Source organism: Tachypleus tridentatus, chromosome 9 (assembly GCF_004210375.1).
Source record: "Tachypleus tridentatus isolate NWPU-2018 chromosome 9, ASM421037v1, whole genome shotgun sequence".
Lineage (NCBI taxonomy): Eukaryota > Metazoa > Arthropoda > Merostomata > Xiphosura > Limulidae > Tachypleus > Tachypleus tridentatus.
Window position 1 is genome coordinate 61213775 of NC_134833.1, and position 72089 is coordinate 61285863.

The window sequence follows — 72089 nt, forward strand, 5'->3', positions numbered from 1 at the left end:
AGGAAGTTAATCATCACCACCCACTGCCAACTCTTTGACTACTCTTTTACCAACGAATAGTATAATTGACGGTCACATGAGAACGCCCAAGCGGCTGAAAGAGCGAGCATGTTTGACGTCACCGGTATGCGAACCCGCGACCTTCAGATTAGGAGTCGCACGCCTTAACACGCTTGACAATGCCTGGACCCAAACATTTATAGGTATACCTGTTATATCGGATTTCTTATATTTAATTTCTGTTAATGAGGTAATCTGCGAGACTAAAATTATTATTAGAACATGAATTAACTAAAGTTTCACTATATATATATAGCCTAAGGAAATTGGATCAACCACAAATGATACCACCATTTATGGTTAAAGTGAATTATAAATCCTTCAAAGAGAGTTTGAGAAAGTCCGAATTATAAATATTTAAGTAACAGTTCAGATGATAGTTGGTGTGAAGCAGAGTTGTCCCTAATACCCAGTAGATGACATGAGAAATCAGAATAGAAAACCATGATCGATTTGTATTGTAACGCCTAAAATTCCCACACATATAGGACCAGTCCATTCTCTGTTGAGCACCTAGCGATACCTGTCAACATCGATATTAACAACTGGGAAACTCCCGCTAACGACCGAACCACCTGAAGATCTTTTACCTATCAGGGAGCAGAAGTCTTTGAGTCATCAACAAGACAACATTTTGAAGAGAAGCGAGAGAAGAGGAATCAACGCCAGGTACTACTAAAAACATTTTCCCTCTGAACTGACCTGCCCTCACTGCCAGAAAAAATTGTGCAGCAAGGATTAACTTTATTAGCCCACTACGAACCCATGTATGAACTTGGAGAACCATCATTTTCGACCTCGAGGGATGGTCATGACAACGACCTATGGTACAAAGATATAACAACATTTGTAGCAAACTGAATTTTAAAGTCATTTGGTAATAAGTGTCAAGAAAGAGACATAAAGACATGTTTCATAAACTACCTCTATACACATATCTGTTTAATACTTACAACACTACTACTGAGATTTACTTCAACATTTACAGATGAATAACTGGTATCTACAAAGTTTCAGCCATTAGATTGGATATTTTGTCATCAACAGTTAAATTCTTTGAAGAATAATTTTGTATTTCAGAATGACATAAAGAAGAAAGTTATCACAACATTTTAAGATGTTAAAATCATTTATATTTACAGACAATATTTATTTTAATTAGTTGAGATACATGTTTTAGAAGACGTTTCAAATATTACAGTTTACAAAGAATGCGTAACTTTAAATTTAGATAGTATTTTATATGATACACAGGCTAAAGAGCAAAAGTTAAAAACCGACATCATCAATATTTATTTTCATGGTCTTTCTTAGAATATTGACACAATGTATAGATGTTAAAAGTAGGTTTGGATTTTAATTTCAAACAACTTGAATTTGAGTTATTCATATTATATTGATCCAGCATGGCCGGGTGGTTAGGATGCTCGTCTCGCTCTTTCATGATCGCGGGTTTAAATCTCCGTCACATGAAACATGTTATTCCCCATCAGCAAGGGATTATAATATTACAGTCAATTCCACTATTCGTTAGTAAAAGAGTAGCCCAAGAGTTGGGGTCGGCGGTGATGACTAGCTAGTTGCCTTCCCTATAGGGAACTTTCTACTACCGATAAACATTCAATAACATGGAGTTTATGTTTCGCAGTCACTAAACGTGCTCGCTCTTTCAGCCGTAGGGATGGAAGAGGGTGCGATGATGTGTGATGTTTTTTCCCACTATATTCTGGTAAGTATAGCTCACAAGTTAAGGATGAATTTCACTGAGTAGCTAACTTCTCTTTAGTGTATCGGCTTTAATAGAAAATATTTATTTCAATGACTTTGTTTCATTCTTTGATAAATTGAGTAGGGAGAGTAGTCATGATGAAATTGTAGAATGGACGGCTAGTGCCTGTTGTGGAGATACAAGTGTAGTGAACGACGTTTCGAAAGTTTTCCGCCTTTCGTCTTCAAGTCAGTGTCTGTACGAACGAACCAAACCTTGGCAGGACTTTAGTTTAGAGAGAGAGAAGCCTGAGAAATTATCTACCCAACAGGGGTGTTAAAAAACGTTGTAGTTCCTCTTCGTCCCCGCTCATGGAAGATTATTTATTTTTACTTGGGAGTTTTCCTTTATTTTAAGGGAGGTGGGGAGGGGGTATGAAAATGGCAGGAGAGACCAAGGCGGCACGAGGGAATTAGCCCAGGCCGGGGTCCGTACTCCAAATAGTCGAACGGCAGACAAGACGAAACATCAACTCAAACGGCACGGTTCTGGAACGAGCGAGGAAGTTACCTTGCCTGGGATTTATAGATCGAATGCCTGAGATTTAGGTGTGAGGGAAATGGGAGTGTCCCGAGGAAACCCACTTTCACGGCCAGGGCAATGAATAATCTACCCAGATTGTGCCCGGAATTAGCTGGAAAGAAAATCAACGTTTTTAATACATATTGGAATAGAACACGTGGTTTAAAGCAAGAATGTAGAAGAAGCTTGTTGGATGGTGACTTGAAAACTACTTGCTGTGGCTTTGTAAGGGAGGAAGTAACGTGCGGCACTGAAGTGAAATATGTGATTGCAACACACTCGTTATGTAAAATGCAGTCAGCACTATATTTCGAAGTTGTCACTATCTTCATGAAATTAGGGGGCAGATTGATTTGTTTGGAGAATAGACGATGTACGGATTTTCAATGGCTTGTTTAATTTCTTCGGGTTGATTGGTTGGGTCAACGTCCCTGAGGAACACAGCGAAAAGGCTGACAGGGCTTTTTAAGTGGGTGAACAACTGACGTTAACTTCAGTGTTCAATGGTTGACAAAAATATACTTGATCAGCTGGTGCAGATGGGCGTATCAAAATTTCGCCCCGACGAAGGATTCGTGTCCTGGAGATATCCATGGGTGCGCCTGGTTTTATTTGGGGGATGAAAGTGGCGACTTTTAACGACGTTAGGTGCAGCGATAGACCATCTCCTATTACCGATTAAACGGTGGGATAACTGGCGTAGCTGGTGGTTTCATCGTGAACAGCACGATAGCAGAGGAAATTTAGCACGTATTTCCATCTTGGCCTCCAAACAAGGAATCAGATTGTGTCTCGTTAGTTTGCGTCAATTCTTTGGTAAGTTTTTGGGTTAAATTATTATTTCATTCCCTCAGTCAGAAACTCTTGTATCTCTTCAAACCACACGGGGCTGAAGTTAGTTTAGCACATAATTTGAAACTTATTAACTGAAGTGGAGTGAAACTTTTTTATTGCACTAAAGTGGTGGAAATTAAAATTACATTGGTTATCTTTGACAGGCTTGTGTTCTCTTTGATATGTGCGGTCGAAACTGCAAAGAGAGTTCGGCCGGTGAGCCGGAAAGTTTGTGATGAGTCAGACGAGATGCTGCAGCATAAATTCTCTCGATAATGTCTCTTTGTGCAGTTGTAGTTACGACAGAATGAGAAGGAAGATGCAAAGGCAGTACGTTGGCACAGTTAACACATATGATTATATTTTATGATAAGTTATATTCTTAAAGACGTGCCTCTTTTCAGGGATGAGAGCAACAGATCCAATGGAATTGAAATTTTGCTGTGGGAGAAACGGAAGTACCTCGAGTAAACCCACTTTCACCGCCAGGGCGCTGAAAAATGCTTTGACTGTTCCCAGAAGCAATCTGCAGGGAGAAAGATACAAGGATTAATAAATAATAACATAAATTAACTGCGAAACACATCAAACACCAAAGACCAGTGTTGGAAGACTTGACGGGGGCAGAGAGTCGATTAGGTTCAACAGGAGCATCGCTCTAGCACTTCTAGATGAGATTATCATCAACCTCATTTTGGAGAATGGTCTGACGTTTCTGGGAAAATGTGTATATGTCGTGATTGGTAGAGTTGACTGGGGTTTCTTGTGGAAGTTTACGAGAGGCTCTGGTCAATCGTTTGTTGTCTACTTCAGTTTGGATTACTTGGTGATTGTTGACGATAATGATTTGAGTTTCTTCGTTTATTGTTCGGAAAAATTCAGTAGAAGTAGAGGCATCGCACGTATCGATATCCAGAGTTGTGGTCTGAGTGCTCTGTGATATTTTATTAGAGAGGTCAGTTTCAATACTTTTCCTGTTAATTGTTTCATGAGCAGTGGTGGGTCGGTGATTGACTTTGGTGAGTTGTTAGTTGATAGAGTATTTTGTGGCTGAATGGGGTTTGGGTATCCTTGGCTTGATTGACCGACGGCAAGGGCGCTCGGAACTGAAATAGAATATATGATAAAAGCATCCATTGCATAGAGTGGTGTTGGCACTGTGCTTGGTAGTTTTATTGAAACTGGCGGCTTGATTGGTGTATTTCTAGGAAATTGAGTTGAAGCTTCGTCTTGCTTACGGCCTGGGCTAATTCCCTCATGCCACCTTGGTCTCACATGGCATTTTAATACCCCCCCACACCTCACTTCGTCTCCTTAAAGAAGTCAAGTTAAAATAAAGGAAAATTTCCACGTAAAGATAAATAATCTTCCATGAGCGGGGACGAAGAGGAACTACAACATTTCTGAACACCCCTGTTGAGGAGAGATTTTCTCAGACTTCTCTCTCTGTAATCTTAGACCCAGTCAAGATTTAATTCTTTTGTATACACAATAACCCATAATAAATTCTGAGGCATTTGGATTTATAAATTCCAGCCACTCTCTGACCCTGATCACGAGGCGTTCCACAGATTTTCGCGGGGTTAATCTGCGGTTTGCTTCTTTTTGGACTAAGGGCTCCGGACTTGTTCGCTTCCCTTTTCCTGCCTTTGTCTCGCTCAGCGTTCTCACTCGACATTTCTCAGGCTTCTCTCTCTCTAAACTAACTTCCTGCCAAGGTTTCGTTCGTTCGTATACACACTGACTTGAATACGAAAGGCGGAAAACTTTCGAAACGTCGTCCACTACACTTGTGTCTCCACAACAGGCACTTGCCGTCCATTCTACAATTTCATTATGACTACTCTGCCTACACAAGCTATCAAATAATGAAACAAAGTTATTGAAATAAACATTTTATATTGAACACGATACACTAAAGAGAAGTTAGCTACTCGGTGAAATTCATCATTAACTTGCCAGAATATAGTGGGAATAAACATCACACATCATCGCATCCACTTCCATCCCTACGGCTGAAAGAGTGATCACGTTTAGTGACTGCGAAACATAAACTCTATGTTATTGAATGTTTATCGGTAGGAGAAAGTTCCCTATAGTTAAGGCAGCTAGCTATCATCACCACCCACACCAACTCTTGGGCTACTCTTTCAACAATGAATAGTGGGATTGACTGTAACATCATAATGCCTTGCTCAGGGGGGAGGAACATGTTTGATGTGACGGGGATTTAAATCCGCGAACCTGAGATAGCGAGGCGAGCGCCCTAACAACCCGGTCATGCTGGGTCAATATAATATGATCAACCCAAATTGTTTGAAATTAAAATACAAACCTACTTTTAATATCTATACATCGTGTCAATATTCTAAGAAAGAACTTGAAAATAAATATTGATGTTATAGATTTTTAATCTTTGCAGTTTAGCCTTTGTATTATATAAGATACCTTCTTGGTTTAAAGTTACACATTCTTTGTGAACAGTGATGTCAGTTACCCTAACAATTGAGTAAGAGTTGAATGTTTAAAACGTCTTCCAGAAGATGTTTCTCAACTAATTAAAATAAATATTGGCTGTAAATATAAAACAATTTTAATATCTTAAAATGTTGTGATAACTTTCTTCTTTATGTCATTCTAAAACACAAAATTATTCTTCAAAGAATTTAACTGCAGATGATAAAACATCCAATCTAAGCGACTGAAATTTTGTATACACTAGTTATTCACTTGTAAATATAGAAGTAAATATCAGTAGTAGTGTTATAAATATTAAACAGTTACGTGTTACTGGTAGTTGATATAACAGGTCTTTATGTCTCTCTCTTGACACTTATTTCCAAATGACTTTAAAATTTAGTTTGCTACAAATGTTGTTATATCTTTGTACCACAGGTGGTCGTCGTGACCATCCCTCGAGGTTCAAAATGATGGTCCACCAAGTTTATACATGGGTCCAGAGAAAGCTAATGAAGCCAATCCTTTCTGAATAGGTTTTCTGGCAGTGAGAGCAGGTCAGTTCAGAGGTAAGAAGATGTTTCCGCAGTACCTGGGGTTGTTTCCTTTTCTCTCGCTTCTCTTCAAAATGTTGTCTTTTTGATGGGTAAAAGATCTCCAGGTGGTTTGGTCGTGAGCGAGAGTTTCCCAGTTGTTAACATCGATGTTAACAGGTATCGCTAGGTTCTTAAAAGAGAATGGACTAAGTCCCATACGGGTAGGAATTTTAGGCGTTTCAATATGATTTCGATCATGGTTTTCTATTCTGATTTCTCATGTCACCTACTGGGTACTAGGGACACGGGCCCCCATATTTCAGAACCTAACGACATCTCTGCTTGACACTAACTGTCATCTGCAACTGTTACGTAAATATTTATAATTCAGACTTTTTCAAACTCTCTGTGAAAGATTTATGATTCACTTTGACCATGAATGAAATTATCTTATGTGGTGCAACACAATTTCCTTAGGCTATAAAAATATTGAGTGAATCTTTAGTTAATTCATGTTCTAATAATAATTTTAATGTTATAGTCTAACTACTTTCTGCTGAGACACCTGGAAGTTTCTCGTTCAAAACCAAACCTTGAAATTTCACCAATAAATGATTTTGTAAATATATCCATTCCCTATTGAGTTGAAAAAAAACTGTTACTTTTACTCTAAGTCTCGAAGATTAACTCATCAACTGAAATTAAATATAAGAAATGCGATATAACAGGTATACCTATAAATGTATTTTATTTTAACAAAATGAATTTTTTATTTACTTCTGATTCTTTATTTACTTTAACTATATTTTAAAATATTTTTTCAAGAAAAGTTAGTGGTATTACATAACTAGTAAAATCTGAAAATATGTTCAGCTGCATTCATGATGACGAGGAACTCAGCTCAAAGGAAAATGTTTCCTAAAGACGGCTGATAATGTTACTAGAACTTTAACTAAAATAAAGTACAGAACAACAATTCCACCTTCTTAGGTCATCTGAAGGTTATAAATTTATCTATGTACAGTCTCTTTCTATAAAGGACAAAAGAGGAATTAATTTACGAAACTTATAACACGAGACTATGTGAAGCGTACGTAGTTAATGGTATTGGGTATAAAAAAAGAGTGATGTTATTTTTTATGTTTATAAAATATGTAAATTACAATAGTTATCTACATATGCATATACACGTGTTGTATTTTAGCTGTTTTATTACATTTACAAAAAGATAAAACAATTAATTCTCTCTTTTTTTAAAGGCGAAGTGCTTGGAAACGATCAAAAATACGTCGTTATTTAAATAATTTGAAAATGAAATATAAATAATTGTGCAAAGATGATAGTCTGATAATTTTACTGTTCTTTTGTTGGACAGAGGTAACTATGAGGATTTACTCTATTAAATTGGGGATTCTATTTCCTGCTTTTTGCACAAGAGATACCCAATGAGGATTCAACTGATATCCAAATTCATAATTTTACTAAATGTCGCCATCTAGTGTGAAATGTGTTCTCTCTCTTTTTTTATTATTACTATCAGGAGACTGTAACTGTGTAAAATATTCTTCAAATCGTTTATACTTGCTGAAATTGTGTCGCTTGGAACTTGTCAATACAAGTTATCAATTCTCTAACGTTATTTCATATGACAAAAAAGTAAGAACGAATATATAAATAAATTAAAATTTCTATGATGATTAACAGGCAATAGCTGTAACAACGACCATTTGGCACGAATTAGCTCTGTTGCATTTTTTTTTCTCAGTCATTTTGGAACATGCGCATTCCATCTTCAGCAAACAATATTGAACATGGTACATTATTAGTTACAAGTATATAAAGTTTAAACACTGTAAAAGTAATTAAAATACAGCCCAAAAGTATGAAATAAATTAAGAAACAATGCAACGATATGATACAAAGATTTAGAACAGACTTAACTGTAGTCAAGTTGTGTTATTATTTGAAGCTGTAAGTTAGGTTAGTCCTTATCTTAGAAGTTTTAATTTATTATATTTTATCCTCACGTTTTGTTCCAGTATATGAACATGGAATTAAGAAAGATTTTATTCATATGAATAACATTTGTGAGTTTTTCAAAGCAACTTTCAAACTCTTTCGTTATAGCTGTCATTATATATATAATTCTAGAATGTTCAAGAATATTATAAATAGTTCTCTAGGTTATTATGAGATGTTCTAGCATACTTATATAAGTATGAAAAGAATTACGAATGTTGTCCAGATTTAGAACAAATTATAGAGGAATTTTACTTATTTATAACTAATTTAGCAATTAAGATAAAATTTATTACCTTTGAGATATTTTATCCTCTTCACTGATACATTTTAGTGTTTTAAAATGCATATTTGAAAACCACCTGAATTCATTTTTGGAAACCCAAAACTGTAATATTCAACGAGACATACAGAATAATGTCTTCAGATTTTACATAAATCAAATCATTTATTATTTGGTATTTGAAAACTAAAGCGTATAGTTTCATATCGACACAAATTGACTTAAAAATAATTAATGTTTGTTATCATAGAAATTGTCTGTCAGCAATGACTGTTTCTAAAAACTATTTTACCCTAACATTTTGAAGTAAAACATCTTGCATGTGGTCTGAGGGATTAATACTATTTTACTTACATATATTTTGCTGCAATTTCATAATGACATGAGTTCCGTAACTCAAATTTAACAAAACATGTTTGTACATTTAAAGAAGTCATTTGATATAACTACTGAAATCAGAGGCTTTCAAAAGTAAAAGAAAATTTGTAGCATTTGATAAAGACTCGAATATACCGTATAGGACAGATGTGCTACAATTATTACTGTAAGAAACAAATAGAGGTTAATTACTCAACAGCAAAAACTATGCAATTATAAACTAGTTTCACAGCAGTTGACTTGAAGAAGTACTAATGGCCAAATGTTAAAGTGAGGTTTCTGTTATTAAATACTCTGAGGTGTACGATATATCGAATAATTATTGAAACTTTTGATAACTTGTACTTTCAAATATTTTAAAAAGTCGTATTTTCCTGTTTTAATGAAGTGGTTAAGACCTTCGTTGTCTCTTAAAGAAGAAATAAAGTTAATTTATTTATTTTAAATGAGAAAATAGTTTGCAAGGGATAATATAAAAAAGCTTACCTAAATTCAAAAACCTAATAATTTACTAAATCATACCCTGATGTGCCAGTAGTAACTTCTGTGATAAACTATTTTAAAATCTGCGGTTGGATTACCTACGGTGGACAAAACGGTGATTGTAAAACTATTTGATTATAAAAACGTCTAAGTTTCGCCATCTGTTGTGCAATGTGTTCTATTTTTCTTCTTTTTTCCAGGGCCAGCTCGAAATTTGGAATCGACATTTTTCCATCATTTATTTTTTCATCGCAAATTTGGTAATCAGCAACTGCACTGCCTCACGCCATCGCGATTGTCGCGCTCGAAACCACTGCCAAGGACTACGCCCATTTTATAACGTCAGTTTGGTTTAGATGTGTGTTATCGAGTAGGCGCTTTTATGCATGCGCTTGCAAACCTTTTTGTTGTGCAACTTAAGTATTTAAGTATATTTTGTTTAATTGAATGTAAAATGAATGTAATTAGCTGTCTGAAAGCACAACTTTATGAACAAAAGGGAGACTGAAAAAGAATTTTATCATCGATAGAACTAGTTACTTTAGTTAGTTGTAAAGTAGCTTGGATTCTAGCTCAAAAAAAGAAATAATTTCCTGTGCTGAACTAGTAACAGAAATACTTATTTTGGTCATTGAAACTCTGTTGAAGAATTATATTTCAAAAATAAAATATATTCTTCAAAACGTAAATGATTTGCAATTAACTCGAGGAACAATTGGCCGTAGAACGGTAGAGTTAGCGAAAAACATGGAAAATCAGTTGTTTGAACAAAGACTTTGTATTTTTCTTTAGCATTAGATGAGTCAACAGATGTTAATGACACTGCACAATTGATATTTTGGGTTTCATATGGAACTTCAGATCTTCAAGAAAGGGGAAAAAATGCTTGGTCTTTGAAAAATGTATTTAAATGTCAAAAAAATTCAATCTGAATTTTAAAAAACTGGCTTCTGTAACAACAGAGGGTACTTCCGCTATGAGTTGGGCGAAATTAGGATTTGTTTTTCTTTTGAAGCAGCATTTAATTGAAAATAATGTCAAGTCTACACTACTATCCTTCCATTGCATTTTGAATCTGCAGTATCTATGTGCTCAGATGTCTAAAAAGTGACGAATTGAAAAATTTGATGTACATTGTTCTAAAAAATGTGAGTTATATTAGGAGTGTAAGCACTCTCATCGATCGACAGTTTGTTGAGTCTTTGAAGTAAAGCAGTGAATGTACTATTGATGATCTTACTGATTTTGCCAACATTTCTACGCTAGATTTTCTCAAATCTAGATACAGATCTCGGCTAACTGACAAAATTAGAGGCAAAGCTAAGATGCTCATTGAGCATAGATATTAAGCAAAATTTCACGAAACTTGTTGACGAAAACCCACATTAATTTTCACATTGAAGGTTAGTTAAAATGCAATTATTTTGATTAAACTAACATCTTTAGTTTTGTTTTATTAGTGTAACCAACGTTGTTTTCATTAGCCTCAGTCTAGCGCTATAGTAAAACTCCATAATTTTAATATTCTCTTTTTCTCAGATTTGTGGATTAGAAATCAGAACCTGAATAAAAGTTTCTAATTATTTTACAACGTTTTCCACAAAAAATAAATTTCAAATTAACACTTTAAATGATACGTTTGTACAATTTCTAATCAAAACATTTTGATTAAAGAACACATAAAATTTGTTTTTTTTTTATTTTGCACAAAGCTACTCGAGGGCTATCTGCGCTAGGCGTCCCAAATTCAGCAGTGTAAGACGAGAGAGAAGGCAGCTAGTCATCACCATCCACTGCCAACTCTTGACTGCTTTTAACCAACGAACAGTGGGATTGACCGTCACATTATAACGCTCTCATGGCTAAAAGGACACTATGTTTGGTGTGACAGGGATTCGAACCCTCGACGCTCAGATTAAGAATTGAACGCCCTAACTCACCAGGCCGCGCTAGGTCAACATGTATAAACTAACTTCATTTATTTTTTTATGCAGCAACTGTATCAGTTAACATTAACAATGTTCATTTTTAGTGTTCATCGAAAAAAAAAAAAAATGAGAGTTTTCTTTGGTGTCCAAAAATATAGGACTTCCAATGTCTCATAATAATTTATCTAAGCTGTAGTGAACTTGAAAGTTTATACATTTTCTGGAAAGTATCAGTATATTTGTAAGAGTTAGAAGTGTAAATACCCTTTTGTTGAATAATACTGAGTCCTGTTTCATTGTTCAACTTGTAACAGTAAGTAAGAAATATATGCCTAGGTACTGCATTTTAATTCAAATAAGGGGAAAAGCTGTAGTGACTGTGATGTATTTTAAAGGTCGCTGGTATGGGTATTAAAACTTTAATTAAAATAAAGTACAAAACAAGGTTCGACTGACTTTAATGTTTTAATACCCATAACAGCCGTCTTTACTTTGCGTGTGTTTCTCGTCATCGTGAATTTTATGTATTTTGATGTTTTCATTTAAAAATACATTTTGATAAAATTAAAAAAAAGTTTCAGATGTACGAAATGAAAACAGTGAAGAAATTTAAGAACTCAATTCTAGTGAAATATTGATTTTTAGTTATTTGTTTCAAGTGTAATTACTTTATCAGTCTATATATGAAAATGCCGATTTCTGTTTTGTGTATTTTGTCCTTCTTAGAAACAAAATCCAAAGTGGAAAACTTAATAAATAACCAGAAAGGTTCATAATATTAACAAATTTGGAAAATAATAGAATCTGTAAAGCACTAGTGCGTGTTAAACAGGAAATGAATATGAACACAAAATAAAACGAATTAATTAATAAATAGATTCACATAATATATTTAAATCTGAGAGTATTTTCCAAATAAACAGAAACTTTTGATGCATAAATAATTAATTAATCAAGAATTAAAGGTCTAATTCTTGATTTTAGATGTTATTTTAAATAATAATGTTTATACACATTTCAACAAAGATAGGGGTTCAAGATCAGAGATAGTTGTTTAAGTATTGCTAACATGTTGAAATATTTTATCAACTTACGTCCTTGAAAAGAGAGTAAATTCTGTATCCTCACGGACTCCTACAAATTTCTCATTTCGTTGAAGGTACTCCTGTTGACGTCGACGTTCGTATTGTAATTGATGTTGCTGTTCCTCTCATTGGTATAATGGTAGATGTCGTTGGCATTGCTGTTGATGTTGTTGTTAATATTGTAATTGCTGTTGGAATTGCTTTTAACATCATGCATCTACAGATACGTTGAACATAATTTTATTAAAATATATTACAATATTAAAAATGTTAACAAACATGAAAAGTATTTGTTAACAACTTCAAGATTGGTTTATAGTCCCTGTGGTAGAAATATATCGCGTTCATCGATCTGTTATAGTGTATTGGGTAGTGAATAATTTATTTTAAATTTCGCCATATGCGCTATTTCTAAGAGAAGTTCCAACGACGACTAAAACTCCCAAAACCAACATAATTTCTATAATTAGTTTAAATTAATGGATGAAAGCTATTGCGTGTATGATAAAGAAATGTTTTTTTGTTTTTTTTTCTAACGTGAACTCTTGATGAAAACCACAAAATCATCAAAATGTTTGTAGCTCTGGTTGTGCTGGTAATCCTAACGTCGATAAAAATCGACTCTGCAAATGGAGAAGGTTGGGAAAGGTTGAACAGTAAGTTCATTTTCCAGCTTTATTAATTTATAATATATTAATCCATTCGTATTTTTGAAATAAATATTCTATTTTCATATTTGTACCTACTGAATAGAAAAATATAGCATTAGGACATTATTAAAGCAAACTACGTTGCTATTACAGAAAAAAAAAATCGAAACTGTCCCATCTGTTGTATACAATTTTCAATGGTTCTAAAACGTTGAGAGTCAGTTCTGAAAATGGAATAGGCATCGTTCATCGGGATTTAGCACCCACTAGTACAGCGGTATGTCTACGGATTTACAACGCTAACATTTGGGGCTCGATTACCCTCGGTTGGCTTGGCAAATAGCCCGACGTGGCTTTGCTATAAGAAAAACAAACTCATCGGGACTATACATCAACTTTTGGAATTATTTCACTGAGATATACATTTTTATACATAACAATATTTTATGGTTTATTAAATGAGGAAAATAAGACAACTTATTTTATTTATTATGACTTTCTTACGTAGGCTGGTCCATAAAGTGAGAAATAAATATTCTCTTTATGTAAATCAAACATGTTTGTCTTTCATGCATACATATATCGAAACATTCCTGAAACCTGAATGAGATAAAAGGGTACACCGGAAATATTTTTCTTTTGTCGACAGGCAGAGGGAGATAAGATTTTGTTGTGTTTCTTAATTATTTTTCATGATTTAATCATTTATAATTTTGAAAAAAAAAGTATTGGGAACGTGAATCTGCTAACTCAAACCCATTTGTTTCAGCAAAAAGGCTTCTTGATTATATTCAATTATTATTTACATATTTAAATTATTATATTTAGGGTTCGTTTGACCCAATGAAAGTAGATGCTAAGTATGGCAGAATAGTATTTCGAGTTTTTCTTTCTTCGAAATTTCTCAATCGGGAAAATTATTCATTAAGTGTTTAAACTTAAATTTCTTTTGTGCAGAAATAAATAAAAACTTTAGATTTACAATTGATACTTTTACCAACGAATTGACCGTCACATTATAACGCCTCCACCGCTGAAAGAGCGAGCATGTTTGGTGCAATCGGGATTCGAACCTGCGACCTCAGATTACGAGTCGAACATCATAACCCACCTGGCCATGCCGGGCCCTACACGTTGATAATAAAGTAGTCTAATTAAGATTTAAACATAACTCTTAAAAAAAAGTTGACATTTAAATTTCTGACTTCTTGAATCTATGAGGTTAGTTGTTACTAACTCAAACCTCCAGACGTTTACTTGTTTCCTACTATTCATAAATTAGAAAATACAATATGTTCCATCATTTCAACTTGTAACAGCCCCAGCGAGTAGGTTTAACATATCATAGATGATGTTTTCAAATCTTCTGTTTTGTTTCTCAAGAGTTAAATAAAAAAGGGAACGCACAGCAGAAAATTTTAACATTTTTCAATTATCTGGTGTGATTGTCACATATTTAATGTTTACATTGACAATTATAGATGAAGTGCTTTACAAGTTATACACTTTTACCTTATGTCACCTTGTCAGCTTACTGCTATCACTGTGATATTTTGATTTTTGTTTCCCACATTGGTTTTATATGGCCTACAGTTAAAGATGAATTACATATTTATTGTTTAAACAATGTTCTTTAAACATGGAATTCATATCATCAAAGATGATATCATCATTGTTGACATGTTTATACAAGAATTTATAAATATTTGAAAACCTGTACACCTACAATTTTAATATAGTTTTTCTCATATAAAATTACTTCAGAGATATAAATGAATTTAATCATAAATTGTATAGTGGTGAAATGAGTGTAACAAATATGTAGAGTTCTCTGCATATTAATATATTATGCAGTATCATGATGTTTTGTCTTATTTAGATAAATACACTTCCAGTCTTTTTTTTTTTGTTATTATGTTGGGCCATGGATAAATATAGTGAAACATCTTTTTGAAACCTTAGAGAAAAACAAAGTTGATCAACGTTCTGATGTTACTGTGTTGAAGTCAAGACCTTCCTCAATTTCAACTTGTGAAACAAAAAAATTGGTTGTAACCTACAGCTGATTGAAGTTAACAATGAATCTCCTGATAAGTGAAGTATGTTGATCAGTAGATACATATCTACAAAGTACAGAGTGAGTTTAGTGAGTTTCATATTTGAAAAGACATTTATTAATATTTATCATAAATTGAATTAAAATGTAAATAACATTGTTTTACATATACTATGTAAATGAGCTAACCTTAAACCTGTTATATCTGATATGGATATTTCAGGTGTCCAGTACACACCTCAACCCACAATTTCACACCCGAATAATAAAATAAAATTAGAGTTCCAGTAGAATGTTTTTTTTATTTAAGTATACTTTATATTGATGCTTTAGTATTAAATTACAATATTTTGAGTATTTTAATTAAAACGTGATATTCTATGTTTTACTTCTGTGTACCTTCAAAATTCTTGCTTGTAAACAAAGCATTTAATAATTTTTAGAATTATTTTCTTATTTCAGTTCTTAGATTCATATTTACTACAACCTATTATGCTTTATTATAATATAAACCAGACTTTCTTTAAAACAGTTCACTTTCTATCATTAAAACCACTTGCCTTGTACAAGTGGTACAGTTTAATAACTCCTAAGATTTAGCTTTAAACTTAGTAGGACAAAAATATTTGTAAAATTTGACAGATTTTAAATAAAGTAAGTACTCTTATTAAAAGTTTGTGATTTAATTGTCAGTGTCACAATAATAACCAGAAGGTACTTTCGTTCTCTGAAGTTGTAATCCATTGATAAAATTTTAAATGCTGAGAAAAACGTGCATGTTTAATAATTTTTAACATTTCCTTACATATTATTTCATTACTGATAACGTTTATATCCACTTGAAAACCAAAGAAATACTTTTAATACAAGATATAAGGTTAAAATAATTTATGTTTACCCAGCTAGTCTGGAATGAGAAGCTAATTAAATAACACAAATTCTTTCTTATTAAATATTTCATTAAGTTTAATTTTCAAACAACAAACACAAATATAGTAATTCCTAATTTATTGAAAATAGACTTTGAATATTAAATATAATTTCATCTCATCCAAAAATACTCTTTACAAAATATCAATGTCAACTTTGTCAACATATTTGGAAGCTAAGTTCAAAATTCACCTTCTGTCAGCAGCAGAGTGTTTATATGATTTATTAAGATAAATTTAACTATTTCATTCAGTAAAATATTTTTTTTCAATTGATATCAAATTAAAAGTAACTATATATATGAAGTGAAGCTTTCTTGTCAAAGTAAAATGCAGAGAAAAGTCTACGACCAATCAAAGGATTTTAAATATTTTTCAAAACATTTTTGTCATTGGTATACAAAATATTTAATATTACTTTTCCTTTACTTATATATCATAGATAAAGAGTTTACCTTGATGGGAGAAATTTTTGTTACTAATTAACATCTCTTTAATTTACTTATACCAAAAAATTACACAAATTCATGGAAACATTAAATCACAAATAATAAGAATAATATGTTGACATACAGTTAAATTGTTTTGTTAAAAAATAATACAATTAAATATACAAAACAAATACCAAAACTTATACAGAACCACTAATATTTAATTTTATAACTATACAGTCTTATTTATTTAGTGTAATGCCCTTTTAACGGTCTTAAAGATGTTATATTTAGTAGGATCTATTTAATAATTGTAGATAAATCTGCTCCATGGCTCATTATGAAAGCAATAGTAGTAACAAGCTGTCTGTTTGTTGATTATAGCACAAATTTCAGCAAAACTACTTCTTTTAAGAAATACTTCTGCGTGACTACATAAGGAGGAATGAGTTTCATTTTAGTTTTACCTAAAATAAACAGAAATACAGGCAAGTAATGTAGGAACTATTTAAAAAATCTTATCCTAGTTTTCGAAGACTTTGTGACATCACCAGCAATGCTAAAATCCTAATATAGCCTGATGGGGCTTTCGTATCAGAAAACACCAGCAACAGCTAAAGTTAAAGTTTTATTATTGTATGTAATATTAAAGTGACTTTTATTTATTTCATTTATAATTGATTCTACAAGTTTCAAAACAGATTCGTTAAAATAATACCTAAATACCTAAAATTTGTACATAAATTAAGTTCTAAAAGCAATATATTTCATAATTCTGTTAGTTACAGTAAAAGAAATAAGCCATTCATACTTAATATAAAGAAATGTATTAACTTGTGCAGTAAATTTGCTAAGGTATACTGTCATGTTGACAGTTTGTATTTGATATATATTTTAAATTGTTGAACATTGGTGTCAAAGTTTTCTATTTCCGTAAACCATAATCATACAATCACTTCTTTTGATTTTGGACATGATATTACAGTCCAACTACAAGAAAGAAAAGGAAATGCCTTTTCCTGAACTGTAAATAGTGGATGACAGTTGAAATTGGATGCATTGTTCCACGATACCCCAGACATAACCTAAGAGATAGTTGAGACACTTGGGTGCCTTTATGGACTGTTATTTGTTACAACATTAGAAAAAAGTCCTTTCTAAATACTGCACCCTGGAGGAAAAGCTGCAAATATTATTCTGAAATATCCATTATTTATAGAGCTAACACAACTCTGTTGTAAGAGATGTAGAATTCAATGTTACACTGTTCTGGTTAGTATGATCAGTTGAATGAAAGATAGAGGCTTAAGGGAAGTAGCTTCCCTTTCTGTCTAAGTTATTAATCCATCTAGTCCAAAATATATTCCAATTTACATATTAGCTTTACATCAAGTATCTAATGAATGTAATTTGAAAATTCATGTTTAAACGTTGCATCGTGTCTGTAGATGTGTAAGAAATACTTCTGTGTGTAGTAAGCAACAAGTTTATCCTTTGGTTTCAGGTCTGCATTCATTAGTTTCTAAACTACCATTTTTATATTTCAGCTGCAACAAGTAACATGCAGTTCAACACTGATATGTATAAGAGTTGTCAAAAATAACTAAGTGACGTTTAATCCATAAATTCAACCATAAACATGCTGCTTAACATTAATACCTCCACTACATTTAATCGGTGTCAGAAATATATGTATTTAATACTTGAATTCAACTTAGTATATTACCTACACGTTGAATGGTTAAAATCAATAACAGAAATTTAGAATAGCAAAATGCGGTTTGCTGTTCTAACTGTTACTAGTGATATAACGAAAGAATTATTTTCACATTTCTAGTAACCAAGACTGAATATGAGAGTAGTACTGGATTGTCTTATTAAGGAACTTGCATCTTCATATGCCTGAATAACATTAACTTACCAACCTATATCTTGGGATACTAAGGTTGAAAGTAGTTACTTGATACTAATCAGTAGAGCAGTTAGTGCTGTTAACTGTAGACCAGATGAAAGAGTCATTAAAAGACAACATACTTCAGGTAGTATAAAACATATCTTATGCAACACAACCTCTCGAATCACAAGATTATGTGACAGATTAGCCAATATGAGTGGAACCTCTGAAAGTGTTATAGTAACATTTTGCCTCAATAACTAGAACCTTTGAGAGTCCAATAAGGTATTATTACTAGCATACTGCTCGTCTTGAAGATATCTTTTAAAGTTTATGAATATTTGTGGCACTTGAAATAGTAATGCTTATACAGAGTTTATACATTCAGTGTAAGAAAATCATGGCAGATCCATTCTGGTAGGCCCAGCATGGTCAGGTGGGTTAAGTCGTTTGACTCATAATCTGAGGGTCGCAGATTTGCATCCCCGTCGCACCAAAAATGCTCGCCTTTTCAGCCGTGGGCGTTATAAGGTGAAGGTCAATCTCACTATTCGTTGATAAAAGTGTAGCTAAAGAGTTAGCAGTGGGTGGTGATGACGAAAATTATACTCTATTTGTAATTGACGTCCTTTTCTAAAGACTTCACTTTCCATCCACCCCCAAACATTTTCAATGGGGTTCTATTCGGGCAAACAACTGCATGTTCCAGAAGAATCACGTTATTCGCCATAAGAAAATCCTTTGTCCTGCAAGCATTGTGGGTTTCAACGATGTCCTGCTGAAAGATCCAGTCATATTTACACAACCAAGGGCCTTCAGTCAATAAGGATGCTCTCCCCAACATGCCAATATAGCCAAATGCTATTTGACTCCCCTGTTTAACCTGTAGTTCCATTGTTCCATGGAAGAAGAAAGCTCCCCAGATCATGATGTAACCTTCTCCACTGTGTCGTTTACAAGATGTCTTTGGTAGGATATTTTTTTTCGTGCCAATAACGTTAGAAGCCATCTGGACCAACCAGTTTGAATTTCTTCTCATCAGAGAACAAAACTTTTCCACGTTTCTACATCCCATGTTTGGTGCTTCTCAACAAACTTTAACCGAGCTGTTTCGTGGAAAGGAAGAAACCGTGGCCTTTGAAGACGTTTACGGTTTTTAAAGCCTTTCTCTCGTAGATGCCATCTTATTGTTATTTTGTTCTTGCGCTGTATTTTACGTTCGTAAGGGCCTTAATCTGGTTCGACGATTGTCTGGTGTCTTGGCGGACAACCCGTCGAATCCTCCTGCTCAACGCCGGCAAAATTTTCTTTGGCCAACCACTTAGAATTCTCGTTCCGTATCCCTCAGGGTCTTTAAAGAAATTTGCAACAGCAGTCTAACTACTTCCAATCTCACCAGCGATGGCACGTTCATAGAGACCTTGCTTTTGTCACGTTCAAACTCTATCAACTTTTTAAACTTTGTCATGCTTTTACCCATATAACACAGGAGATGTCAGTAGGAGATCTTGACAACGCTAACACTTGAACACAAACGACTAAATTTCATTTGGTTTTAAACTTCTGACCAGATAGTATTTAGGATAATTTCATAGTGTTAACATTTTCACTATTAAATGCTAAAAAAGTTTCTTATTTCTCTTTACCCTTTTCTCGTTTTCGAAACTCTACTCAAATAAATGGTTGAGTCTAACAACGCAAAATGCATATTTTTTCTTTATGTTTTTTTTTTGAATTTCGCACAAAGCTACTCGAGGGCTATCTGTGCTAGCCGTCCCTAATTTAGCAGTGTAAGACTAGAGGGAAGGCAGCTAGTCACCACCACCCACCGCCAACTCTTGGGCTACTCTTTTACCAACGAATAGTGGGATTGACCGTCACATTATACGCCCTCACGGCTGGGAGGGCGAGCATGTTTAGCGCGACGCGGGCACGAACCCGCGACCCTCGGATTACGAGTCGCACGCCTTACGCGCTTGGCCATGCCGAGCCCTTTTCTTTATGTTCGTTGGCCTTAAGATTTTGGACAGCAGTGTATGTAACTACATTTATACGTTTTAACAATTTTGCGTTATTTTCCGTGCTTCCTGCTAGTACAGCGGTAAATCTACGGATTTACAACTTTAAAATCAGCTTTCGATTCCCATCTGTGGGCTCAGCAGATAGCCCGATGTTGCTTTGCTATAAAAAAACACACATTATTTTCCGAGAAGAAACAGTTTTTCCTTAGCTTTAAAAATGAACATATTTACAAAAGTGTTGTACTAATTATTATTTTAAAAGTTCATATGGTTATTAATAAAATTGTATTACCTTGGAAGTAACGCGAAACTTTTTGAAATGCAGTTTGTGAACGTATTCTATACAATTAATTTCATTATACTGCCTTCTTGTGTTAGTTTCCAAAAATGAAAAATCTTTTCTCTCTCTTTCTTTGTAAATATAACTTATGAATTTCTCAAATATTTTTTTTTCCTTTCCGTGTTCATACAGTTTCTGACTCTTCCTCCCCCAGCAACAATAGAAACGAGCTTATTTGTTTGTTTTTGAAATTCGCCAAAACAACACAAGGACTAACTGCACTAGGCGTCCCTAATTTGGCAGTGTAAGACTTAACCACCTGGCCATACCGCACCTTTATACTTTTTATTTTTTAAGGTGACATATAATACATTGATGAAAAAACTTAGGCACTTTGTTGCATAAGTTTGGTGCATCGTTAGAAAGAAATGATTCTATTTCAATAAAACAATTATCAAACACAATGAATACAAGAGACTATTTTTTTTTTAAAAGTGATTTGAAAATATAAATGAGATATCTATACGAAAAAGTAATTTTGTCTGAATACAAAAAAATAACGATTAAATTTTTGCTTGTGTGTGTTTTCTTATAGTAAAGCCACATTCGCTATCTTTTGAGCCCACCGCGGGGAATAAAACCCCTTATCTTAGCGTTGTAAATCCGTATACTTATCGCTGCACTAGTGGGGACTCATTTTATGCAAATAAAATTTGAAACAATTGTCAACAATTGAAATATCGTTCAAAAAATTCTTAATTTTTTATAAAAATCCGAAAAAAAAACAATTGGTGGTCGACTTCATTTGATTACTGCATCCAAGTGTTACGGTTCCGGCATCGTCAGGTGGGTTAAGGCGTTCGATTTGTAATCTGAGACTCGCGGGTTCCAATCCCCGTCACACCAAACATCTTCGCTCTTCATGCTGTGGGGGCGTTATAAAGTTACGATCAATCCTCCGATTCATCGGTAAAAAGTAGCCTACGAGTTTGTGGTGGATGGTGATAACTAGTTGCTTTCCTTCCAGTTTTACACTGCTAAATTAGAAACGGCTAAAGCAGATAGCCTTCGCGCACATTCGCGAAATTCAAAAAACAAACAACACATCTTGCATTTATTACTTTTTGCAACAATCGTATGTATAGATCGAGCATGGGCATTGCCCTGAGTAAGTGCGGGTTATTCGGGCCCTCATGTACCATATATAAATGTGCTTAAATGTTGAAAAAAAAAGAAAAATAAATAAATAAACCAAAATCTGGTGGAGGAGGTTAATGAAACCTGAACCTCCTCGGTAAACAACCATCAATACCCAAATACCCTACAGAGAGAGAATTTATAACTTTTCATAAAGTATGCATATTATGCCTTATTAAAATAACGTCGAATTTTTGTAACAAAGCACCAAAATTTTCCACAATTTTATATATATGAACAGGAATTCAACATCAAGAGTTACTTTATTTTAAACCAAGAGTCAATAAACATGGATGTGAGACACTATTCTTATTTCGGTTAGGACGCTCGAATTCCTGTCACACACCAAACATGCTCGCCGTTTCAGCCGTGGGGATTTATAAGGTAGTGATAAGCCTCACTATTTGTTCATAAAAGAGTTGGCGGTGAGTGGTGATGTAATCTAATACTGCTAAATTAGGGACGGCTAGAGCAGATAGCCCTCGTGTGACTACACACGAATTCGAACCAAAAACATAAACATAGTAAAAGGCTCGAAACATAAAACGATATTGGTAAAGTAAAAAATAAAACCATATATTATGCAACTGTTTATCTATATTTTAGAATTGTAGCTAATTTTACCAGTACTGTTTCCACACATTAAGCACACGAGCACCTGCGTGCCACATTTAACAGAACAAACACAATGGGCATGTTTTGGAAATGCATGTGAACTATTATAACGTTAAACAAGCACTGCCTCATTAAACATTTTACGTTTTTAAGTATTGATTAAAGACTTGATAACTGAACTTAAATAATAGCTAAATACTTCTATACTGGGTAAAAATGAATATGAAAATTTATACGTAATCTGTATAACGGAACAAATAAGTAAACAAATTTATTGTATCAGAAGATTTGAAACTTTGTGGTAGAGGTAAAGTATTATCGATCGTATTACAATATAACACGAGGGAATAACTGTTGTTATTTATACATTCCATCTTTGATGTCATACTTAGAAAATTAAATACAAACCTATATTACATAATTTTTGTTATAGTTCAATAACGTTCCATATCATAAACTTTCATCATATTCCCTTTGACATAACGGTGTGTCCGATGTTTATAACGTGTTCAACACTTTCGGTAAGCCCATTTAACGAGAAACGAGCATACAAACTTTCAATGATAAGTACTATTACATATACAGTAAATATAATCTTTTAAAAGCTCATATTATTAATGTAAGAAAAATATTAATAGACTTAAAGCTGAAGAAGATAATATTATTACAAAGAACCATATCATTTTATAAAACAGCTACACTGTATATCTCGCTTTAGAAAATTGTGTTGAATGAAAAGTGATATTTCCATTCATATTTCCTTCAAATTACAAATATCCTATTCAATTTCAGGTGATTGTCTCAAGACACTACCTAGTTTGTAACTAACTATATTTGTATTCTGAAATTATTTTGTCAGATGAGTGGATTAAGACATTTATATATAAATATACATAATTAAAATAATATTTTCAAATTTTACGTGAATTAGATTTCTTTTTTAATTTTGATCTATCTGCACTTGCCGTCTCTAATTTAGCAGAGTAACACTAGAGGGTTACTCTTTTACCAATGAATAGTGGGTTTGACCATCACATAATAACGTTTAATACCTATTCAAGTCTAGCTAGTCACTTCAGAACTATTTGTTAATAACCTTCCTTCCCTGTTAACAGATCACGAAAATTGACAAATAAAATGAAATCATCTGTTTAGATATTTGTTGCAATGTAAATCTGAAACAAAGTTTATGAAAGAAATACTGAATGAAGTCTTTACTCAAAAACATAAACTATTACATACATTGTTATTTTCAGGTAAGATATGAAACATTCACTGAAGAGATAAAAGTGATCAAATATATAAAAACTTGTTTTAAACTACATTCTACTTATATTTGCATAAGTTTCTCTAATTTACAAAATATTTTATTATATTTCAAACTACAACATCATACATTACCACATCAACATGTAATAATCATGTGAATGCTATTTATTCTACTTATAAAATAAGACATATTTAACCCCAGGATATTAATTGACCTACTGATGTGGAAGATTTCTGTTTCTCTTCATTTACATTTAAAATACCCAAAAATTTATTTGGAAAAGAAATGTATGAAATGGTTATTACAAATAATGGTTTATATACGAGAGCTTTACAAACTTCATTTGGTGGGGAAACTCAATTTTAAATCGATGGTTCACGACGAACTAATAATTCAGTGTTTATATCAGTATAGTTCACTTAACAGGAAAGTTGTCTGTAACTGTTCACATGTGAGTTTTTTACTAAAGTTATGCGATGTCTTTGTAGAAATACTAACGTTTGAAGTATATTCTCTTAAGTTGAACAGTTTGTAATGTTCAAAATCTATAAACGTTTTTGGTGAAATATATATAGTTTTTCGATTAATAAGCATTTATAAATATTATGGAGTCCCAGGTTTATGGTATAATAACTGCAATAAAACGAGAACATATTCTGTCTCTTGGCACGTCAATTTATAATCTTGAGGCGAAGTTCTCGAAAGTTTAGTAGGCAACAATATATATATATTGTTGATTCTACACTCAAGAATTTTATACAAATTAAGAGAACAGGCGAGACCTTTCCAATACACATATAACAATATAGGTTATACGCATCAAAATGAAACAGACATAGATATTGAAATAAATGTATAATAGTAAATTCGTAACAATGGAAAAATAAGCAATTACGTTTGATTTAGTTCACAAGTACCAAAAAAAAAGAACTTAGTCAAAACAGATAGAAGATTCCTTTATAATGTGTAATACATCAATATAATGAACATACAGGTCGTTGAATCAACATATAATATATCAGAACTTCTACTTCTGTTAAAAAAGAAACATCCTTTTATACACAACAACACACTCAAACTTTTCACGCTTCTTAAAACTGTTCTAATTGATTTTGTTATTTATATTTATCAGCCATGTAAGAATGTACAAAACACTAGCAGGAAGACATGTAATATTAAATATTATCTTACAGTCAAGAAAAACTCTTCAAAGTATTAACAAAAATTGCATACAATAATAGTTACTGTAGTGTACATACAAAAAAAAAATATTAAATTGTTTGTTGTGTGGAACAAAATCGTTAGTAATACAAATAATAAGAATATTTCACATAATATTCAGCATACACATCATTCAGATACATAAAAACTTACTAGCAACGTAATGTTTGGAATTTGTCAGAAAAACTGTTATCCCATATCATTTCGTCTGATAAAGTTAACCAACTGCATATAAAAAAATTAAATAAAAATTGTTATCAGTAACAATTTGGGCGGTGAGTAAAAGAGCAATAACATTTAAACACATTAATATTAATTATTGGCATAAAATGTTTCCCCAATTCTAACACCTGTCTTTATCCTCGGACACAAGACTGCAACATACCCCTTACATTCGTGCTATCTTCAATGAGAAAAATACTTTTCCAGATTCATGGTTAAAATAATGAATATATTAATTCTGAAACTCAGCTCTGAAAATTATGTTTATTATAAGCAGAATTACGCAAATTTAGATTTATTTTCATTACTTCACTGTTATAGAAACTTAATTTATTTGTCTTACTTTTTTAAACATTAGATGATTTAAATATCCATGTTTCATTATTTGCATTTAATGTTAAACATATTTCAAAAACAGGAACAGCAAGAAAGAGAAGGAGTAATGAAATTGAAGAGAGAAACGGTGATTCAAAACTTGAACAGTATTAATCGTAAAGTGTGTTTGTAAAACACACAAGGAAATTCATCAGAATCGCAAAAAAAGATAAAACAACTGTTTATTTATATCTATAGTATTATAAAAACTTGTCAGACGTGGAAGTACTTTCAAGGAAATAAATGTATTAAGGGTCTAATATGTATAACGTGCTGCAATACAGTGAATTTTTTCACAAGGAATGAAACTGTAAACGAAAAGATGTGATTCATGTGAACTTATTATATAAAATGAAGTCTCTTGTGTTTAAGATGATCACTGTATTATTGGTTCTTACCAGACACGGTTCAACCAATCCGGAAAGAGGTTTGCAATGATTGGTGAAAACACGAGTTAAGTTATTATGTTTAAAATAAATACAAATTAATTTAAACCATTGGCTGAAAGATGTGGATAAGTGATATAAAAAGGTTTTCCAAGGTGAAATATTTGTGAAAGCAGCAACATCCTCAACATGAAAGTTTTATTTGCAGCTGTTGTTGTGCTCATAAGCTTGACGATGGCTAAAGGCAACGCCATAGATATAGGGTGGAAACTGCTGTGTAGTAAGTTCATTTTCAAAATTTATTACTATTTACTGCATTAATTAATAGTATTACTGGAATAAGTGTTCTCTTTTTTGCTTTGACAGTTAGAGAAACAAAGCAATAGAAAACTAGAATAAAATACTATTAAAGCAAACTTCCTTATTTGCACAAAAACATACTATGCATAAGAAATATACTAAAATTCTTTAGTTAATAACATCACACTCTCCGACGGCTCCAAATAGTCGAGAGTCACATTAAAATTTCTTCTAGAGAATATTTCAACTAGGTTATACATGAATATCTGGAATAATTTCATTAAAGTTTTACACTTCTATTCACGTCTAAATGTTCTGATCTATTGTTGGGGTAAAAGAATGTAACTTCTTCTTTCCATTTAATAAAGTATTTTGTGGTACGCTGGTATGTGAAATGAGAAAAATGCCTTCTTCAGGTAACTCGTACCTTTCTATGTAGAGCTAAATAAAGAGAATCCTGGAAAAATGAACGAGGTAAAAAGAGTGCGATACAAAAATTTTTGGTGAAAAAGCAGATTGGGTAAGTGTTTGGAATATTATTATTAATCAGTTTTTATTAATTCATTATAGTTTTAGAAACAATGTTTTATTACTGTAAACAGCAGATTTCCCCTTCAGTAAAGAGCTTCTTGGTGTACGAATTGCAATTAAAATTACATTTATATAGAAGGTTAGATTAACACAGTAAGAGTAAATGTTAATATTCAAGGATTAAAACAACAGCCCCAAACTAGTACAGCGGTATGTCTTCAGATTACAAAGCTAAAATCAGGCGTTCGATTCCCCTCAGTTGGCTAAGCAGATAGCCCAATGTGGCTATCAGAAAAACAAACACACATTAAAACAACAGTATTCAAATATGATAATAAATTATTGACCGATAATACCGTTTTTCAACATTATGAAAAGTGTTCATAACTTATTCAAAACTTGAATTTTTTACAGACAGTAAAAAAAAAACTTCCAGTTTTAACTGATATTTAATAAATATTAAGGTTGGTGAAATAAGTATTTCCTTCTTTAAAATACACGATGTGTAGATGTATATTGGACATAACTCACAGATTTGAAATAATATAATATTAATTTTGTCTTACTTTCCTTGCTATATATATATTTTCCATTATTTGTCTCTGTTTCAAAATGTTGCATATCCTCAGTTCATGTCAAAATAAAGATTTCAATTTGATTGTAAAGGAACCAGAGGAGAAGCATGTTTGAAAATAGATATAATAAAATTAAGAACAATTATACTGCTTTTGAAACATAAACGTACGTTTACGATTAAATATCACAAAACGAAATTATGGAAAGTAACATAAAGCTGATATAACAGAAATTGTTTTTCATCTCAAGCTTCCAGATGCAATTCGAAAATGTGAAAAAGCAGAATTTCCTACAGATAACTTGAAAGAGTTCTTGAATGAAATGTGTCGTGAAGAAAAAGAAGCGGCTGTGCAGGTGATAATTAAATATAATGAAATTTTGTACTTAATTTCTGCTTTCGTAATCAAAATTTATTTCTGTTAGTACGAAGAACTACTGCGGCAACAAAATTATTTTATTTCCCTACTCTACAGAAACTAGTTATTATATATCATCACGAGATTATAGAACAATTGACAAAGAAATGAGGTCTCAGCAATTTAAATATATTTTATACGACTTACTACAGCGTCTAAAAAAGTTGTTACCGATATCACTGTAGATGTTGGCTTAACTTCAAATCTGAACTCAGGCCCATTTCTTTTCTATTTCAGACAACCTTGTTTTACGAAACAATCTCAATACTCTATCGAATTTAGTTTAATTTTAAATTGTATAAAACTTGTATTTCATAATTATTTAATTTATAAATCCGAAAGTCCATATACAATTCCTTTATTTGAAGACTTCTCTGTGAGACGTTTAAAACACAAACACTCATATCTTATCAGTCAAAGAAAAGTTTTAAAGTCACTAGTGTTTTTCAGCTTTCGAAACGTCTCTTTGACGTTGATTTTTATCTAATTATACTTAATTGTTCTGCACGACTCTATGTTTATGTATATGTAATTCCATAACTATGTATGTGAAACGAACAAACTGATTGAAGTTGCAATAAATTATAGGAGATTTGAGTTATGTGATCTATACTCACCCTAAAACTACAATATACTTTAAGGCTTTAAACAAACACATTTTATATTTGTTGAAGCTTTTTATTCTTCAAGGTTTCAGTCTTGAAAAATCTCAAGTGACATTAAATCCTGTTTATATAATGGTGTAGGAAATGAAAATGTGTGTCGGTGAGAAATATGCAGAACTTCACGTGGATCCAGAATCTATAATCATTGAAGCGATTAGCAAATGTTTGTGAAGACGTAAGTTAACATCAGATGAAAATATACCTGTACATTTGATACATTAAAGAACTACGCCGAAAATTATTATTGTCTACAAGAACATTTAAAAAATATTTATAGTTTGATATAAGGTTACGTGTTTTTTAACAGTTAGACCCTGTAATAACTATTGACGTATCAAATGCCTTACTTTAAGAGAAAATACCACAGCAATCGAAAATTAATTTTATATATTAGTGTTGATTAATTGTTTAGTTTTATTTTCGCAGTATAGAAGGCTAGCTCTTTAATTATTCTTTTATTTTTAAATATGTGGTGTTATGAAAATATGTGATAATATATAAAGACTTGTACAAATACAAAAAAAGACGTTGAATAAAAACCTACATTTCCTTACATAGATTGATAAAGTATCCTTCTTAAAATGAGTTAAAAATATTAAGTCGTATATCTCTCACAAATTCTGCAATGATAATAACACGTAAGAAGCATGATACAATTATACTTCATTCCCACTCCATTACACTTTAAAAGAGAGACAGGTAGAATCTAATGAGGATCACGGGTTCGAATTTTTGTCCCACCAAACACGCTTGTCCGTGTCGGAGCGTTATAATATAATAATTGCTCTAGTTGTAAATGAAAGAGTAGCCTAAGAGATGGCGGTAGGTAGTGATAACTATCTGCCTTCCCTCTTGTCTTACACTGCTAAATAAAGAATGACTAGTACTTTTGCGCGAAATTTAAACAAACAATAAAAAATGTTTGTGCATGAAAGTTTTGTCCATCAACACAAGAAATAAGTGAAATAAATAAATTATTTGTAATTAAGTCATTTAGAACACTACAAAAGTTTCGTTAAACCTCAAATATAGTCTGTTTGTACTAATAAAGGTGCCACGTTTTCAGCACAGTGGTTGGTGCAACACTCTTGTATATATGCAATTTTGTCTGCATGGTCATTGTCGTTATAAAGTTTAAAACTACCTCAATCTTATAAGCAGTAGATATTTTTGTGTAGAAACTGAAATGAAAACAAAAATATGACTGTATGAATTATGCTGAGATTGAATTTGAGAAGAAAAAAAAGGAAAGCAGCATGTACAATTCAACTTCAAAACGGCCAAAATTAAGATATAGGAATCTATATTAATATATTCACGTTATGTCTGCACTGTAACAAAGACCATGAAAATAAACATTACTTATATTGGTTGAGACGGTGACAATCTTTTTTTCTCTTTTTTGAAGTTCGCGCAAAGCTAATCAAGGGCTATATGAGCTAGCCGTTCCTGCTTTAGCAGTGTAAGACTAGAGAGGAGGCGGCTAGTCATCACGACCCACCGCCGAAATTCTCACTTAAAAATAAGTTTTGCACGTGACAACGGGTAATATTAGTAGAAGCTCCAACGGCTAAACCGATTCAACCCTTGGGTCCGCCCGCAGGTCAATTCACGACCCAGTCACGTGACAATACTATGCCTACGACGACAATCGAAACTCCAATTTTATCATCAAAATTTAACAGACTTAGCACGGAATCACTTATGTGACAAAAAGAAAAGAAAAAAGGAGAAAGAAAAAGTATATATGACAACATTTAGAGGAGGTTTTAAACCAGTGTGTGTTTTAGGATATCGAGGCCCTTATTTCCTGTCTGCCTTGTTCTATTTTAGACGGGTGGACATAAGGTATTAACTCAATATGTTTCACAAACAAATAGTTAGTCATCACCACCCGCCGCCAACTATTGGGCTGCTCTTTTAATAACGAATAGTGGGACTGATCGTAACATTATAACGCCCCCACGGCAGAAGGGGCGAGCATGTTTGGTGTGAAGAGGAATCGAACCTGCGACTATCAGGTTACGAGTTGAGTGTCTTAATCACCTGGTCATGCCAAGCGCGAAGAAGGTGACATTGTCTTCTACTTTAAAGTATAAACTAACTATTTCGTGCATGTTCTAAAATTGTCCTCATTACAAAATATAGAAATATGAATTTCTCTAAAGCATCCATTCACAAATTTTCTCTTTCTGGTAAATAGTGTAATATAAATATAAATTATTATACAATATGATTTTTAAGCTATAGAAATTTGACAAATACAGAACATTAAATAACCATATCTTACTTTTTGTGTATAGGAAGTTATAACAAGAAGGAGAGAAAAACACGGTGACCTGTTGTAAAATTATCTGACTCTGATACTAAAAACTTTCAAATACTTCGGTTCTAATGAAATCTTTATTTTCAGCCATAATATTTCAAACGAAGAGTACCCCTTTATCAGTCCATATAACGAAAAGTCCAGTTATATTAAGTATTTTATCGTCCTTTATAAGAAACATTTTTAAAGAAAAGTATAAAGTGGCAATCATAACAAAAACAACATTTTTGGTAACATTAACAAATTTGGAAAATAATATAATTATTTCAATGCTCTCCTTGTGTACTTCGAAAACAAAATTAAACATTACCTTTTGGACTTCACAATAAATTAGGTCATTTATGTCGTTTGCACTTGGGATTTCAGTGTAAAGAAGAACTACGACTGATATGACCTCGAAAATGACATAAAAAACACAAACACTGGGAAGGCAGCAAAACGTCATTTCATTCAACTAACTATAATTTTCTCCAATCTGTCTATTTATGAATTACATTCCTGTCAACCGACTTTTGATTTATCATGTATAATTCACTTTTTTTATTGTATTTCTAACGGTAGTTCATAACGAATAATAAATATTGATTTATCAAAAACAAAACTCTAAGATTAGCGTCAAATAATAGAGAAATTCACAGTTAAAGGATCGGAACACAAAACGATAGGGAAAGGAATGGATGAAAAAACACATTATGCAAATGCTTATCCATTAGTTGGAATTGTAGTTAATTTTAGCAGTATTTTCAATACATTGATAACACGCGCACTTGCGTGCATATCTGACGGAAGAAACGCAAAGGTCAACGCTATTAAAACGTGAGTTATTGTTGTGTAAAGCAAACAAATGGTACACTTACTCACAAACATTTTAGTTGACAAACTTGACAACTCAAGTCAAATGAGAATTAAATAATTCTACCCAAGGCAAAAATATTCACCAAACTTCATCTATAAGATCTTGAAAGGAATACAAAACTAGTTTGAATTAACCCAAAATAACGTTTAGTGCCAGAAAAAATTAAACGCTGAAGGAAATGTAAAACATTATCGATCATATTATGTATGTTTCATGTGATAGGAATTCGAACGCGCGACCCTCACATTACGAGTGGAGTGCTTTAACCACCTGGACATTCTAGGCCCCAAGACTGTATGTGCAATCTCACAAAAGTAAACTCTGACATAAGTGTTCAAGATAGTAACAACGAATAAACGGACATAGCTGGATGGAGTATACAAATTACAATATCAGCTTACAAATGTCCATAAATTAATATAACGCAAAGAAAAAGCAACTACCAAAGAATCCGTGTGAGGAAACAACTTGCTGAGAAAGGTCTGCCGATCACCTGACCGTCCCTCGTATTGGACACGTACTTATAAGTTCCGATCCACTTCTACAGGTTCTTTGTTTACTGGGTTATAGTGTAGTGTATTATAGTGCTCGTCTGATGACTTCCATGTGCCTATACTATTTCGACTTAATGTATTTGAAGTCATGGCATTTACTGCACATGGAAAATATTTCATTTAAGAATTTTGCAATTTTTGTAAACGTTTATACTATATCAAAAATACTTATTCCAAGTATATGACTGTATAATTGAATCAGAGGAAACAGAATCTGTTATTACTGATAGCACTGGATTTACTTCTGGTAGAAATTGTAGTAATATTAGTAGCACTATTAAATGTAGGCTTATAAAGATATGATATTGATATTTCTACTTCATAACGATCCATATATTTAAACCAAAACACAACAAAATATTTTAATAAGTATATGCTTTTATCTTTTCAATTAACAAAAAATTGAACTGGTTAACTTAGCAATTTGCTCGTAATCGTATAGTACGACTGTATTACTGGATGAGTTGTATGAATTATTTGCAACTTTTTTGGTAGGTGTTTTTGACTTATATTTACAGTTCTAGTTATGTTGCATAAAGTTCCTGCCTCTTCATGATTAATTACATTGGATTTTACCCATGTAATGTGGACTGTGGAATGCAAATTATGCATCAATTACTTCCAGCACAGTTAGTTACACTATGTTTCTTATTTTTGGTAGGGGTGTTATATATTATACATTATTTCGGATGTGTTCATTCATTATATTATGTACGTTACACACTAATACTTCAAATAGCCGGAAGTTTAATTTGAGCTAAGTAATTAATTAAATGTCAATATGTAAAAAATGTATGTTACTTTTCTCAAGATTGAGACACACTATTTCCTTTTTTTATAAAACAAATATATTTTTCATATACAAACAAGAAAACTGAAGAATTGATAATAACTGTTTCTACTAATAGTTATTAAAACGATATATAACAGTTTTACAAACTTACAGACAACATTGAGTCTTGAACCAAATATTTTATCAACGATTCAGGTTCACACTGAGAAAATTAATTTTGAGATAATACTGGTCACCTCACTTACGCTAACACGTTTTTCTTGGCTAGCCACACATCCTTACAAGCACTTTTCTTCTGGAGAAGATATTTAATGCACTCGTCGGAATAACAACGTCTAAAGTAATTTATTTTAAATGAACGGTTTCTAATGTTCGAAATATGTAACACTCGTGGCCTTATTCTGTAGTTTTAATAAACGATAATCACAATTATAGCTTCTTCGGCCTATGGCGTACCGACTGTAGCTATCCAATAATATTCTCTCAGAGATCCCGGGTCTCGGCTCGCCCCTTTTTATACAAATCACACAACACTCTTAAAACCTTTACTAAAGCTCTCTACAATATTGTCAATCATTAGTATTGCACACAAATCTTGTAGTACATTCTTGACCGTTATGCACACGAACATTCTAAAAATTTCGATAATAGATGGGACTTGTACAACACACATTTAAGAACATATGTTGCAGGTAAAGATAAAAATATACAGAAACAAGCGAAGGTATAATACTAAATGTTGTTACTCCATTTTTGTAGCTACTCTGTCCCCATATGGTATTTCTGGGATTAATGAAAAAGTAGATACGTTAGGGCCTGTTAAAAGAGGTTTTCATATCCAATGTGTGTTTCACGAGGGATGTAACGTTAACAGCTGGAGCACAAAAAATAAGGCAGAACACGTGCACTAGCACATAAAAATATTTTTTTATTGAAATCTTGGCATTTTACACAACAATAACAAAGCACTAAGCTTCTAAAAAAGTTTAAACCAATTTAGATATATAATAGATCTGAACCGAGTTCTAAGTACATTTTTTTTTTCTTGAATGTTATCAATAAGAACCTGAAAAGGTTATTTAGTAGTAGAAAAATTGGTTCCAAAATGAATAATAGGGCAGTTCTCATTTTTATTGTGAGTATAAATATATGTGTTTATTTATCGGGGCGTGGCCTGGCCAAGCGTGTTAAGGCGTGCGACTCGTAATCTGAGGATCTCGGGTTCGTATCCCCGTCGCGCCAAACATGCTCGCCCTTTCAGCCGTGGGGGCTTTATATTGTGACGGTCAATCACAATATTCGTTGGTAAAAGAGTAGCCCAAGATTTAGCAGTGGGTGGTGATGGCTAGCTGCCTTTCCTCTAGTCTCACACTAATAAATTAGGGACGTCTAGCACAGATAACTCTCGAGTAGCTTTGTGCGAAATTCAAAACAAACAAACAAATTATTTATCGTAGGGGTAAAGTTATACACTAATTGTTTCACTAAATTATAGTAAAAACCAAACATTTCCCACAAAAAAGAGAATGAACATGTTTTCGTTTAAAACTTTTATTTGTAACATGACTTCTATATTTATTTGGTGGTTTTCTATCGTGACATTATCAGCTGTACTGGGGCAATTTACACACAACTTTATATCACCTTGACCTCAGTTTATTCTGTTTTTTTTTTTTTTTTACATTTATCTTGATTTCACTATTTTGAGTGTGGATTTGTCAGGTTATTTCCATTTATTTCTTTTACTTCCCTCTATCTCTCCAACTTCTTCTTTTGTGATGTGTTTTGAGTATTTCATTTTAAATTGCAGTTTGGACCAATATAGCTCTTTGTCAGTCATTTAGTTTCACTTTGTTTACTTCTTTTAAGGACCAAAGGTTCCCGCTTGGTTTCTTCATTGTATATGATCTTACAGGTCAACTTTCATCTTTTCATTGTTTTCTTGTTATTATCTTTATTTAAGGACTGGTTGACATAAATGATGGAGGAAATTCATATCTGAATTCAATCCGTTGCTGCAGTCATGTGGGAACTTTGTCCTTTGATGGAACACTTTTACTACATCCTGTTTCGTTCCTCACATGTTTTTATAGAGACACCTCTTTTACTCTACTGCACCTCATCCTTCACCAGTTTTTTTTATGTATATTCTTGTCATGTTTTATTCCCACATAGATGGGAAGCTTAAAATAAAAAGTCAATTTATCCCATTTTACTCGACTCTGATGTTGCTTTGGGTTTTAATAGACTGTTTCTCACTCTTTCCAGTCATCTACAATTAATTAAGGGAAGCAATACTTCACTAAATCTTGATTTATCTGCTGCTTTTCTTTGGCTCATATACAGTGGTAAAAATTTTGGTTTCACAGTTTTTCTATGAGTTGGCTATAGCTTAATTTTTTTCTTCATTTCTTTTCACTACTCCAGGGAAGTTTACCTCTTCTTGTCTCTTACAGTTGTAGCCTCCCTTCTCATTTGGGGGTCATGTTATTTAAAATGTTTGTTTTGGCTTTTCATTTTGGTACCAATATCAAACCCTGTATTTCCATCACTAAGGGATCTTTCTCTTGGCCTACTTCATTAGTTCTTGAAATGGTGATTTGGATACCAGTGTTCTCCCTTATTCTTCACTTTCTGGACAAGTCTTTTTCTGGAACTGTTTCTTTTGAATATCTCATTTCCCTTGGATATAACCATACATTTATCCTTCAGTGTTTTCTTTCCTGTAAGTGCAGGTATCTTTACGGACATATTATCTTATTTTCAACTTCTTACAGTTGTGAGTGCTTGTACAAACCCAGCTGACCCTGAAAGTTCCTCTTCCACCACAACTTGCTTGGGTTTGCATCTGTTTGGAGCATGTGTGCACCTACTGCTTACATATGTGGTTACATATCTGTGGGGAGCAAATCACTCCTCATACTTTACGTTTGACCTATACCAATCCTATGAAAACATTTTTCCACTGTTTCTTTTCTATTTGGATAAAGTTCTCGGTGTCTGATCCATTTTCAACATTGGATCTCAAGGAACTAAGTTTATTTTTCCTTACATCCTTAATCTGTTAACATTTTTAAGCTTGTTATAATCTTTTATCAAAAAACCTTTCATATTTCCATCCTTCTCTTGATTGTGGAGCACTATTCCACGAATATTTTGTTTTCTAAGATTTGGAAAATTTGCTTTGGACACAAGTCAACAGTGTATAGTTGTTCGTCTATTATGTTTTGAAAATTTAGATTCTGGACTCTTCACTTTTTTAATTCTTTGGGGTTTTCAGAGGAATGGCTCTTACTATGAACATCTTGTTCTTACCATTTTATTATCTTCACTTCTCACTTCCGTTCATTTGGTATCCAGTATCCAATTGCAATTCTGGATGAGCGTACTTTGTGCTTAGTGTGGTTCAAGTTGCTTTAAAAATACTACATCTATGTTTTCTTTTGCACTTATTCTTGAACTTCTCCAACGTTATTTACCACAGAGACATGATGAAATTTTGTTTATATTTTCATCTTGCTTCCAGTTTCCTTTATTTTACTTTTTATTTTCAAAATCGGTTATATCCTTTTTTGCTAGGCCCGGCATGGCCAAGCGTGTTAAGGCGTGCGACTCGTAATCTGAGGGTCGCGGGTTTGCATCTCCGTCACGCCAAACATGCTCGCCCTTTCAGCTGTTAGGGTGTTATAATGTGACGGTCAATCCCACTATTCGTTGGTAAAAGAGTATCCCAAGAGTTGGCTGTGGGTGGTGATGACTAGCTGTCTTCCCTCTAGTCTTACACTGCTAAATTAGGAACGGCTAGCACAGATAGATAACCCTCGAGTATCTTTGTGCGACATTCAAACAAACAAACAAACAAACAAACAAACCTTTTTGCTGTCAGTATAACATTGTTAAATACGACCTTGTATAAGCTAGAAATTAATAAGTAATATCCTTCATGGGTTGTTTAGTCTATACGTAGGGGTTAAGGCCTGAGCTGTGTATACTAAGAATGACTAGTTGTATGGTAGGACTAGTTTAACTGTATAAATAAAGATATTTCAAACCTACTGGAAGAGATCAAACCAAAGTAAACTATACAAAACAAGCTTTTGACATCTGGGCTCAGGAAGAGGGATTTGTTAGATAAAAGTGTGCAAGTCGCAAGTCAGAGAAGGTGTCACCAACAACTTTAAAGCTTCTTCGCTCGTCAAGATGGGCTCTGTTTCTGCCACAATGTATCCAGTTTGTGCGAGGCAACTGGAATTGCCTGTAACCCGAAAGAATGGCGGCTCTTCATTGATAGCTCATCCAGAATCCTCAAATCTATGCTGCTCCGTAACGGTCATAAGTATTTAAACGAAAACATGTTCATTCTCTTTTGTGTGGGAAATGTTTGGTTTTGACTATAATTTAGTGAAACAATTAGTGTATAACTTTACCCATGCGATAAATGATTTGTTTGTTTGTCTTGAATTTCGCACAAAGCTACTCGAGTGTTATCTGTGCTAGCCATCCCTAATTTAGCAGTGTAAGACTAGAGCAGAGGTTCCCAAACCTTTGGCACTCGCGACCCTTTACCTTAAAGTTTGAAACCCATGTGACCCTCTACTTAGGGCTTACTATCAGCAGCTTAATTTTTCTTTTATTTTCTGTGAAGGAGAGGGAAAGAAACATCTAAAAAAGTATTTAAAAATTCTGTAATTATTTATTAGCAAATTAAATCACATTGGTCAAACCTGAATTCACAAAAAGAACATATATATCTTAAAATAATATTAACATAGGTTTGAACAGCTATCCAACCCAGCTAGTGAGATGCTTGATGTTGCATTTTAGCAGCAAACTTTGAAATTCGTGGCCGAGCGTTTGTTAGAGCCAGTCTCATGTCATCTCCAACATCCAATCTGTTCCTATTCTTTGTTTTTATATTAACAAGAATGGAAAATCCTGCCTCACACAAGTAGGTAGAAGCAAATGGAACAAGGACACGTAAAGCTATCATGCTGACTTTGTAGTATGACTGATACATAGCGCACCAGAAGTGAGTGACGGATTTCACCTTGAAAAGATCATGAGCTGAAGAGTCGTTCCTTAGATCCAGAAATTCATCTTGGATATCATCTGGGATGCTGGATACATCAAGCTCAGTACAAAATGGGTTCCTTTCCAGGGTCTCATGTTCCTGTGATAGCTCAGGGAAGTAACGCTCGACTTCCTTTTCTAGAGACTGAAGATGTTCGGTAATCTCATCCTTGAGGAACTGATCCAGTTGGATCTGAGACTCATCCGTCACTTCACAAAGTTATTCAAACATAGCGATGTTTCCAAGATTGGTTTTCCCACGCCAGTTCTGCAGTTTGGAAACAAAGGCCCGCAGACTATCTTCAAAAAGGAGAAAATGTGTTTCCCTTCCTTGAAGCTTCAAATTGAGCTTGTTCAGCTGGTCAAAAATGTCGGCTAGGTACGCAACCCTTTTATTCCATGCTTCATCTTCGAAGTGAGCTACAAGATCTTTCCTTTCTTGAGTCTCCAGGAATAGCTTTATTTCATCTTTCATTTCAAAGACACGATTAATAACGTTTCCTTTCGACAACCAACGTACTGCTGTGTAGAAGAGAAGGACTTCGTGGTCAGCATTCATGTCTTTGCATAGTTCTTTGAATAGGCAAGTGTTGAGTGATGAGTCTTCACATAATTTACAATTTTGACTACAGATTCAAGCACTTCCTGCAGGTGAGAGCATATTGGTGAATCATGCAGTGGATGCCCTTTGCTTGAGGTGCTAGCTTCTTCACTCTCGACTGGAATCCTGATTTCGATTCCAGCATAGCCGGTGCCCCATCCGTACAAACCCCACACACGTTTTCCCATTGAAGATCTTCGTCTTGAAAAAAGTTGAAACTTTTTGCATGACATCATCAGCTTTTGTTGTGGTTTCAAGTGCACTGTAGAATAAGAATTGATGTCACCTGAATTAATGTATCTCACGAAGACAAGCAACTGAGAACATTAACTTACATCTGTTGACTCGTCGAGCTGAAAGGAGAACAAAGCGGAACCCTTGATTTCAGTCAAAACCTGTTCCTTCACATCCATAGACATTTTAGAAATGCGCCTTTGTATAGTATTATTTGACAGGGATACTTGCTGCATCTTCTTTGCACTGGCTTCTCCAAGAATAAGATTTACTGCTTTCATCATGCAGGGTTTAAGAAGTGTTTTTCCAATCGTGTGAGGCTTTTTTTTGTTTAGCAATTTCGAATGCAATCTCATATGAAGCTTCCACTGCGGCTGCACTCTGCTGCTGAAACGACCCACTTCTATCGATTTTTGGCTTTTAAGACACCGTTCATGCCATTTGAAGAGATCCAAACCCTTCTTTGCGTGTTATGGATGTTTCGTCTCGAGATGACGCTTGAGATTTGATGGTTTCATTGATTCTGCACTCGAGACAGCATGGCACAAAACACACTGTGGTTTCTCGATGCCGTCGTTGGCGAGGACAGTGGTGAAGCCAATGATGAGGTAGCATTCTGAGTATCTGCGCCGTTTAGCCATGGACACAACTCACCTCTACTGCTTACTTATCTCCTTGTTAAAATAAAATAAAAATGTTGAATAATGAACGCTTTGGCAACTGTAGATCTTACACTGACTACTTGTGGGGGTTGCAGGTAGAGTAATGATGGGGTAAGTATTGGGAGGGAAGGGAGCGTGGCAAGTCGCGCGATTCGTCATCCACCAATCAGCAACGGACATGTGACTCACGTGTCGATAGCAAAAACACACACACACTTAATCACAGATAAACAGACACACAAGCATACGTACATGCGCGTGCACTCACATACTCGCTACTCACTAGTACACACATACATACAGTTGAAGACACATACGAATTCTCACAGGCACAATCACTCACAGGCACGCATACATACACCCATAATATCACCTAATGACATTGAACTAACGTAGCACACATTTTGCTTTGCACCGAAACAAAAAATGTAAGAGCATGAAACTGTAATTGATGAAATAAAATTAATGTTATCCCAAGCTACTTATAACAAGGCTAAGCGATTCCCCTGCCAAGGCTTCGCGACCCACCGGTTGGGAACCCCTAGACTAGAGGAAAGGCAGCTTGTCATCACCACCCAACGCTAACTCTTGGGCTACTCTTTTACCAACGAATATTGTGATTCACCGTCACATTATAACGCCCCCAAGGCTGAAAGGGCGAGCATGTTTGGCACGACGGGGATACGAACCCGAGACCCTCAGATAACGAGTTGCACGCCTTAACACGCTTGGCCATGCCACACCCCGATAAATGAACACAGGTATTTATACTCACAATAAAAATAAGATCTGCCCTATTATTCATTTTGGAACCAATTTTTCTACTACTAAATAACCTTTTAAGATTCTTATTGAAAACATTCAAGAAAGAAATGTACTTGGAACTAGGTTCATATCTATTATATATCTAAATTGTTTTAAACTTTTTTAGAAGCTTCGTGCTTTGTTATTGTTGTGTAAAATGCAAGATTTCAATAAAAAATATTTTATTGTGCTAGTGCACGTGTTCTGCCTCATTTTTTGTGTTCCAGCTGTTAACGTTACATCCGTCGTGAAACACACATTGGAGATGTAAACCTCTTTTAACAGGCCCTAACGTATCTACTTTTTCATTAATCCCAGAGATACCATATGGGGACAGAGTAGCTACAAAAACGGAGTAACAACATTTAGTATTATACCTTCGCTTGTTTCTGTATATTTTTATCTTTACCTGCAACATATGTTCTTAAATGTGTGTTGTGCAAGTCCCATCTATTATCGAAATTTTTAGAATGTTCGTGTGCATAAGAGTAAGGAATGTAATACAAGATTTGTGTGCAATACTAATGATTTAAAATATTGTAGAGAGCTTTAGTAAAGGTTTTAAGAGTGTTGTGTGATTTGTATAAAAAGGGGCTAGTCGATACCCGGGATCTCTGTGAGAATATTATTGGACAGCTACTGTCGGTACGCCATAGGCCGAAGAATCTACAATTGTGATTATCGTTTATTAAAACTACAGAATAAGGCCAGGAGTGTTACAGATTTCGAACATTAGAAGCCGTTCATTTAAAATAAATTACTTTAGACGTTGTTATTCCGACGAGTGCATTAAATATTTTCTCCGGAAGAAAAGTGCTTGTAAGGATGTGTGGCTAGCCAAGAAAAACGTGTCAGCGTAAGTGAGGTGACCAGTATTATCTCAAAATTAATTTTCTCAGCGTGAACCTGAATCGTTGATAAAATATTTAGTTGAAGACTCGATTTTGTCTGTAAGTTTCTAAAACTGTTATATATAAACCATCGTTTTAATAACTATAAGTAGAAACAGTTATTATAAATTTTAGAGTTTTGTTGGTTGTATATTAAAATATATTTGTTTTATCAAAAAAAGGAAATAGTGTGTATCAATCTTGAGAAAAGTAACATACATTTTTTTACCTATTGACATTTAATTAACTAATAAGCTCAAAATAAATTCCGGCTATTTGAAGTATTAGTGCGTAACGTACGTAATATAATAAATGAGACACATCCGAAATAAAGTATAATTTATGACACCCCTACCAAAAATAAGAAACATAGTGTAACAAACTGTGCTGGAAGTAATTTATGCATAATTTGCATTCCACAGTCCACATTACATTGGAAAAATCCAATGTAATTAATCATGAAGAGTCAGGAACTTTATGCAACATAACTGGAACTGTAAATATAAGTCAAAAACAGCTACCACAAAAGTTGCAAATAATCCATACAACTCATCCAGTAATACAGTCATACTATACGATTACGAGCAAATTGCTAAGTTAACCAGTTCAATTTTTTGTTAATTGAAAAGATAAAAGCATATACTTATTAAAATATTTTGTTTTGTTTTGGTTTAAATATATGGATCGTTATGAAGTAGAAATATCAATATCATATCTTTACAAGCCTACATTTAATAGTGCTGCTAATACTACTACAATTTATACTAGAAGTAACTCCATTGCTATCAGTAATAACAGATTCTGTTTCCCCTGATTCAATTATTCAGTCATATACTTGGAATAAGTATTTTTGTTATAGTATAAACGTTTAAAAAATTGCAAAATTCTTAAATGAGATATTTTTCATGTGCAGTAAATGCCATGCTTGAAATACATTAAGTCGAAATAGTATAGGCACATGGAAGTCATCAGACGAGCACTATGATACACTACACTATAAACCAGTAAACAAGGAACCTGTAGAAGTGGATCGGAACTTATAAGTACGTGACCAATACGAGGGACGGTCAAGTGCTCGGCAGACCTTTCTTAGCAAGTTGTTTTCTCACACGGATTCTTTGGTAGTTGCTTTTTCTTTGCGTTATATTAATTTATGGACAATTGTAAGCTGATATTGTAATTTGTATACTCTTTGCACCTATGTCCGTTTATTCGTTGTTACTATCTTGAACACATACATCAGAGTTTACTTTTGTGAGATTGCACATACAGTCCTGGTGCCCAGAATGTCCAGGTGGCTAAGGCACTCGACTCGTAATGGGAGGGTCGCGCGTTTGAATTCCTATCACATCATTTTTTTTGTTTTGGAATATCGCACAAAGCTACTCGAGGGCTATCTGTGCTAGCCGTCCCTAATTTAGCAATGTAAGACTAGAGGGAAGGCAGCTAGTCATCACCACCCGCCGCCAACTCTTTGGCTACTATTTTACCAACGAATAGTGGGATTGACCGTCACATTATACGCCACCACGGCTGAGAGGGCGAGCATGTTTAGCGCAACGCGGGCGCAAACCGCGACCCTAGGATTACGAGTCGCACGCCTTACGCGCTTGGCCATGCCAGGCCCCCTATGACATCAAACAAACTTGCTCTTTCATCCGTTAGTCGTTAAAATGTGGCCGTTAATCCCATCATTCGTTGGTAAAAATGTGGCTGAAGAATTGGCGGTGGGTGGTGATGACAAGCTGCCTTCCCTCTAGTCTTATATTGCTAAATTAGGTATGGTTAGCGCAGATAGCCCTGGAGTAGCTTTACGCAAAATTCATCAAAACAAACAATATATTAAAGAGGAAAAAAGAGAATACATAAAAAAATTAAACGCGTGAATGTTTAACTCACAACACTGTTTCATATTTTGCTTGTGTGCATACACAATTAAACTTTTTTTAAAAAAATAGAATAAACACTGTACCGAACAATACGTTTGTCTAGTACTGAAAGGGCTTCTAAGATTCTTCGTAATAATATTTAAGGGGAGAGATACTGAGGTTATTTATAATGTAGTTGTAGTTTATCCTGGAACTCTTTATTAATATACGATTTCGTGTATTTTGTTTTTTATGTATTTTTCTTTTAATACCTCATGGTTACCTGTCTACAATACAAAAAAGCAGTCAGGAAATTAGGTCCTCAATATCCTACTACACACGTAGGTTTGATACCTCTTCTTAATGTTGTCATATAATGTCAAATATACTTTTTCTTTCTCCTTTTTTTCTCTCCATAAGTGATTCCGTGCTAAGTCTGTTAAATTATGATGTTAAAATTGGAGTTTTGATTGCCGTGGTAGACATACTACTGACATCAATCTGGGTCGTGAAATGACCTGCAGGCAGACGGAGTAGGTTAAATCGGTTTAGCGGACAATAAAATTTAACTTTCAAACAAATAGCCTTGGCTAAAACACACGTTAACCTTCCTCTTTTTCCCAACAGCTTGTCACGTGGGTAATCTAATGCACTACATTACAACTCCTTTGGAAGTAGATAATCTAACGTTCAACAAATACAACAATCATAGCTGAAGCTTCATAATAATTTGTAATTAACATTTATAAGGAGTGGATATTTGCTTATTCATATTTGCAGGTTTTCAAGGTTCTTTTTCTTGAGACACAATCATTAAATGATGCAAAAAAACTCAATCAGTTCACAGTTTTCATAATTAAGCTTTTTTGTTGTAATTAGAATTTTAAACCACGCGCCGAAACTAAAATTATAATCAAAAAAATAAAAATAATATTCAACTCAAATATGATAAGGATAGACAGTACGTTTTAATATTTCAAAACATTTGTGTGAAGCTTTTTTCAATCAAATTTTAGTGTAAATGTTACTGTTATGCTCATATTAAAATTAGTAGCGACAAAAAGCATCAAATAACGTAATACATTTTTTTCAATTTCAGCCACCCAAGTCACAAATACCGGGTATGGCAGAGTTCAGTCACAAGACCGAATATGTCATTACTCTTTAGAATATTCAGTGGCACCGTTGAGGCACAGCATTAATCTGAGGACTCATATTGTTAGAAACCAGGATTCGACACTTGTGACTGGCAAAGCTCAAATGGCTTGTCGTGTAGCTTTGTTTTTAATTCCAAGTAATCAATCAATAACACCTTTAGCTAAGTATTTAAAAAAATAAACTGTAGACTAACATGTGCAAATGACAGACAAAATGACAAACTTATAACTTACAAGACCGTATTCATACAAATTTAAAGTATGAACTACAACTTTGCACTTTTTCAATTTAAGGATCATTGCCACTATAATGCAAATTTCATTTTTAATCAAGTTACAAACGTTAGTTAATATAATTAATTATTCATATGCTCCAATTTAAATCAAACCCAAATTTGGTTTTCGTTTCGAAGAATCTTTGTGTTTTTGCGAAATACCTGCATCCATCAAACCTAATAACACATGGCATGGCCTAGCGCGTTAAGGCGTGCACTTCGTAATCTGAGGGTCGCGGGTTCGCGCCCGAGTCAAGCTAAACATGCTCGCCCTCCCAACCGTGAGGGCGTTTTTTATGTGACGGTCAAACCCACTATTCGTTAGTAAAAGAGTAGCCCAAGAGTTGGCGGTGGGTGGTGATGACTAGCTGCCTTCCCTCTGGTCTTACACTGCTAAATTAGGAACGGCTAGCACAGATAGCCCTCGAGTAGCTTTGTGCGAAATTCCAAAACAAACAAACATACTCTTTTCTTAAACGTATGTAATTTTAAACAATCTTACAAGTTAAACATAGGGAATAAAACAAATACATACATACATATGTATTGAACCATAAATATTCTGTGGTTACAAAAAGGAAACATGGTGATATTGTTCATATTGTTTTATTTTATGAGATACGCATAAATAGTTTGAAGGTTATTTTACATTTAAGACTAGCTCACTAATTATTTTCTAAATACGCTGTTGGCGACATCGTGCGTAAATAATAACTGTTATTCTCACGTGCTTCATATTAATATGATCGATAATGTTTTACATTTCCTTCAGCGTTTAAATTTTTCTGGCACAAAACGTTATTTTGGGTTAATTCAAACTAGTTTTGTATTCCTTTCAAGATCTTATAGATGAAGAGTGGTGAATATTTTTGCCTTGGGTAGAATTATTTAATTCTCATTTGACTTCAGTTGTGAAGTCTCTAATCAGCACTTAGAAACTAACATGTTTTGTGAGTAAGTATACCATTTGTTTGCTTAACACAACAATAACTCACGTTTTAATAGCGTTGTCCTTTGAGTTTGTTCCGTTAGATATGGCACGCAAGTGCGCGTGTTCTCAATGTATTGAAAATACTGCTAAAATTAACTACAATTCCAACTAATGGATAAGCATTTGCATAATGTCTTATTTCATCCATTCCTTTCCCTATCGTTTTGTGTTCCGATCCTTTAACTGTGAATTTCTCTATTATTTGATGCTAATTTTAGAGTTTTGTTTTTGATAAATCAATATTCATTATTCGTTATGAACTACAGCTAGAAATACAATAAAAAAAGTGAATTATACACGATAATTCAAAAGTCGGTTGACAGGAAGGTAACTCATAAATAGACAGATTGGAGAAATTTATTGTTAGTTGTATGAAATGACGTTTTGCTGCCTACCCAGTGTTTATGTTCCTTATGTCATTTTCGAGGTCATATCAATCATAGTTCTTTTTTACACTGAAATCCCAAGTGCATACGAAATAAATGTGAAGTCCAAAAGGTAATGTTTAATTTTGTTTTCGAAGTACACAAGGATAGCATTGAAATAATTCTATTATTTTCCAAATTTGTTATGTTACCAAAAATGTTGTTTTTTTGTTATGATTGCAACTTTATATTTTTCTTTAAAAATGTTTCTTATAAAGGACGATAAAATACTTAATATACCTGGACTTTTCGTTATATGGACTGACAAAGGGGTACTCTTCGTTTAAAATATTATGGCTGAAAATAAAGATTTCATTAGAACCGAAGTATTTGAAAGTTTTTAGTATCAGAGTCAGATAATTTTACAACAGGTCACCGTGTTTTTCTCTCCTTCTTGTTATAACTTCCTATACACAAAAAGTAAGATATGATTATTTAATGTTCTGTATTTGTCAAATTTCTATAGCTTAAAAATCATATTGTATAATAATTTATATTTATATTACACTATTTACCAGAAAGAGAAAATTTGTGAATGGATGCTTTAGAGAAATTCATATTTCTATATTTTGTAATGAGAACAATTTTAGAACATGCACGAAATAGTTAGTTTATACTTTAAAGTAGAAGACAATGTCACCTTCTCCGCGCTCGGCATGACCAGGTGATTAAGACACTCAACTCGTAACCTGATAGTCGCAGGTTCGATTCCTCTTCACACCAAACATGCTCGCCCTTTCTGCCGTGGGGGCGATATAATGTAACGCCTTTAGTCAGTCCCACTATTCGTTAGTAAAAGAGCAGCCCAAGAGTTGGCGGTGGGTGGTGATGACTAACTATTTGTTTGTGAAACACATTGAGTTAATACCTTATGTACACCCGTCTAAAATACAACAAGGCAGATAGGGAATTAGGGCCTCGATATAATACACACATTGGTTTCATACCTCTTCTAAATGTTGTAATGTATACTTTTTTTTCTCCTTTTTTTTTTTTTTTTTGCACATCAGTGATTCCGTGTTAAGTCTGTTGAATTTTGATGCTAAAATTGAAGTTTCGGTTGCCGTGGTAGGCATAGTATTGTCACGTGACTGGGTCGTGAATTGACCTGCGGGCGGACCCAAGGGTTGAATCGGTTTAGCCGTTGGAGCTTCTACTGATATTACCTGTTGTCACGTGCAAAACTTATTTTTAAGTGAGAATTTCGGGGGTGGGTCGTGATGACCAACCACCTCCCTTCTAGTCTTACACTGCTAAAGTCGGGACGGCTAGCGCATAGAGCCCTTGATCGGCTCTTCGCGAACTTCAAAAAAGAAAAAAAGAAATGTCACCGTCTCAACCAATATCAGTAATGTTTATTTTCATGGTCTTTGTTACAGTGTAGACATAACGTGAATATATTAATATAGATTCCTATATCTTAATTTTGGCCGTTTTGATGTTGAATTGTACATGCTGCTTTCATTTCTTTTTCTTCTCAAATTCAATCTCAGCATAATTCATACAGTCGCATTTTTGTTTTCATTTCATTTCATATCTGCTGCTTATAAGATTGAGATAGTTTTAAACTTTATAACGACAATAACCATGCAGACAAAATTGCATATATACAAGAGTGTTGCACCAACCACTGTGCTGAAAACGTCGCACCTTTATTAGTACAAACAGACTATATTTGAGGTTTAACGAAACTTTTGTAGTGCAGTTCAGTTTCGTGTTCTAAATGACTTAATTACAAATAATTTAATTATTTTACTTATTTCTTGTGTAAATGGACAATACTTCCATGCACAAACATTTTTATTGTTTTTTTTTAAATTTCGCGCAAAGCTACTAGTCGTCTTAAATTTAGCAGTGTTATCACTACCCACCGTCAACTCTTGAGCTACTCTTTTACGAAATTAATAAGTGTATTCGTGTAGGTATAAAAAAATAATTTTTTTCAATTTTTTTAGCACATAAAAGTGATGACTTTTCTTCGTTGATTTTTATGAGAATAATTTAGAATAATGTTTTTTCAGTTTATAAAATATAATGACTGGATTTTTCCGTTTTAACAAGACACTGAAGAAACAACATGTATTAAATTTGATCATCAAAATCACACGGTACCCTTTGTTCCACTACAAACTGAAAGTGATATTTAACAAATCAATACAAACTTAACAGTATTGTTCCTTTGAGAGTTTTATTTTCAAGATAAAGGTTTTTGAGAGTTAAACATATTCCAAAGAAAAAGAAACAACGACAGATTCAAATTATTATATTATAGGCAAAATGTAGAAGATGATCTTCATCAACTGTTAAGTGATTGGTTGAAGCTGTAAAGAAAAATAACATTGAAACGATTAGGTATTATTGTCAATACACATCGAATTAAATCCAATAATATTTCGTATAATATATTAGTCACATTAATTAATACCAAATGTGGTAGAAAAATCACAAAATTCTGACCATTGTTCTAAAATGGTGACAAAAGTTGTTGTTTTTTTTATTGAAAAACTCATAAATCTTACTTAGCTGGTAGTCAGGGAAATGAAATGTTTAAAATATTTTCTTGTATAATAGAAGTTAGTTTTTCTCTTTAGATTAAATAAAATTTATCTATTTGCAGATATTTGTTTTTTCTTGTTTTAGATTTCATCAGATTATATGTTGATACCATATAATAGTTTATAGATATTATATTTCATTTCGTAGTACAACCCTTCTTTATTGTATTACAATTGTAATTTTATTATATCACAATTATTATTCTAAAGTGCAGTGTACCATAATGTTTTAACGTGGGTTACCAGTGCCATTCTACGTGAAATTATCCTACAGTACTATCCTCATTAGTTTTTTTGGGCATGTTTGGTTTGAATTTTGTTAGTCGTTCCTAATTTACCAGTGAAAGACTTGAAGGAAAACAGCTAGTTATCACTACCTACCGCCATCTCTTAGACTACTCTTTCATTTACAAGTAGAGCAATTATTATATTATAACGCTCCGACACGGACAAGCGTGTTTGGTGGGACAAAAATTCGAACCCGTGATCCTCATTAGATTCTACCTGTCTCTCTTTTAAAGTGTAATGGAGTGGGAATGAAGTATAATTGTATCATGTTTCTTACGTGTTATTATCATTGCAGAATTTGTGAGAGATATACGACTTAATATTTTTAACTCATTTTAAGAAGGATACTTTATCAATCTATGTAAGGAAATGTAGGTTTTTATTCAACGTCTTTTTTTTTGTATTTGTACAAGTCTTTATATATTATCACATATTTTCATAACACCACATATTTAAAAATAAAAGAATAATTAAAGTGCTAGCCTTCTATACTGCGAAAATAAAACTAAATAATTAATCAACACTAATATATAAAATTAATTTTCGATTGCTGTGGTATTTTCTCTTAAAGTAAGGCATTTGATACGTCAATAGTTATTACAGGGTCTAACTGTTAAAAAACACGTAACCTTATTTCAAACTATAAATATTTTTAAATGTTCTTGTAGAAAATAATGTTGATAGAATTTTCGGCGTAGTTCTTTAATGTATCAAATGTACAGATATATTTTAACCTGATGTTAACTTACGTCTTCACAAACATTTGCTAATCGCTTCAATGATTATAGATTCTGGATCCACGTGAAGTTCTGCATATTTCTCACCGACACACATTTTCATTTCCTACACCATTATATAAACAGGATTTAATGTCACTTGAGATTTTTCAAGACTGAAACCTTGAAGAATAAAAAGCTTTAATAAATATAAGATGTGTTTGTTTAAAGCCTTAAAGTATATTGTAGTTTTAGGGTGAGTATAGATCACATAACTCAAATCTCCTATAATTTATTGCAACTTCAATCAGTTGGTTTGTTTCACATACGTAGTTATGGAATTACATATACATAAACATGGAGTCATGCAGAACAATTAAGTATAATTAGATAAAAATCAACGTCAAAGAGACGTTTCGAAACTGAAAAACATTGGTGACTTTAAAACTTTTCTTTGACTGATAAGATATGAGTGTTTGTGTTTTAAACGTCTCACAGAGAAGTCTTCAAATAAAGGAATTGTATATGGACTTTCGGATTTATAAATTAAATAATTATGAAATACAAGTTTTATACAATTTAAAATTAAACTAAATTGGAAAGAGTATTGAGATTGTTTCGTAAAACAATGTTGTTTGAAATAGAAAAGAAATGGGCCTGAGTTCAGATTTGAAGTTAAGCCAACATCTACAGTGATGTCGATAACAATTTTTTTAGACGCTGTAGTAAGTCGTATAAAATATATTTAAATTGCTGAGACCTCATTTCTTTGTCAATTGTTCTATAATCTCGTGATGATATATAATAACTAGTTTCTGTAGAGTAGGGAAATAAAATAATTTTGTTGCCGCAGTAGTTCTTCGTACAAACAGAAATAAATTTTGATTACGAAAGCAAAAATTAAGTACAAAATTTCATTATATTTAATTATCACCTGCACAGCCGCTTCTCTTTCTTCACGACACATTTCATTCAAGAACTAGTCCAAGTTATCTGTAGGAAATTCTGCTTTTTCACATTTTCGAATTGCATCTGGAAGCTTGAGATGAAAAACAATTTCTGTTATATCAGCTTTATGTTACTTTCCATAACTTCGTTTTGTGATATTTAATCGTAAACGTACGTTTATGTGTCAAAAGCAATATAATTGTTCTTAATTTTATTATATCTATTTTCAAACATGCTTCACCTCTGGTTCCTTTACAATCAAATTGAAATCTTTATTTTGACATGAACTGAGGATATGCAACATTTTTGAAACAGAGACAAATAATGGAAAATATATATATAGCAAGGAAAGTAAGACAAAATTAATATTATATTATTTCAAATCTGTGAGTTATGTCCAATATACATCTACACATCGTGTATTTTAAAGAAGGAAATACCTATTTCACCAACCTTAATATTTATTAAATATCAGTTAAAACTGGAAGTTTTTTTTACTGTCTGTAAAAAATTCAAGTTTTGAATAAGTTATGAACACTTTTCATAATGTTGAAAAACGGTATTATCGGTCAATAATTTACTATCATATTTGAATATTGTTGTTTTAATGTGTGTTTGTTTTTCTTATATCCACATCGGGCTATCTGCTTAGCCCACCGAAGGGAATCGAACCGCTGATTTTAGCGTTGTAATCTGAAGACATACCGCTGTACTAGTTTGGGGCTGTTGTTTTAATCCTTGAATCTTAACATTTACTCTTTCTGTGTTAAACTAACCTTCAATATCAATGTAATTTTAATTGCAATTCGTACACCAAGAAGCTCTTTACTGAAGAGGAAATCTGCTGTTCACAGTAATAACACATCGTTTCTAAAATTATAATGAATTAATAAAAACTGATTAATAATAATATTCCAAACACTTACCCAATATGCCCTTTCTCCAAAAAAATTTGTATCGCACTCTTTTACCTCATTCATTTTTCCAGGATTCTCTTTATTCAGCTCTACATGGAAAGGTACGTGTTTAAGTTACCCTAGGAAGGAATTTCACATACTAGCTTACAACAAAATACTTTAATAAATGAAAAGAAGTTACATTCTTTTACCCCAACAATAGATCAGAACATTTAGACATGAATAGAAGTGTGAAACTTTAATGAAATTATTCCAGACATTCATGTATAACCTTGTTGAAATATTATCTTGAAGAAATTTTAATGTGACCCTCGACTATTTGGAGCCATCGGAGAGTGTGATGTTATTAACTAAAGAATTTTACTATATTTCTTATGTATAGTATGTTTATGTGAAAATAAGGAAGTTTGCTTTAATGGTATTTTATTCTTGTTTTCTATTGCTTGTTTCTCTAACTGTCAAAACAAAAAGAGAACACTTATTCCAGTAATACTATTAATTAATACAGTAAATAGTAATACATTTTGAAAATGAACTTACTACACAGCAGTTTCCACCCTGTGTCAAAAGCGTTGTTTTTGGCCATCGTCCAGTTTATGAGCACAACAACAGCTGCAAATAGAACTTTCATTTTGCGGATGTTGCTGTTTTCACAAATATTTTGCCTTGGGAATCCTTTTTATATCACTTATCCACATCTTTCAGCCAATGGTTTAAATTAATTTGTATTTATTTTAAACATAATCACTTAACTCGTGTTTTCACCAATCATTGTAAACCTCTTTCCGGATTGGTAAGAACCAATAATACAGTGATCATCTAAAACACAAGAGACTTCATTTTATAAAATAAAGTCACATGACTCACATCTATTCGTTTACGGTTTCATTCCTTGTGAAAAAATTCACTGTATTGCAGCACGTTATACATATTAGACCCTTAATACATTTATTTCCTTGAAAGTACTCACACGTCTGACAAGTTTTTATAATACTATAGATATAAATAAACAGTTGTTTTATCTTTTTTGCGATTCTCATGAATTCCTTGTGTTTTACAAACACACTTTACGATTAATACTGTTCAAGTTTTTGAATCACCGTTTCTCTCTTCAATTCCATTACTCCTTCTCTTTCTTGCTGTTCCTGTTTTCCAAAGATGTTTAACATTAAATGCAAATAATGAAACATGGATATTTAAATCATCTAATGTTGAACACGTTATAAACATTGAACATACCGTTATGTCAAAGGGAATATGATGAAAGTTTATGATATGGAACGTTATTGAACTATAACAAAAATTATGTAATATAGGTTTGTATTTAATTTTCTAAATGTGACATCAACGATGGAATGTATAAATAACAACAGTTATTCCCTCGTGTTATATTGTAATACGATCGATAATACTTTACCTCTACCACAAAGTTTCAAATCTTCTGATACAATAAATTTGTTTACTTATTTGTTCCGTTATACAGATTACGTATACATTTTCATATTCATTTTTACCCAGTATAGAAGTATTTAAGTACTATTTAAGTTCAGTTATTAGTTTTTAATCAATACTTAAAAACATAAAACGTTTGATGAGGCAGTGCTTGTTTAACGTCGTAATAATTCACATGCATTTCCAAAACATGCCCACTATGTTTGTTCTGTTAAATGTGGCACGCAGGTGCTCGTGTGCTTAATATATGGACACAGTACTGGTTAAATTACCTACAATTCTAAAACATAGATAAACAGTTGCAAATATATGGTTTTATTCTTTACTTTACCTATATCTGCTCTAGTCGTCCCTAATTTAGCAGTATTAGACAACATTACCACCCACCGCCAACTCTTTTATGAACAAATAGTGAGGCTTATCACTACCTTATAAATCCCAACGGCTGAAACGGCGAACATGAATATAATGAATGAATATAATAAACAAGAAATAGCGTCCTAACCGAATCCAGAATAGTGTCTCACATTCATGTTTATTTACTCTTGGTTTAAAATAAAGTAAATCTTGATGTTGTATTCCTGTTCATATATGCAAAATTGTGAAGAATTTTGGTGCTTTGTTGCAAAAATTCGGCGTTATTTTAACAAGGCATAAGATGCATATTTTATGAAAAGTTATAAATTCTCTATCTGTATGAGTATTTGGGTATTGATGGTTGTTTACCGAGGAGGTTGAAGTTTCTTAAACCTCTTCCACTAGATTTTGGTTTATTTATTTATTTTTCTATATTTTTTCAACATTTAAGCATATTTATATATGGCACATGAGGGCATGAGTAACCCGCACTTACTCGTTCCCATTTCAGGGCAATGTCTATGCTCGATCTACATAAACGATTGTTGCAAAAAGTTATAAATATAAGACGTGTTGTTTGTTTTTGTATTTCGCGCAAATGTGCGTTAGCCGTTCCTTATTTAGCAGTGTAAAACTGGAAGGAAAGCAACTAGTTATCACCATCCACCACCATCTCGTAGGCTACTTTTTACCGATGAATCGGATGATTGATGGTTACTTTATAACGATCTCACAGCTTAAAGGGCGAAGATGTTTGGTGTGACGGGGATTGGAACCCGCGAGTCTCAGATTACAAATCGAACGCCTTAACCCACCTGACGATGCCGGAACCGTAACACTTGGATGCAGTAATCAAATGAAGTCGACCACCAATTGTTTCTTTTTCGGATTTTAAAAAAAATTAAGAATTTTTTGAACGATATTTCAATTGTTGACAATTGTTTCAAATTTTATTTGCATAAAATGAGTCCCCCACTAGTGCAGCGATAAGTATACGGATTTACAACGCTAAGATAAGGGGTTTTATTCCCCGCGGTGGGCTCAAAAGATAGCGAATGTGGCTTTACTATAAGAAAACACACACGAGCAAAAATTTAATCGTTATTTTTTTGTATTCAGACAAAATTACTTTTTCGTATAGATATCTCATTTATATTTTCAAATCACTTTAAGAAAAATTTTAATCTCTTGTATTCGATGTGTTTGATAATTGTTTTATTGAAATAGAATCATTTCTTTCTAACGATGCACCAAACTTATGCAACAAAGTGTCGAAGTTTTTCATCAGTATATTATTTGTCACCATGAAAAATAAAAACTATGAAGGTGCGATATGACCAGGTCGTTAAGCCTTACACTGATAAATTAGGGACGCCTAACGCAGTTTGTCCTTGTGTTGTTTTGGCGAATTTCAAAAACAATCAAATAAGCACGTTTCTATTGTTGCTAGGGAGGAAGAGTCAGAAACTGTATGAACACGGAAAGGAAAAAAAAATATTTGAGAAATTCATAAGTTATATTTATAAAGAAAGAGAGAGAAAGGATTTTTCATTTTTGGAAACTAACACAAAAAGGCAGTATAATGAAATTAATTATATAGAATACGTTCACAAACTGAATTTCAAAAAGTTTCGCGTTACTTCCAAGGTAATAAAATTTTATTACTAACCATATGAACCTTTAAAATAACGTTTAGTACAACATTTTGTAAATATGTTCATTTCTAATGCTAAGGAAAAACTGTTTCTTCTCGGAAAATAATGTGTGTTTTTTAATAGCAAAGCAACATCGGGCTATCTGCTGAGCCCATAGATGGGAATCGAAACTTGATTTTAGTGTTGTAAATCCGTAGATTTACCGTTGTACTAGCGGGGGGCACGGAAAATAATGCAAAATTGTTAAAACGTATAAATGTATTTACATAAAATGCTAGCCAAAATCGTAAGGCTAACGAACATAAAGAAAAATAAATAAAATAAATATGCATTTTGCGTTGTTAGACTCAACCATTTATTTGAGTATAGTTTCGAAAACAAGAAAATAGAAAATAGAAATAAAAACTTTTTTGGCATTTAATAGTGAAAATATAAACACTATGAAATTATCCTAAATACTATCTGGTCAAAAGTTTAAGACCATAGTCAAATGAAGCGTTAATTGGAAAACACGTAACGAAATTAGGTCGTTTGTGTTTAAGTGTTAGCGTTGTCAACATCTCTACTGACATCTCCTATGTTATATTGGGTAAAAGTATGACAAAGTTTAAAAAGTTGACAGAGTCTCAACGTGACAAAAGCAAAGTCTCTCAGAACGTGCCATCGCTGGTGAGATTGGAAGTAGTTAGACTGCTGTTGCAAATTTCTTAAAAGACCCTGAGGGATACGGAACGAGAATTCTAAGTGGTTGGTACAAAAAAATTTTGCCGGCGTTGAGCAGTAGAATTCGACGGGTTGTCCGCCAAGACACAAGCCAATCGTCGAACCAGATTAAGGCCCTTACGGACGTAGAATGCAGCGCAAGAACAATAAGATGGCATCTACGAGAGAAAGGTTTAAAAACCGTAAACGTCTTCAAAGGCCAAGGTTTCTTCCTTTCCACGAAACAGCTCGCTTAAAGTTTGTTGAGAATCACCAAACATGGGATGTAGAAAAGTGGAAAAAGTTTTGTTCTCTGATGAGAAAAAATTCAAACTGGATGGTTCAGATGGTTTTCAACGTTATTGGCACGAAAAGTATATCCTATCATAGACATCTTCTAAACGACACAGTGGAGGAGGTTCCATTATGATCTGGGGAGCTTTCTCCTTCCATGGAACAATGGAACTACAGGTTATACAGGGGCGACAAACAGCATTTGGCTATATTGGAATGTTGGAGAGTACATCCTTATTGACTGAAGGCCCTTGCTTGTGTAAAAATGACTGGATCTTTCAGCAGGACATCATTGAAATCCACAATGCCCGCAGGACAAAGGATTTTCTTATGGCGAATAACGTGATTCTTTTGGAACATGCAGATTGATCGATTGAATAGAACCCCATTGAAAATGTTTGGGAGGTGGATGGATAGGAAAGTCTTTAGAAATGGACGTCAATTACAAATAGAGTATGATCTTCGTAAAGCCATCTTCACCATTCTGAGTAACATTCCAGCTGGCCTTCTGCAAACGCTTGTATCAACCATGCCAAAGGATATGTTTACAGTAATTTGCAATGACGGCCGTGCAACTCACTACTGAGACCTCTTGTTGGGCATTTCCTACCCTGTTTTGGACTTCTTTTTGGTATGGTCTTAAACTTTTGACTAGCTATTATTTAGGCTAATTTCATAGTGTTCTCATTTTCCCTATTAAATGCTATTTTTTTTTCAATTTCTATTGTCGCTTTTCTTATTTTCATCTTTCAAAACTCTACACAAATAAGTGATTGAGTCTAACATTAAGATTTTGGCCAGCAGTGTATATTGCTCACAGTATTAGGTTGTCCAGAAATAAACGCCGTTTTTGAAGTACAATGTTTGGAAAAGTATTAACCGGTGTCGTTAAAGATACTATCGTCAAAGCATGCACCATATGCATCATGCTTCTCCAGTTAATCTGGTCTAGCAACTCTTAACAATAGCCTTTGACCCTACAAAGAATTAGGTAACCAGGATGGTTTGTTTGTTTGTTTTTTGAATTTCGCGTAAAGCTACTCAAGGACTATCTGCACTAGCCGTCCATAATTTAGGAGGGTATTTGAAATAAAAATGCTTATACTGAATTTATACATTTTGTGTAAGACAATCATGGCAGATCCATTCTGGTAGGCCCGGCATGGCCAGATGGGTTAAGGCGTTCGACTCTTAATCTGAGGGTCGCGGGTTTGCATCACCGTCGCAACAAACATGCTCGCCTTTTCAGCCGTGGGGGGAGTTATAAAGTAAAGGTCAATCTCAAGACGAGCAGTATGCTACTAATAATACGTTATTGGACTCTTAAAGGGTCTAGTTATTGAGACAAAATGTTACTGTAACATTTTCAGAGGTTCCACTCATATTGGCTAATCTGTTACATAATCTTGTGATTCGAGAGGTTGTGTTGCATAAGATATGTTTTATACTACTTAAAGTATGTGGTCTTCTAATGACCCTCTCATCTGGTCTACAATTAACAGCACTAACTGCTCTACTGATTAGTATCAAGTAGCTACTTTCAATCTTTGTATCCCAAGATGTAGGTTGGTAAGTTAATGTTATTCAGGCTTATGAAGATGCAAGTTCCTTAATAAGACAATCCAGTACTCCTCTCATATTCAGTCTTGGTTACTAGAAATGTGAAAATAATTCTTTCGTTATATCACTAGTAACAGTTAGAACAGCAAACCTCATTTTGTTATTCCAAATTTCTGTTATTGATTTTAACCATTCAACGTGTAGGTAATATATTAAGTTCAATTCAAGTATTAAATACATATATTTCTGACACCGATTAAATGTAAGTGGAGGTATTAATGTTAAGCAGCATGTTTCTGGTTGAATTAAAGGATTAAATGCCTCTTCGATATTTTTAACAACTCTTATACATATCAGTGTTGAACTGCATGTTACTTGTTGCAGCTGAAATATCAAAATGGTAGTTCAGAAACCAATGAATGCAGACCTAAAACCAAAGAAGAAAATTGTTGCTTACTACACACAGAAGAATTTCTTACACATCTATAGACACGATGCAACATTTAAATATGAATTTTCAAATTCCATTCATTAGTTACATGATGTAAAGCTAATATGTAAATTGGAAGATATTTTCCAAAAAAAAAAGTATCGGAATTGAACTACATTTTCTTTGAGAGTTGTCTGTTTTGAAAATCTACTGCAATAAATGGATTAATAAATTAGAGAGAAAGGGAAGCCACTTTCCTTAAGCCTCTAGTTTTCATTCAACTGACCATACTAACCAGAAGAGTGAACAGTGAACTGTACATCTCTTACAACAGCCTTGTATTAGCTCCATAAATAATGGATATTTCAGAATAATATTTGCAGCTTTTCCTCCAGGGTGCAGTATTTAGAAAGGACTTTTTTCTAATGTTGTAACAAATAACAGTCCAAAAAGGCACCCAAGTGTCTCAACTATCTCTGAGGTTATGGCTGGGGTATCGTGGAACAATGCATCCAATTTCAAATGTCATCCACTACTTACAGTTCAGGAAAAGGCATTTCCTTTTCTTTATTGTAGTTGGACTGTAATACCATGTCCGTAATCAAAAGAAGTGATTGTATGATTATGGTTTACAGAAACAGAAAACTTTGACACCAACGTTCAACAATTTAAAACATATATCAAACACAAACTGTCAGTATGACAGTATACCTTATCAAATTTACTGCACAAGTTAATACATTTCTTTATATTAAGTATGAATGACTTTTTTTTTTCACTGTAACTAACAGAATTATGAAATATATTGATTTTAGAACTTAATTTATGTACAAGGATTCAGGTATTTAGGTATTATTTTAATGAATCTGTTTTGATACTTGTAGAATCAATAAAAATTAAATAAATAAAAGTCACTTTAATATTACATACCATAACAAAACTTTAGCTGTTGCTTGTGTTTTGTTATAGAAAGCTACATCAGGCTATATGAGGATTTTAGCATTGCTGATGATGTCACAAAGTCTTTCTCGCCCCCCGCTAGTACAGCGTTAAGTCTCCAGATTTACAACACTAAAATCAGGGTATCGTTTCCCCTGGGTGGGCTCAGCAGATAGCCCGCTGTGGCTTTGCTATAAGAAAACACACACAGTCTTCGAAAACTAGGATAAGATTTTTTAAATAGTTCCTACATTACTTGCCTGTTTTTCTGTTTCTTTTAGGTAAAACTAAAATGAAACTCATTCCTACTTACGTTGTCATGCAGAGGTATTTCTTAGAAGAAGTAGTTTTGTTGTAATTTGTGCTATAATCAACAAACAGACGGATTGTTGCTACTATTGCTTTCATAATGAGCCATGGAGCAGATATATATGTATAATTATTACTTAACACATCCACTACATCTGGGATATATACCTTCCTGTGCCATGAGAAAAAAGTAGTTAAAAGAGGCTACTAAATATAACATCTCTAAGACCGTGGACATTACACTAAATAAATAAAGACTGTGTGGTTATAAAATTAAATATTAGTAGTTCTCTATAAGTTTTTGGTATTTGTTTCTGTATATTTAATTGTATTATTTTTTCAACAAAACAATTTAAATGTATGTCAATATATTATTCTTAATAATTTTTCCATGAATTTGTGTAATTTTTTTGCATAACTAAATTAAAGAGACGTTAATTCGTAACAAAAATTTCTCTCGTCAAGGTAAACTCTTTATCTATGATATATTAGTGAAAGAAAAGTAATATTAAATATTTTGTATACCAATAACAAAAGTGTTTTGAAAAATATTTAAAATACTTTGATTGGTCGCAGACTTTTCTTTGCATCTTACTTTGACTAGAAAGCTTCACTTCATATATATAGTTACTTTTAATTTGATATCCACTGAAAAAAATATTTTACTGAATGAAATAGTTAAATTTATCTTAATAATAATATAAACACTCTGCTGCTGACAGAAGGTGAATTTTGAACTTAGCTTCCAAATATGTTGACAAAGTTGACATTGATATTTTGTAAAGAGTATTTTTGGATGAGATGAAATTGTATTTAATATTCAAAGTCTATTTTCAATAAATTAGGAATTACTATATTTGTGTTTGTTGTTTGAAAATTAAACTTAATGAAATATTTAATAAGAAAGAATTTGTGTTATTTAAATAGCTTCTCATTCCAGACTAGCTAGGTAAACATAAATTATTTTAACCTTATAACTTGTATTAAAAGTATTTCTTTGGTTTTCAAGTAGATATAAACGTTATCAGTAATGAAATAATATGTAAGAAAAAGTTAAAAATTGTTAAACATGCACGTTTTTCTCAGCATTTAAAATTTTGTCAATGGATTACTAGTTCAGAGAACAAAAGCACCATCTGGTTATTATGGTGACACTGACAATTAAATCACAAACTTTTAATAAGAATACTTACTTTATTTAAAATCTATCAGATTTTTCAAATCTTTTTGTCCAACTAAATTTAAAGCTAAATTTTAGGAGTTATTAAACTGTACCACTTGCAAAAGGCAAGTGGTTTTAATGATAGAAAGTGAACTGTTTTAAAGAAAGTCTGGTTTATATTATAATAAAGCATAATAGGTTGTAGTAAATATGAACCTAAGAACTGAGATAAGAAGAAAATTCGTAAAATTATTAAATGCTTTGTTTACAAGCAAGATTTTTGAAAGTACACAGAAGTAAAATATAGAATATCTCTTTTTCATTAAAATGCTCAAAATAATGTAAATTAATACTAAAGCATCAATATAAAATATACTTAATAAAAAAAACATTCTACTGGAATTATAATTTTATTTTTTTCTTCAGGTGTGAAATTGTGGGTTCAGGTGTGTACTGGACACCTCAAATATCCATATCAGATACAACAGGATTATGGTTAGCTCATTTACACAGTACATGTAAAACAATGTTATTTACATTTAAATTCAATTGATGATAAATAAAAGTAAATGTCCTTTCAAATATGAAATTCACTAAACTGACTCTGTATTTGTAGATATTTATCTACTGATCAACATACTTCACTTATAAGGAGATTAATTGTTACCTTCAATCAGCTGTAGGTTACAACCAATTTTTTGTTTCACAAGTTGAAATTGAGGAAGGTCTTGACTTCAACACAGAAACATCAGAAAGTTGATCCACTTTGTTTTTCTCGAAGGTTTCAAAAAGATGTTTCACTATATTTATCCATGGCCCAACATAATAACAAAAAAAAGACTGGAAGTATATTTATCTAAATAAGACAAAACATCATGATACTGCATAATATATTAATATGCAGAGAACTCTACATATTTATTACACTTATTTCACCACAACACAATTTACGATTAAGGTCATTTATATCTCTGAAGTAATTTTATACCAGAAAAACAATATTAAAATTGCAGGTGTACAGGTTTTTAAATATTTGTAACCTCTTGTTTTAACACGTCAACAATGATGATATCATCTTTGATGATATGAATTCCATGTCTACAGAACATTGTTCAAACAATAAATATGTAATTGATCTTTAATTGTAGGCCATACAAAACCAATGTGGTAAACAAAAATCAAAATATCACAATGTTGGTAATAAGCTGACAAGGTAACATTAAGTAAAAGTGTATAACTTGTAAAACACTTCATATATAATTGTCAGTGTAAACATTAAATATGTGACAATCACACCAGATAATTGAAAAATGTTAAAATTTTCTGTTGTACGTTTCCTTTTATATTTAACTCTGCATAAGCAAATCAGTAGATTTAAAAACATCATCTATGATATGTTAAACCTACTCGCTGGGGCTGTTACAAGTTGAAATGATGGAACATATTGTATTTTCTAATTTACGAATAGTAGGAAACAAATAAACGTCTGGAGGTTTGAGTTAGTAACAATTAACCTTATAGATTCAAGAAGGCAGAAATTTAAATGTCAACTTTTTTTAGAGTTATGTTTAAATCTTAATTAGACTACTTTATTATCAACGTGTAGGGCCCGGCATGGCCAGGTGGGTTAAGATGTTCGAATCCCGATTGCACCAAACATGCTTGCCCTTTCAGCGGTAAGGGCGTTATAATGAGACGGTCAATTCGTTGGTAAAAGTATCAATTGTAAATCTAAAGTTTTTTTTTTATTTCTGCACATAACAAATTTAAGTTTAAACGTTTAATGAATAATTTTCCCGATTGATAAATTTCGAAGAAAGAAAAAATCGAAATACTATTCTGCCATACTTAGCATCTACTTTCATTGGGTCAAACGAACCCTAAATATAATAATTTAAATATGTAAATAATAATTGAATATAACCAAGAAGCCTTTTTGCTGAAACAAATGGGTTTGATTAGCAGATTCACGTTCCCAAGACTTTTTCAAAATTATAAACGATTAATTAATGAAAAATAATTAATAACACAACAAAATCTCATCCCCGTCTTCCTGTCGATAAAAAAAAAAATTACCGGTGTACCCTTTTATCTCATTCAGGTTTTCAGGATTGTTTCGATATAGGTATGCGTGAAAGACAAACATGTTTGATTTACATAAAGAGAATATTTATTTCTCACTTTATGGACCAGCTTACGTAAGAAAGTCATAATAAATAAAATACGTTATCTTATTTACCTTATTTAATAACTCATAAAATATTGTTCTGTATAAAAATGTATAGCTTATTGAAATAATTCCAAAAGTGATGTACAGTCCCGATGAGTGTGTTTTTCTTATAGCAAAGCCACATTGAGCTATTTGCTGTGCCAACCGAGTGTAATCGAGCCCCTGATGTTAGCGTTGTAAATCCGTAGACATAGCGCTGTACTAGTGGGGGCTAAATCCCGATGAACGATGCCTATTCCATTTTCAGAAGTGACTCTAAACGTTCTAGAACCACTGAAAATTGTATAGTACAGAAGGGACAATTTCGATTTGTTTTTCTGTAATAGCAACGTTGTTTGCTTTAATAATGTCCTAATGCAACATTTTCTATTCAGTAGATACAAATATGAAAATAGAATATTTATTTTAAAAATACGAATGGATTAATATATTATAAATTATTAAAGTTAGAAAATGAACTTTCTGTTCAACCTTTCCCAACTTTTTCTATTTACAGGGTCAATTTTTATCGACGTTAGTATTACCAGCACAACCAGAGCTACAAACATGAAGATGATTTTGTTGTTTTCATGAAGAGTTCACGTTAGAAAAAAAAAATATTTCTATACCATTCACGCAATAGCTTTCATCCATTAATTTAAATTCGATTGTGGATTTTCTTATACCAAAGCTAAATGTGGCCCTCTGCTGAGCCAACCGAGGGGAATCTAACCCCTCAATATAGCGTTGTAGACTCGCAGACATATTACTGTACTAGCGCGAGGCGTTTGAAATTGCCCTATATTATTATTAATTAATCTAATGCAGTAGCATGTAATGTTAACTTGTTCAAAATAATAGACGTTCACGAAGTTGATAACGAAAATTTGTGAGGGAAGAAAAGTGTTCAAAATACATCGCAGTTTTGCGTAACATAGTTTTCTATTTAATATATAATTACTTTGTTTCACATGCTGCAGGAGATAAAGTGTTTAAATGATAATCACCCTACTCATGTGCTTCAAAATAAAATATATATGTGTGTGTAAATTACAGTATTGTTGCTGCAGCTGACTTTTCTAGAACCTTGCTTAAGCGCTGGAAAACAGACGCGCCGAGTAACAATGTATTGTTGGTTTGCTAGTTAGTATTATTATAAACCCCGAAATCTGTAACTGTGATTAAAGCTTATTAATAGGAGAACTACAGATATTTTTGCCAGGAACGTTATAGGTTTCAAAATTACAAACTGTTTAACTTCAATTAATTAACTTTGGTCATGATAAAAGTTCATCAAGATTATCAAGTTCTGTCTGTCTTTTTTTGGTGAAAGCCTGGTCATGTGATGTCCAGTTGTTGGTGATAAAAAGAAAATGAGACAATATGCAGTGCATATGTGTCCACATATGGAAATAGTTTCACCAGATCACACGATGTTGTTGATTTTACCACTAATATAAATGTTGTTGTAGTTAAGGAAGAATATACGCTTTTATGTCTGTTGTTTCTCTGTCTGTGACAAATCATCACACTGTTAATCTCATTTCTATGTATTCTATATGATATTGGAACAACTCAATCATTGTTGTTAGAAGTATACTGCCTTTAGAATCGAGTTCTGCCACTGGTCAGTGTGTTATTTGTCAGGGTATTGAGGGTGACGTTATTAATGCTCTTCTTAATAACATTCACTTAACATCAGATATAGTTTAGGGAGCAGTTGTGGTTGAAGTAAGACCTACTCTACAAACAAAGGATGTATTATAATTGATAGATAACGATTTGGTTAAGAAAAAAAGGTTTTTGCCGAGACGAAAATGGCCGATCACTGTTTCACCTAAGGATGACGTTGTTGCTGAGGGGTATCCCAATATGTTTCCCTCTTGTACTCTGACTCGAGCTCAGGCTTAGAGGTTAAGCAAGTAAACAAATGATGGACACATGCTCTCCAGTCGACTCTACAGATTTGTGTTTGGCATTTGTTGGATCTCTCGGAAACCTTCTGAATAATTGTCGTACTGACAATTCCTTGGTGAGTGAAAATGATGGATGTGAGGGATCTAGTACACCTGATGAAGTTTCGCTTGATAGAAGATTGCGAGAAGAGAATGCACAGATCACTTCACTTTCTAAAAATGCATGTGCACAGAATGAAGTCCCGTGCTAGTACAGCTGCAAGTCGTCGGATTTTCAACGCTAAAATCAGGCATTGGATTCCAATCGGTGGATTCAGCAGGTAGCCCAATGTGGCTTTGCTATAACAAAACACACACACAAACACCAAAGAATGAACTGGAGAATGTTACTTTTTCAAAAATGATGTGATCATGAGAAAACAGAGACCATCAGATATGCCAACTTCAGAGGACTGAACTGAAATATTAAGAGTTGCCCGTGTACATCATATTAGAGGTCATTTTAGTGTCAACAAGACAAGTGGTGACAACATTACGAGATATATCTGTTTATTAAACCTAATCAGAACATTCCTCTTGTTCCTTTATTGTGCGATTAGTGATTATGTTTGGCCTTTACCACAAAGATAACATTTGCTATTATGTGCGATATAATTTTATGATCACAAGGTGATATTTTTATTGAATCTTGTTACATAGTGTCATGATACTTAAGTTGTATAACTCTATGACCAAGTATTATATTTTATGTATTATTGGCAATATATATATCAAAGGTGTTCGGTCCATGGAAGTGCTCCAGTATATGCTTAAAAATAATACTTTTTTTAGTATCACCTAAATATGACATTATTAAATTGCCTTTGATTGATATGGAAGAACTCTATCGTACCGTATGGACGAAAGCACTGTTAGGATGAATTGTGGATTTCAACTCGCAAATCGCTTCCATTTTGGGTAGATTTTAGTGTTTTTCTTACTAGAAAATACTTTATTTCTAAAGATAAACATTTTTTGCTACATGTTTGAAACTGTTCATGTGATGCAATGATATTCGCAAACCTAATACAAAAGTTTCTCTAACTGTGAAGGAAGTGTAGCTCTTACAAACATTACACTTAATAAAAATATTACCAAACTACTTGAGGTTTGTAAAATGTTAGCCTGCAGTTTCGATGTGTAATTCACTTAGCTAAGCACATTAAACAGTAATCACATTTCATCGGAAAGGTGGATGTCGATAAACAAGGAATTTGCTCATTAGTTAAACAGTGTGATCCAACCATTTGAAAATCAGTGGCCAAAAATTTAAAAAAATAAATGTTTATAGTTTTGTTGTTACCAGGTTGGTTTTCTTAATACCGTTCTGTGTTACATATATTATTATTTTTAGATAAGGTACAGATCCATATTTGGTAAATCTATGTTCTAGTTCAATAATATTTCATCTAACAATCTATAATCGATGCCTCCAGTTGCTAGGCAGTAAGTTTGAATGCTGAAAACCCCGGGTTTCAGACCTCTCTAAGACCAATGTATCTCAGAACGGCTGGTATGGGTATTAACACCTTTTGATAGGGAGAGAACAGGGTTTCGACCTTTCTGAGTGATCTTCAGGTTAAGAAAGAGTTTGAAAGTGACCATTGCCGGACACATTTCTTGCAGGTGGATGTTAGTTTATTAATTAGTACAGGTATAAAGATGATCCTTTATACTGGTTTAATTTTGGTTTTAGTTGCTTTATAAGTAGCGCTTCTTTAATTTTGCGTTTATTTATATTTCTTTCCCCACTTAATATTTGGGTGTTTTCTCTGGTTATGTTGTGTTTATTTGATTTGCAGTATTCAAAAAGGTGTAAAGTTTGTTTGTTTTTTTGTACTCGTTGAATCTAGTTTCCATTTTTCTGTTTGTTTCACAAATATAGAAGTCGTGGCCCTTGTGGCATTGTATTTTGTAAATTATGTTGGTGTTGTTTTTGTCAGTGCAGTTTTTACATAGCATGGACTTTAGTTTTGTACGTGGTTTTTGAATAAATTTGTTTACTTAAATGTTGTGTTTTGTGCTCAGTTTTCCCAAATGCCTTCTTACTTTCATTTAGTAGTTGTTCACCCCTTTATAAGCCTTTATGAACTCTCTCTTATATAAACTCTCTTAAAACGATGGCCCGGCATGTCCAAGCGTGTTAAGACATTACCCTCGTAATCCGAGGGTCGCGGGTTCGCGCCCGCGTCGCGCTAAACATGCTCGCCCTCCCAGCCGTGGGGGCGTTATAATGTGACGGTCAATCCCACTTTTCGTTGGTAAAAGAATCCCAAGAGTTGGCGGTGGGTGGTGATAACTAGCTGCCTTCCCTCTAGTCTTACACTGCTAAATTAGGGACGGCTAGCACAGATAGCCCTCGAGTAGCTTTGTGCGAAATTCCAAAACAAACAAACTTAAAACGATTTGCGGCAATTAATAACACAAATCAAGATTTTTTTATTTTAATTAATTGAAGTATCACAATTCATTCTGTAATTTAGTAAATTTCTACGTGAGCCCCATTGGTTGCACGTAGAACATCAAGGCTGTAAAAGATTTCGTTCCAAACATTGAGAAGCATGTCTTGCGTGTTAGAAACCAATGCATCTTCAATCCGGTGTCTTAATTCTGTGGCGCTATTAACCTTCTTTGCATACGCTTTCCTTTATATAGCCCGACTAAAAAACAATCCAGATGTATCCTGAGAACGAGTCGGCCATGAAATAGGTCTAACTCGCCCAATCCAACGAGAAGGGAATTTTTCTTGATAACAAGAAACCCATTTGATATAAAAACGTATCTCGGAACAACTTGTATGAGTTTTAACACTGTTATTGATAAGTAAAGAACAACGTTTCGATCTTCCTTGGTCATCTCAGGTTATCGCCTTTGTTACAAAAGTGTTAATACCCATACCAGCCGTTATGAGATACAAGGGAACTTTTCATTGAGGAATCTGCGCACATCTAATCACCAGTGTGCCGTGCCAATCTTGCTGAAAGAGCAGATGGGGCAGCATATCCTTAAGCGGATGTGCAGCATACGCTTTAAGCATATCCAGGTTCCAACTTCCACAGCACATACATCGCTTTCTCTTTCACTGTCACCATTGTGCTCCTGGTGAATTTTCTGGGAAATAAAGAAGAAAATTTCTTGATTTATGTTATTAAATCCCGTAAACCGTTTTAAATAGCTCCTATAATGAAGAATTTATAAAGGCCTATAATGGAGTGAATAATTTATGGACACCCTGTATGATCTCCACCTAAATTAAATATGCTTGTCTTTTATGCAGAGAAGCGTAAATATTTGAATGAGATAAAAGAGTACATCCGAAGTATTTTTGATGGAAAACCAGAGAGGGTAAGCGTTTGTGATAGTGTGATTACTTATTTTTCATTAATTAATTATAATTTTATTGCTCATCTGTCTTATTGCTCATCTAACAACTGACTGAGTGATAAATAAACGTGTAGTTAAGAAATAAAATGAATTCAATTAACCTGAAGAGTATACAAAATAAACTGTTGCTGACATATTGGAAAACTAGATATACAATTGTAAGTTTTAAATATAAGACGTACTTGATACGAAGTAGAACACAACACAACTATCTCATAAAACAGTTTAAAGTAGTCGTGGTTGGACCTTGTCTCAGAAATGGCGCATATGGCGAAATTTACAATAAATTATTCACTACCCAATACACTAAATTTTTAATATTGTAATATCTTTTAATAAAATTACGTCCAATTTATCTGTACATGCATGATGTTAAAAGCAATTACAATATTAACAACAACGTCAACAGCAATGCCAACGACATCTACTATTATACTAATGAGAGGAACAGCAACATCAATTACAATACGAACGTCAACGTCAACAGGAGTACCTTCAACGAAACGAGAAATGTGTAGGAGTCCGTGAGGATACAGAATTTACTCTCTTTCCAAGAACGCAAGTTGATAAAATATTTCAACATGTTAGCAATACTTAAACAACTATCTCTGATCTTGAACCCCTATCTTTTTTGAAATGTGTATAACCATTATTATTTAAAATAACATCTAAAATCAAGAATTAGACCTTTAACTCTTCATTAATTAATTATTTATGCATCAAAAGTTTCTGTTTATTTGGAAAATACTCTCAGATTTAAATATATTATGTGAACCTATTTATTAATTAATTCTTTTTATTTAGTGTTCATATTCATTTCCTGTTTAACACGCACTAGTGCTTTACAGATTCTATTATTTTCCAAAGTTTTCAACATTATGAACCTTTCTGGTTATTTATTAAGTTTTCCACTTTGGATTTTGTTTTTAATTAGAACAAAATACACAAAACAGAAATCGGCATTTTCTTATATAGTCTGATAAAGTAATTACACTTGAAACAAATAACTAAAAATCAACATTTCACTAGAATTGAGTTCTTAAATTTCTTCACTGTTTTCATTTCGTACATCTGAAACTTTTTTTTAATTTTATTAAAATGTATTTTTAAATGAAAACATCAAAATACATAAAATTCATGATGACGAGAAACACACGCAAAGTAAAGACGGCTGTTATGGGTATTAAAACATTAAAGTCAGTCGAACCTTGTTTTGTACTTTATTTTAATTAAAGTTTTAATGTCCATTCCAGCGATCTTTAAAACGCATTACAATCAGTATAGCTTTTCGCCTTCTTTAAATGAAAATGCAATACCTAGGCATATATTTCTTCCTTATTGTTAGAATTTGAACAATGAAACAGGACCCAGTATTATTCGACAAAAGGGTATTTACACTTCTAACTTTTATAAATATACTGATACATTCCAGAAAATGTATAAACGTTTTTGTACACAACAGCTTAGATAAATTATTATGAGACATTGGAAGTCCTATATTTTTGGACACCAAAGACAACTCTTATTTTTTTTTTCTTTTCAATGAACACTGAAAATAAACATTGTTAATGTTAACTGATACAGTTGCTGCATAAAAAATAAATGAAGTTAGTTTGTACATGTTGGCCTGGCGCGGCCTGGTGAGTTAGGAAGTTCGATTCTTAATCTGAGCGTCGAGGGTTCGAATCCCCATCACACCAAACATAGTGTCGTTTTAGCCATGAGAGCGTTATAATGTGACGGTCAATCCCACTATTCGTTGGTAAAAAGCAGTCCAAGAGTTGGCAGTGAATGGTGATGACTAGCTGTCGTCTCTCTCGTCTTACTCTGCTGAATTTGGGACGCCTAGCGCAGATAGCTCTCGAGTAGCTTTGTGCGAAATAAAAAAAAAAACAATTGTATGTATTCTTTATTCAAAATGTTTTGATTAGAAATTGTACAAATGTATCATTTAAAGTGTTAATTCGAAATTTATATTTGTGGAAAATGTTTTCAAATAATTAGAAACTTTTATTCAGGTTCTGATTTCTAATCCACAAATCTAAGAAACAGAGAACATTAAAATTATCGGGTTTTATTATAGCGCTAGACTGAGGCTAATGAAAACAACGTTGGCTACACTAATAAAATAAAATTAAAAGATGTTAGTTTAATCAAAATAATTGCATTTTAACTAACCTTCAATGTGAAAATTGATATGGGATTTCGTCAAATTTTGCTTTATATCTATGCTCAATGAGCATCTTAGCTCTGCCTCTAAATTTGTCAGTTAGCCGAGATCTGTATCTAGATATGAGAAAATCTAGCGTAGAAATTTTAGCAAAATCAGTAAGATCATCAACAGTACATTCACTGCTTTTCTTCAAAGACTCAACAAACTGTCGATGGATGAGAGTGCTTACACTCCTAATATAACTCACATTTTTTACAATAATGTCCATCAAAATTTTCAATTCGTCACTTTTTAGGCATCTGAGCACATAGATACTGCAGATACAAAATGCAATGGAAAGATGGTAGTGTAGACTTGACATTATTTTCAATTAAATGCTGCTTCAAAAGAGAAACAAATCCTAATTTCGCCCCAGTCATAGCGTGAGTACCCTCTGTTGTTCCAGAAGCCAGTTTTTTTTTTTAAATTCAGATTGAATTTTTTGACATTTAAAGACATTTTTCAAAGATGTTTTTCACATGTTCGATCTCATAATCCACAAAGACCAAGCATTTTTTCCCCTTTCTTGAAGATCTGAAGTTCCATATCAAACCCAAAATATCAATCGTGCAATATCACTGACATCTGTTGACTTATCTAAAGCTAAAGAAAAATATAAAGTCTTTTAGTTGTTGAAACAACTGATTTTTCCATGTTTTTTCCTAACTCTACCGTTCTACTCTATGTTCCTCGAGTTAATTGCAAATCATTTACGTTTTGAAGAATATAATCTTTTATTTTTGAAACATAATTCTCCAACAGATTTTCAATGACTAAAATAAATATTTCTGTTACACGTTTAGCACAGGAAATGATTTATTTTTTTGAGCTAGAATCCAAGCTACTTTACAACTAACTAAAGTAACAAGTTCTATCGATGATAAAATTATTTTTCAGTCTCCCTTTTGTTCATGAAGTTGTGCTTTCAGACGGATAATTTCATTCATATGATTTTTACTATCAAATGGAAATTTTCCATGAAATTTGTTATAAAAATTGTCAAAATATTGCTTATGTCTTTACTACACAAAAGACACATTGGCTTAACATTTCCTTCAATCACTGCAAATTTCAACTTCCAACTTTCATTAAATTATCGTTTCATGTTTTTCCAGTCACGTGTCATTCTCTTAACGGCAGTAATGCCAAAATCAATTAAATTGTTTTTATTTTCACCATCATCTGGATTCTTTCGTTTTTGAATTATCAACTTATCCATATTATGAGATTAAAAACAAAATATACTTAAACATTTAAGTTGCACAACAAAAAGGTTTGCAAGCGCATACTGAATAACACACATCTAAACCAAACTGACGTTACAAAATGGGCGTAGTCCTTGGCAGAGGTATAGCGCGCGACATTAGCGATGTCGTGAGGCAGTGCAGTTGCTGATTACCAAATTTGCGATGAAAAAATAAATGATTGGAAAATGTCGATTTCAAAACTCCAGCTTGCCCTGTATAAAAAAAAAAAAAATATAGAACACATTGCACAATAGATGGCGATATTTAGACGTTGTTATGTTCAAATAGTCTCACAATCATCGTTTTGTCCACCATGGGTAATCCAACCGCAGATTTTAAAATAGTTAATCACTAAAGTTACTACTGGCACATCAGAGTATGATTTAGTAAATTATGAGGTTTTGAATTTAGGTAAGCTTTTTTATATTATCCCTTGCAAACTATTTTCTCATTTGAAATAAATAAATTAACTTTATTTCTTCTTTAAGAGACAACGAAGGTATTAACCACTTCATTAAAACAGGAAAATACGACTTTTTAAAATATTTGAAAGTACAAGTTATCAAAAGTTTCAATAATTATTCGATATATCGCACAGCTCAGAGTATTTAATAACAAAACCTCACTTTAACATTTGGCCATCAGTACTTCTACAAGTCAACTGCTGTTATACTACTTTTTAAATTGTATAGTTTTTGCTATTGGGTAATTAACTTCCATTTGTGTCTTACAGTAATATTTGTAGCACATCTGTCCTATACTCTATATTCGAATCTTTATCAAATGCTACAAATTTCTTTTACTTTTGAAAGCCTCTGATTTCAGTAGTTATATCAAATGACTTTTAAAATGTACAAACATGTTTTCTTACATTTGAGTTAGGAAACTCATGTCATTATGAAAT

General features: G+C 33.0%; 2 long non-coding RNA genes across 2 annotated transcripts; one reads left to right on the top strand and one right to left on the bottom strand.

The window, feature by feature from the left end:
* The first annotated feature begins 26040 nt into the window (after positions 1-26040).
* On the top strand, positions 26041-29132 carry LOC143227096 (uncharacterized). The gene is made up of 4 exons (XR_013014873.1): positions 26041-26180; positions 26640-26720; positions 27557-27661; positions 28470-29132. It is a non-coding gene; the product is annotated as an uncharacterized LOC143227096 (long non-coding RNA).
* An 18949-nt stretch (positions 29133-48081) lies between these two features.
* On the bottom strand, positions 48082-52035 carry LOC143225307 (uncharacterized). The gene is made up of 5 exons (XR_013013782.1): positions 51859-52035; positions 51328-51407; positions 50388-50492; positions 49487-49580; positions 48082-48215 (listed from the first exon to the last, which is right to left on the bottom strand). It is a non-coding gene; the product is annotated as an uncharacterized LOC143225307 (long non-coding RNA).
* Between the last annotated feature and the right edge of the window lie 20054 nt (positions 52036-72089).